The sequence below is a fragment of the Zea mays genome, chromosome 1, assembly GCF_902167145.1.
Source record: "Zea mays cultivar B73 chromosome 1, Zm-B73-REFERENCE-NAM-5.0, whole genome shotgun sequence".
NCBI lineage: Eukaryota > Viridiplantae > Streptophyta > Magnoliopsida > Poales > Poaceae > Zea > Zea mays.
This window is the reverse complement of record NC_050096.1, coordinates 90002990-90074898: the sequence shown is the minus strand read 5'-3', so window position 1 is coordinate 90074898 and position 71909 is coordinate 90002990. Positions and strand designations below refer to the sequence as shown.

Sequence of the window (71909 nt, the reverse complement as noted above, 5' to 3'; positions counted from 1 at the left end):
AGCGGTGGTGAAGACTCCGAAGATCGTCCCTAGCGACCAAGCCACTCAGTTTATGGTAAATCAACTATCAAAGAGAATCATCTTGTCAACATGAGAGGGAGGTATTTCCGGGATTTGTCCATTGTGAGGGCCGACGAAGGGGAGAAGACTTGTCCACACCCTGAAGAGAATGAAGTCGTAGTGTACCGAAGCTTTTTGAAAGCTGGGCTGCGATTTCCCTTGAGCAACTTCGTCGTGGAGGTGTTGAAAATCTTCGAAGTCTATCTTCACCAACTTACCCCCGAGGCAATTATAAGGCTGAATATCTACGTGTGGGCCGTGAGAAGCCAAGGTCTGAAGCCTGATGCAAAAAGCTTCTGCAATATACACGAATTATCATACGAAACAAAACCTTGGGGTAAGGAACAGTATCATAATAATTTTGGCTGCTACAGTTTCGTTTCTCGCTCCGGGTCAAGCTGTCCCGTGCCAACCTTTCAGAAGAGATGGCCCGGCGACTGGATGACAGAATGGTTTTATGTGAAGAATAACCTGTCAGTACGAGAAGATATCAAAGATAATTATGCGCTCTATTTGGCAAAGCTTCGGCCTTCGGAGGCCGAAGGTTGAAATGAATGAAGCTGCCGAAGAATGCCAGAGGGCCTTCGGCGTTATCTGTTCTTTTATTGGAACGAGAGATTTAGTACAAGAGCATATTGCCTTCCGGGTATGGCCGCTCGCGGAGAAATGGGAAATGCCGCAAAAAATCATAAAAGAGGCCGACGAAGGTGGACTTGTCAGACTGAAGTACACCTTCAAGTTCGGAGATAAATTCGTTGAGCCAGATGATGACTGGTTAAAAAGCATTGAAAATTTAAGTGATGAGCTGCTTGGGACTTATTCGAAGGCCGAAGATACCGCGATGTCAGCAGCCTTCGGAGGCCGAAAAAAGAAGAGGCTGAATCGGGTATTTGATGCAATTGGGTTTGTCTACCCTAACTATTGCTATCCCATTCGAAGGCATAAGAGAAAAAACACAACCTCTGCAAAAGAAGAAGCTGAAACTGCTCCTAGCGAGCCAGAACCGAAAAGAAAGAAGATAAAGGTCCTCACACATCGGCCGCGCTATATTGAACCAGCTTCGGTGCCTGAGTTTACCGGGAAAACTTCTTCGGCCACCGAGGCTAAAAGGCCAACCAAACCAACCTTGCTGCCAGTAGTTGCAGAAATGGCCGAAGCGCCAAAAAGGATAGAATTGGAAGAACCGAAGATTTTGCTACCAGAAACCGAAAAAATGGCCGAAGCGCCATCCACAGAAAAAATGGAAGAAGTGAAAAAACCATCTGAAGAAAAAGCATCAGAAGTTGTGAGTCCTGCAGCAAATGTTGAGACAATAAAAAATCAAAAAGTGCCAGCAGTGACTCCGAAAAGAAAGAGAATGGCTAATGTGCTAGATGTACTGGAAACAATCAAATCTTCAAGCACACCTCCGAAGAAGGCTGCTGCCACTCCTGAAACAACAACTAAAATTTCTGATACAAAAGCTCCAGAGCAAGAAACTAAAGCCGAAGCTGGGGCCTCAGAGCCCGTAAAGATAAAATCCTTGGAAACTGAGGAAGAAAAAATAACAAAGCCAACTTTTGTTGAAGAAATCGGTGTCGTTGCCCTCGAAGCATCCTCCAAAATTTGTGATTATATTGTTCGTCATGCTTCGGGGAAAAAACTATCAGAAAAAGAAGAGCAAGAGGCCCAGCGCTACGCCCAAAAACTAAAGTATCCAAAGGGGGCATTAATATTCAATGGTAGTGGAGAAGAAGACTTTTTGTATTGTCTCCCTGACAGCAAGGAGATTTCTGTCTGCCGGGAGATGAGCAAGAGCTTCGGATTCCCAACTTTAGAAGACGGGCTCTCGGTGCTGTCGAAGAACGATTTGGCCGACAGCCTGGCCTATAATAGCTTAAAGGTGCGACAAATGGGATCCTTGTATTTTTTGTTGAGACCAAAATTTTTCGTTTGTTTAAATTTATTGACACACACATATTTCTCATTGCAGGGTCTGATGCTTAGCAATGCCCTCAGGGCACAGAAAGATGCTGAAGACGAAGGGTGTGCTATAGCCCTGAGCAACCTTCGTTCCGAAGTAATTGAACTGAGGAACGAAGGCCTCGAAAAAGATAAAATATTACACTCATTGATAAATAAAATAAAGGAAGACGAAGCTTATTTTAAGGGTCAAGCTGAAGCTCAGAAGCGTGAAATTGAAGATCTTCGGAAACAACTGGCCAGAGCCAAGGAAGAACGCATACTTGAAGAAACAAGGCGAGAACTCAGTGACCAATGGGCAGATCACTTAGAAGTAACTGTTGAAGAGCTTCGTTCGTCCAAGAAGAGATGCTATAACAAATCTATAGAGTGTGTTAAGAAGTTAAAAGCTAGCTTCGCCAGGGTCGGCGCCTTCTCAAGCGAAGAAAACTTTACAAGAGGCAATCCCGAAGGTCCCATCGAATGGATCGACCACGAAGCTGAGGCCTTCGAAGAAATTTTAAATAGCCGTGGAGATATATGTGCTTTTTCTGGTGCCAGAGGAATTGCCACCATTTTAGAGAAGAAGGGTTGCGGACATGTAAAAATTTTAGCACAATCCGAAGCTGCTTTGTCCTTTGAAGATGCAAGAGATCCTTCGGCCGAAGCTAGCATAATCGGTGGAAAATTTTTCACCGATATCTGGGATAATGGTGGCCGAGAAATGGCCGGAGAAATTATTCAAAAAAGTGAAAAGGGCATTCACGATGCTAGAGAAGTGGCTGAGGCTGCTGAAAAGAGCGCAGAGCCCGAAGGTCAATTAGGTATTAACTAATAGTTTTTATTGTGTTGTAATTTTTGGTTTTAAGCTTCGTTTGCCATTTGTAATAGCAATGTAGCCGTATCCTGTCCTTCTTCAGATCCTGCTAAAGCGTCTCCGGGCCCTCAGCCGAAAGGAGACGACGAAATTAAAAAGATGGCTGAAGCCATTATGGACGAAGTCGTCAATCGGCTCCTGAATGAGGCTGCAGAAGTTGTTATGAGAGAAGATTAAATACTATTGTAAATTAAACTTCTGAAATGTAATATATTGTAACATTTTGTAATCCTGAATGTAATATACCCGTTTTTATTGCTCAACTCTTTACGATGCATGAAACTTTACACGTACCGCTTTTGAGTCTTTGACGAAAAAACACCTTCCCTTCTTTTCATGCTTCGTGAAGAGGAATTTTTCTTTGTCACAACAATATCCAGTGTTCTAATGAATAATATCCAGGCTTCGTGAAGATACTTTCCGAAGCTATACTTCCGAAGATCAATAATGTATCTCCTTGTGACATTATGATTTTTCCCTTTTTTCAAAACGTTCTTCTGTAGATTAATATGATGTCCACCCCTTGTGCCATATGCAACATGATGTATGATGCTTATGCTATGCGAAATGATGCGATGATGTTATGCTGTGTAAGATGGTGTTTATTCCGAAGATACACACATTCCTGCGACAAAACACATAATCTTTTGAATCAGCATTGTCTTTTTACTATAAGCCTCCCTTAGGAGCTTCTTCGCCTTTTACTTCGGCGGAATCAGCGTTTATTTTTCGCTGTAAGCCTTCCTTAGGAGCTTCTTCGCCTTTTACTTTCAGCGGTATTCGTGTTGACTTTTCGCGCTTCGCCTTTTACTTAGGCGGTATCAGCGTTGACTTTTCGCTGTATGCTCTGCATTCCCTTTGGAACGACTTTGGAGCAGAAAACTTACACTGCGCTCCCTTTGGAACGACTTTTTTGTGACTTCGGCAAACTTACTCTGCGTTCTTTAGAACGACTTTTTGTTGCTTCGAAGAATTTTCGATAGTTCGAAGGTCCTCTTTGTTATCACAAGTCTTTTAACAATTTAATCCTGTGAAGAAAATATATTTTCCTTGTGGGAATCAACGAAACTATTTACATGGAACCTGAACAATGTCCTTTATTACAGAAAATAAAACTGAATGAAAAAGATTGCTATTAAGGTAGGATATTTGTCAATAGATGTGCTTTGACTCTGGCACAGTGCTGTTGACTGTGCGAGCTTCGGACTGTTCTCTGAAGTCCCTTTGATGTGGAGCATATTGGCTCCCTTCTGGCTGCTGACCTTGTTGTAGCGGTGGTGGAGGCGGAGGTTGTTGCCAGGAAGCCTGAGGTTGACTCGCCGAAGCAACAGAAACTGCAGGGTGATTGCCTACATACTCTGGGATGTAAGGCGAATGATACGAAGCAGTGTGCATGACCTGCTTCGGCTGAGCCTGTTGTGCTGCCGCTTCGGCTATTTCTTTTTGCTTCTGGATGGTAACATGGCACATCCTGGTGGTATGACCTTTGTTCTCACCACAGAATAAGCAAAAGATTCTTCTCGGTTGATCGCCAAATCTTCCTCCGAAGCCCTGGCGCCTCTGCCTCTTGGAGCTGGTGGTCGGAAGGAGCCTTACTGTTGCCCCGAAGCCTGTGAGGAACATTGTGGCCTTTGCTGTTGGCTCCCTCTATCATCATTTTGTGTAGAGTTATGAATTGATCTAACATGCCTCGGGTAGAACCTCCCTCCGAAGCCCCTGGTCATTTCAGAAAACCTGAGAGCCTCTTCCCTTCTTTGGCGAAAATCATTATCGGCCCGAATGTACTCGTCCATCTTCTGGAGCAGCTTCTCCAAAGTTTGAGGAGGCTTCCTAGCGAAGTACTGAGCTGACGGTCCTGGCCGAAGCCCCTTGATCATGGCCTCAATGACAATTTCATTGGGCACCGTTGGTGCCTGTGCCCTCAAACGCAAGAACCTTCGGACATACGCCTGAAGGTATTCTTCGTGATCCTGGGTGCACTGGAACAGAGCTTGAGCAGTAACCGGCTTCGTCTGAAACCCTTGGAAGCTAGTTAACAACAAGTCCTTGAGCTTCTGCCATGAAGTGATCGTTCCTGGTCGAAGGGAGGAATACCAGGTTTGAGCGACACTCCTGACAGCCATAACAAAAGATTTGGCCATGACTGCAGCATTGCCACCATACGAAGATACTGTTGCTTCGTAGCTCATCAAAAACTGCTTCGGGTCTGAGTGGTCATCGAATACGGGAAGCTGAGGCGGCTTGTAGGACGGAGGCCAAGGTGTAGCCTGCAGCTCAGCGGACAGAGGAGAAGCATCGTCAAAAACAAAATTCCCATGATAGAAATTGTCATACCAGTCATCTTCGTTGGGAAAACCCTCCTGATGAAGGTCTTGGTGCTGAGGCCTTCGGTGTTGCTCATCCTGAGCAAGATGACGAACTTCTTCAGAGGCTTCGTCTATCTACCTCTGCAGTTCAGCTAGCCTGGCCATCTTTTGTTTCTTCCTCTGTACTTGTTGATGAAGCACCTCCATATTTCTGATTTCTTGATCTATCTCGTCCTCTGGTGGTGTCGGGCTAACAGCCTTCCTTTTCTGGCTTCGGGCCTCCCGAAGGGAGACTGTCTCCTGATTGTGGTCCAGCGGTTGCAGAGCTGCAGCCGCAGTCGCTGAAGCTTTCTTCGGCGCCATAACGAAGGTTTATGATCGCCGAAGGTGTTCAAAAAACTCAAAGAGTGGAAGTGAGTTCACCGGAGGTGGGCGCCAATGTTGGGGACTTGTTCTCAAATGCTATGAGTCAAGAACAAGGCAACATAGAAAAATGTTAATCGGTAAAGTCCTTCGTCCTTCGAAGCATTATTCCTCTCAGGATATAATGGTTTTCGGACGAAGGTTATGAAGGGCATACCTTCATAAATATATTATATAATGACGAAGGATGAATTATAAGAAATATAATGAACAACATAAACAATTATGTCTTATTATCATGTATAAACAGAAATAATCATTGGATTACAAATGTACCTTCAACTTGAAGGAGATGAAAGTACAAGCGTGACGCAAAAGTGAATGCCAAATCAGCCCCCCCAGTACGGGGGTACTGTTCACCTATTTATAGGCACAGGTCACAGCCTATGCAAAATTACATTCATGCCCTTTACATTTGATAATAATTCTATTGTAATCTATCGAGGTCTGAATAGCCTTTTCATCTTTAAGTCGGTTTCATTTTGTTGCTATCATGCCGAAGCTTTCCTGCTCACACCTTCGGCGATGTATCAACCTTCGTATTATTCTGGTCTGCTGTGATACCGACTTGAGTCCGAAGATACCTGTTCACACATTAAACTCCAGAAATACTGTTAAATCCTGTTTTTGAGGACCTTCGTAAGCCGAAGGCCCCCAACATCAGCTGCTGAAAAACATAAATAAATCTGGGTGAATACACTAGGTATTCCGCAAGCCCACCCGACTCCCGTAAAGAGAAAGTGACCTATATTGTACATGCTTATTATGGTGGAGTTGAAGTCACTCATACTTTTTCAGAGAAAGACAGTACTCAATAGTTAGGGTTTTCCCAAAACAATAGAAGTAACACTTGCTTGACCACCACTGAGCTTCCCGCTCCCGTGGTACTACTTTCTTTCCAGAACATACACACACATTTCCATGTTCCCAGTTGTAGTAGAAACACTAATTGTCATACCATACCAGACTCGTCCATACCAGTGGACACGGACTATTCGAATAGGTTTAGACTCTGCGCAGAGGGGTACACTTTGCCCACTAGTCCGGCTCTGCGATCTCATGGCCAATGAGACCCGAATCCGAAACTCTTTCCTTCCTTGTACGTCCGAACCTTAATGGTTATACCGGAAGGAGTCAGGCCACCACCATGTCCAAACCGGACAAAACATTCCCCTTCCTTATCCTCCCGGTGCTACCCCAGCCTTCATAACCCTGGGGTGGGACCGTACGAGTTCAGATTGAGTGGCTGCCCACACAGCCTCGAGTGGTTGTACTTTTTGAGAGTACGGGTAATGAAAGATGACAAACCGGTCCTTATATGAGAGGATGATCCTTCTGCTCACGCCTAAACCAGCTGAGCCAACACCTTAGGCCCTCCCCTAAACCAGGGAGTCCCTGATCATCCTACTTCACTAGGTGATGAGGGTGAGTACCCTTCATCGCACTCTTTTTGGAAAACATTTCACTTATACCCCTTTTTACTTGTCCCATATCTTTTAATCGAAATAATAGTTAATGCGGGCTCTCTCATGCTTACCATGCAATTCGATTCCCATCCCATAATCCAGGCATAGGCAGTGGTAGAGAGAAATAGGTAATTAATGCATCAAGGGAAGGATGGACTTGCCTTCGTCGAAGCTTTCCTGGCACAAAAGGTTAATCTCGGAGGGGTCGGGTTCCTGCCCTTCTTCCGGAGCTAAGAGTTCCGGAGGATCGGATCCCTCTTCCGCTAATTAAACATAGACAAAAACAATACATCAAACATAGTGACCTTTGTGGAGTGTGCAAATTGTTATACTTTATTATTTTTGTGCCCTAATAATTTATTTAAACTATTTTTGGTGCATAAAATATTAGCATATAAGTATATATGGGAAAATGGGAAAAGAAAAAGAAAAAGGATTTCCTTTCCCTGTGGGCCGGGGGGGAATTTTCGGCCCACTTGGGCGCGGGCGCTCGCGCGGGCGAGGCTGGCGGCCCAGCTGGCCCAGCTGTGCGGGGGAGACGGCGGGGGACGGCGCGGAGGCGCGGGCCCACCAGCCAGGGAGAGAGGAGGGGGCTGACGGCGTTGGCGACAACGGAGGGGGGGAGGGGCTCGACCGGGGTTCGACCGGCGGTGGGGATCCGCGGCGGTTCTCCGCCGTCGGTCCGGTTTTGCGACGGGGAAGCGGTGGCGGAGCATGAGTGGTAGATGAGGATCACAGGGGCGGGGCGAATTTCGCCTGCGGGGGCCTAGGGCAGCCGGTCCGCGGCACGGTGGCGGGTGTCCGCGGCGGCGAAGCCGCCAGTGAGTTTTCCGGCCGAAATAGAGTGGGGGAGGTGGCGTGTCGTGAACGTGGAAGTGTGGCGGAACTCTTGGCACTATTTAATTGAACGGAAGGTCGTCAGGGAGGGAGAGGGGGGAGCTTACCGGAGCGGTGGAGGGAAGCACGGCGGCGCTGCTAGCTCAATTGAGCTCGGGGAGGGGTGGAGGAGATGGTCGGGGCTGGTGTGGAGGGCTCGGGCTCGGCTGTCCCTTTTATAGGCGCCCGGGAGGGGGAGAGGGATGGAGGGGACGGCGAGCTCCGACGAGCTTCCATGATGGCGGGCATGGAGCAAACGGCGACGAGACGGCTCGGGCAGGCTGAGGATGAGGGGACGGCTCGGGCACAGTGGCGGGGTTGTCGCGGAGGCTGGCGAGCATTAATGGCGAGGCGACGAGGCGAGGGGTGCTCGGCGGCGATCGCGCCGGTGAGGGATGGGCGAGGGAGAAGGAGCTGACTGGTGGGGTCGGGCTGCCAGTGAGAGAGGTCCGCGCGAGAGAGAGAGGGGCGGGGTGCTGACGAGCGGGGTCGGGCTGTCAGCGGGTGGGAGTGGCGCGCAGTTTGGGCCACCTGGGCCGGAAAGAGAGGGGAGGGAGGCGGGCGCGCGCGAGTTGGGCCGGAAATCGGCCCAGCCGAGAGAGGGGAGAGGGATTTCCTTTTTCTTTTCTTTTTCTAATTCTTTCCTTTTCCTTTTCTACTTTTGTGTCATTTTGTTTCTTTTTCTCTTACAAAAATTCTCTAAATGAACTTGGTGATAAATATGGTCTATGTGAGGTGCTTCAAATCATTTTAAGTATATGCAAATGATTGGGTGACCTAGGGGTAGGGTTAGGGAGAAGAATAAAACCAAAAGGGGGGATTAGGGGGGTTAGGGTTTCAAACCTGGGTTGGGATTTTGGGATGTTACAAACCTACCCCACTTAAAGGAATCTTGCCCTCGAGATTTAAACTGGATTTGAGAAAAGGTAAGGGTATTCCCTCCTCAAGAAGTCCTCACTCTCCCAGGTGGCTTCCTCTTCTCCTTCTCTGCTCCACTGAACTTTACAGAGCTTTACTTCTGAGGTGCGGGTCTTTCTGACTGCTGAATCAAGAATCTTCACTGGTTTCTCATGATATTGAAGGTCTTTCTGAATCTGCACTGTCTCTTCTTCGAGGTGACTTTCTGGTGCTTGCAGGCATTTGCGGAGCTGGGACACGTGGAACACATTGTGGATGTCGGACATGGATTCTGGTAGTTCCAGGCGGTATGCGGCGGGTCCTACCTTGCCAATGATGGGATAGGGACCTACAAAACGTGGGGCTAGCTTCCCTTTGACTTGGAACCTCCTGACACCACGCATTGGAGAAACCTTAAGGTAGACGAAGTCTCCTTCCTCAAATCGGAGTTCCCTCCGCCTGTTGTCTGTGTAACTCTTCTGTCGACTCTGAGCTTCAAGCAACCTTCTGCGGATCAGTGTAACTTTCTCCTCTGCCTCCTTGACAAAGGCAGGTCCTTCTAGTGCCTTTTCCCCCACGTTGGACCACATGAGAGGGGTCTGGCATTTTCGTCCATATAGTGCTTCGAATGGTGACATCTTGATGCTGGACTGATAGCTATTGTTGTAGGAGAACTTTGCGTAGGGTAGACTAGACTCCCAACTTCTATCAAAAGCTAACACACATGCTCTTAAGAGATCTTCAAGGACTTTGTTGACTCTCTCTGTCTGCCCATCTGTCTGAGGGTGATAAGCGGTACTGAAATCTAGCTTGGTGCCCATAGCTTTCTGAAGGCTTGTCCAGAATTTGGATGTGAATTGGGTTCCTCTGTCTGATACTATCTTCCTTGGAATGCCATGGAGTCTGACTATCTCCTTGAGGTAAATTCGGGCAAGGGTGGCTCCTCCAAAGGTAGTTTTCACTGGAATGAAATGGGCTACCTTAGTGAGGCGATCTATTATTACCCAGATGGAGTCATTCCCTTTCTGCGTCCGGGGTAGTCCGGTTATGAAGTCCATGCCTATTTCTTCCCACTTCCATTCAGGTATCGGGAGGGGTTATAATAGGCCAGCAGGTTTTTGGTGTTCGGCCTTCGTCCGTTGGCAGATGTCACATCGGGCCACATACTGAGCTATTTCTTTCTTCATCCCCTTCCACCAGTATCTGGTCTTGAGGTCCAGGTACATCTTGGTAGTTCCGGGGTGGATGGAGTAGGTCGAGTCGTGAGCTTCCTTGAGTAGGACTTCTCGGGCCTCCCCTTTTGGTACACACAGACGGTGTTTGAACCAAAGGACTCCTTGGTTATCTGTCCTGAGGTCCGGGAGTTGTTCCTTGCGGGCTTTCTCCACAAGCCTTGCCGTCTCTGGGTCTAGATGTTGAGCTTTGCCGATGAGATCTTCTAGCATTGGCTTGACTTCGAGACTGTCGTTGATTTCCAGACATGCATTTAGTTGTGCAGATTCTTTCTTCCAGTCTTCTAGAAAGTTGGTCCCTTTTATTCCGAATGGCTTTCGACTGAGGGCGTCGGCTACCACGTTGGCCTTCCCGGGGTGATAGTGAATTTCTAGGTCATAATCCTTGATCAACTCTAACCATCTTCGCTGACGGAGGTTGAGATCAGGTTGAGTGAATATGTACCTCAGACTCTTGTGATCGGTGAAAATATGGCATTTGTTTCCGATTAGGTAATGCCTCCATATCTTTAAGGCATGCACTATGGCTGCCAATTCCAGATCATGGGTGGGGTAATTCTGCTCGTGCGGCTTGAGTAGGCGTGATGCGTAAGCAATGACTTTCTTGTTCTGCATTAGCACACACCCTAAGCCTTGCCTCGAGGCATCACAGAAGACGACAAAATCTTGATGAATATCTGGCAGTGATAGAACGGGTGCCGTTGTGAGTTTCTCTTTTATGATTTGGAAACTTTCTTCACATTTTGGGGTCCACACAAATTTATGGTCTTTCTTGAGAAGTTCTGTCATTGGCCTTGCGATGTTGGAGAATCCTTTGATGAAGCGGCGGTAATACCCTGCCATTCCTAGGAAGCTTCGAACTTCACTGACGTTGGTTGGTTGCCTCCATTTTGACACTGCTTCTACTTTGGAGGGGTCCACTTCTATTCCTTATGCGGTTAAGATATGCCCAAGGAAGGCTATCTTTTCCAACCAGAATTCACATTTACTGAGTTTGGCAAAAAGTTGGTGTGCTCTGAGTTTTCCAAGGACGATCCAAAGGTGACGCTTGTGGTCTTCGCGGTTCTTGGAGTAAATGAGGATGTCGTCGATGAAGACTACGACAAACTTATCTAGCTCATCCATAAACACTTTATTCATGAGGTTCATGAAAAAGGCAGGTGCGTTTGTCAGTCCGAACGGCATTACTGTGAATTCATATTGCCCGTACCGGGTGACAAATGCAGTCTTTTGGATGTCCGCTTCCTTGATCCTCAATTGGTGGTAACCAGACCTCAGGTCTATCTTGGAGAAGTACTTGGCTCCTTGAAGCTGATCGAAGAGGTCGTCGATCCGAGGAAGTGGATACTTGTTCTTGATGGTGACTTCATTTAACAATCGGTAATCAATGCACATTCTCATACTTCCATCCTTCTTGGAGACGAACAGGACTGGCGCTCCCCAAGGTGATGAGCTGGGACGAATGTACCCTTTTTGCTGAAGATCTGAGATTTGAAGCTTCAGTTCTGCTAACTCAGTTGGAGCCATGCGGTATGGTCTCTTTGCGATGGGTGCTGTTCCAGGAATTAGATCTATGTAGAACTCCACTTCTCTTTCTGGTGGCATTCCTAGCAATTCTTCGGGAAACACATCCATGAATTCTTCTAGTACTAATATACTTTCCGTTGTTATATTGAACGTCATTGGGTCACTGGCGGGTGGTTGTGCCTGGCAAGAGACTGACTTTCCCTGCTGGTCGGTGAGGAGGACTGTCTTGTCTGCGCAACTGATGATGCCTTTGTGTTTAGTTAGCCAATCCATCCCTAGGATTACATCAATTCCCTTGGATGGCAAGACGGTTAAGTCTGCTAGGAATACTACCCCACTTAAAAGGATTCTGACTTGGGAACATTTTAGCTGGCATAGGAGGTCGGACCCCGGGGTTCGGGTGACCAAAGGAATCTCTAGGGGAGTAGAGGGAATGCCATATTTTTCCACAAAGCTAGTGGCTATGAAAGAGTGGGATGCTCCAGAATCGAAAAGTACGGTAGCGGGAGTAAATTCAACAAGGAACTCACCGAGTACTACTCCCGGAGCCTGCTGAGCTTCCTAGGCATCGACGTGATTTACACGTGCCCTTCCTTGGTACGGAGTCTTGTTCTGCTGGCTGACGGCGGAGGGCGCCTTGGGGGCGGGTGCCGAGGTATTCTTGGGGCCATTCACCGAGTTGGAGTAGGCGGCTCCCTGTGGCTTCAGCTGCGGACAGTTGTTCTTGAAGTGACTTGGATCACCGCAGTGCCAACATGCATTTGCCGGAGGTTGGTTGCTTGCCACCGAGGGAGAATGGAAAGAGCTCTGACTCTGCTGGCTGAATCGTGACGGAGTGGGTCCAGCTGGTCTACTGAAGTTGGGCCCCTTGGGTGGAAACCCAAATGATCGAGTCTTCTGGTGCCGGTCCTGCTGTTGTGCCCGGAGAACCTGGAACTTCCTTTTGAGGTGTCCTTTTTCTTCCTCCTTAGCTCTTTCAACTTGCATGGCCTTGTTGGAAAGGTGAGAGAAGTTGAGGAAGTCTTGGCTAGCCAGAATTGTCTTGAGTTCTGGCCTGAGTCCCTTCAGGAAACGGGCCATCTTCTTGCTCTCAGTATTGACATCATCTGGCGCGTAGCGGGCTAACTCCGTGAACTTGTGCACATATTCACTGACAGATCTTCCGTCTTGAGTCAATTCCCGGAACTCGTCCTCCTTAAGCTGTACCAATCCTTGGGGCACATGGTGCTCCCGGAAAGCTGCTTCAAATTCCGCCCAGGTAGCATCTCTCATGGTGACGTTGAAGGTATCCCACCAGGCTAAGGCCATCCCAGAGAGTTGGTGGGCAGCCAGTTGAACACGCTGATTTTCTGGGCAACCAATGGCTTCCAGCTTCCTTTTGATCGTGCGCATCCAATCGTCTGCATCGAGGGGGTTGCTTGATCCGGCGAACGTGGGAGGTTTGAGTCTCAGGAAGTCCCCCATTCTGTCTTGCGGTCTTCCACCATTTGGCCGTTGATTTTCCAGATTTCGAGTGAGGACCTCGATGAGTCGGGTCTGATTGGCTAGAACTTGGGCTAGGTCTAAGGGTAGGGGTGGAGGTGCGGGGAGGTGGGTTTCACTTTCCTCTCTAACGACTTCCCCTTCAGCTCTTCGGGGGAAACCTGCTCCAATCCCTGAGGCGGTAGGCGTGGTTTTATCCGAAGCCATCTGCCAGGGAAGAGAGTCACTATTATGCACATGCAAATTGTTCTTAACCAAGTTATTTTATTCATTACACCATCACATTACAAGCATAAGACTACTACAGGGGAAGACTACACGAGGGCGTTCTTCGAGGTGCTAGCGAGTTCCTTGTCTAAGGTGTCCCCAAATGCCTTGAGAAGATCATCGAGGCTGGCTAGGGATACATCTTCTTCGTCGGACCAATCATCGATTCTGGGGGGAGGTAGGGCTAGAGGGGCCTTCTTCTTCTTCTTCTTCTCTGTCTGGCATCCTTGGTTAGTGGTCTTCTTCTGGATCTTCTTTTTGGGGGTGAGTGCCTTTAGCTTCTTGTCAAAGTCTATCTTCAAGGTCCGATAGGCCTCACGGGTGTTGGCTTCCTCGCCTTCCACTATGCTGAGACTCTCCTGGAGAGATGCCTTCTCTTGCGTAAGCTCTTTGACTTGCTGCTCTAGGCTTTCCACTCGGGAGTTTAGGTGGGTACAATGGGAGGAGAGCTCATCGTAGTGGTTATCGAGGGTGTGGAGGTATCCGGCCATGTAGACGATAGTGGGATCATCTTCTATGGGATCTCCTCCTGACAGAGCCTGGAGTCTTTTCTTCCAGGTTGGGGTGTTTTTGTTGCTGGGTGGGAAATATCGGAGGGGAGTCTCAAAGATCTCTCGGCTATAGTTTTGGCACAATTGTTTGAGGGCTTTTCGAGCGATGCTCTGGCATATGTCTGGGAAGCGGTGCCCGATGAAGGTAATTTGGAAAGGAGGGTGGTTTGGGTAGTTCCGGCTTTCTCCCAAGTAGACCGCCATAGAGCACTTTTCCATTCCATTTTCACGGTACTCTTTCTAGACATATTCGGGCTTCTTGCGAATCCCCAAGCGCAGTGCGCAACTTCGAAGAAGGTGAGGAAAGCCTTCCTCCTCTAAGCAATAGGAAGTCCTAATCACCCAGGGGTTTTCCATCTGGTAGACGAAAAGAAAGGTCTATTAATATCGGGGAAAAGGGGAAAGAGTGTTTCTTGGAGGTAAGAGGTGTTTTCTTGTTAAGGCAACTTTTAAGGCCAGGGTTGTGGTCTACGGCCAGTCCTATAGGCTTTGATACCACCTGAAGCGTCCCGATCCTTTGGGACTCAAATGTGATACAATTACTAGTCCCAGGAGGCTAGTAATCACATTCATTACTTCAAATAGTTACAGAGTCTGAATAATGTTATTACAATACCGGGGATACAAGCTCGAAAGTGAGCCGAAAAAAAATAAAGCGCAGTGGAAGATAAAATAGCCCAGGCCACAGGCAGAACTGGGTGAAGACACAGCCCCATCAATCAAGCATAGCAGAAAAGAAGTCTTCAGCTGCTGAAAAACATAAATAAATCTGGGTGAATACACTAGGTATTCCGCAAGCCCACCCGGCTCCCGTAAAGAGAAAGTGACCTATATTATACATGCTTATTATGGTGGAGTTGAAGTCACTCATACTTTTTCAGAGAAAGACAGTACTCAATAGTTAGGGTTTTCCCAAAACAATAGAAGTAACACTTGCTTGACCACCACTGAGCTTCCCGCTCCCGTGGTACTACTTTCTTTCCAGAACATACACACACATTTCCCTGTTCCCAGTTGTAGTAGAAACACTAATTGTCATACCATACCAGACTCGTCCATACCAGTGGACACGGACTATTCGAATAGGTTTAGACTCTGCGCAGAGGGGTACACTTTACCCACTAGTCCGGCTCTGCGATCTCATGGCCAATGAGACCCGAATCCGAAACTCTTTCCTTCCTTGTACGTCCGAACCTTAATGGTTATACCGGAAGGAGTCAGGCCACCACCATGTCCAAACCGGACAAAACATTCTCCTTCCTTATCCTCCCGGTGCTACCCCAGCCTTCATAACCCTGGGGTGGGACCGTATGAGTTCAGATTGAGTGGCTGCCCACACAGCCTCGAGTGGTTGTACTTTTTGAGAGTACAGGTAATGAAAGATGACAAACCGGTCCTTATATGAGAGGACGATCCTTCTGCTCACGCCTAAACCAACTGAGCCAACACCTTAGGCCCTCCCCTAAACCAGGGAGTCCCTGATCATCCTACTTCACTAGGTGATGAGGGTGAGTACCCTTCATCACACTCTTTTTGGAAAACATTTCACTTATACCCCTTTTTACTTGTCCCATATCTTTTAATCGAAATAATAGTTAATGCGGGCTCTCTCATGCTTACCATGCAATTCGATTCCCATCCCATAATCCAGGCATAGGCAGTTGTCGGGGACCATAATTAGGGGTACCCTCAAGACGCCTAATTCTCAGCTGGTAACCCCCATCAGCATAAAGCTGCAAAGGCCTGATGGGTACGATTAAGTCAGGGATCAGTCCACACGAGTGACCCGATCACGCTTCACCCGAGCCTAGCCTCGGCCAAAGGCAGCCGACCTCGAGAGACTTCCGTCTCGCCCGAGGCCCCCCTTTTATGGCGGACACATCACCGGCTTGCCCGAGGCCTTGGCTTCGCTCAGAAGCAACCTTGACTAAATCGCCGCACCGACTGACCAAATTGCAGGGGCATTTAACGCAAAGGTGGCCTGACACCTCTATCCTGACACGCGCCCCCGGCAGAGCCGAAGTGACCGCCGTCACTCCACTGCTCCACTGGCCAGTCTGACAGAAGGACTGCGCCGCCTGCGCCACTCCGACTGCAGTGCCACTCGACAGAGTGAGTTTGACAGGCAGTCAGGCCTTGCCAAAGGCGCCACGGCGAACTCCGCTCCGCCCGACCCCAGGGCTCGGACTCGGGCTAAGACCCGGAAGACGGCGAACTCCGCTCCGCCCGACCCCAGGGCTCGGACTCGGGCTAAGACCCGGAAGACGGCGAACTCCGCTCCGCCCGACCCCAGGGCTCGGACTAAGACCTGGAAGACGGCGAACTCCGCTCCGCCCGACCCCAGGGCTCGGATTCGGGCTAAGACCCGGAAGACGGCAAACTCCGCTCCGCCCGACCCCAGGGCTCGGACTCGGGCTAAGACCCGGAAGACGGCGAACTCCGCTCCGCCCGACCCCAGGGCTCGGACTCGGGCTAGCACCCGGAAGACGACGAAACTCCGCTTCGCCCGACCCCAGGGCTCGGACTCCGCCCTGGCCTCGGCCGAACAACTTCCGCCTCGCCCGACCCCTTGGCTCGGGCTCGGCCACGGCAACAAAAGGCAAACTCAACCTCGGCTTCGGAGGAACCCCCACGTCGCCCTGCCTAGGGCATAGACCGCCACGTCAACAGGAGGCGCCATCATCATCCTACCCCGAATCGACTCGGGTCACGGAGAACAAGACCGGCGTCTCATCCGGCCAGCTCCGCCGGAGGGGCAATGATGGCGCTCCGCAAGCTCTGTGACGGCGGCGGCCCCCGGCTCTCTTACGGAAGCAGGACAACGTCAGCAGGGACTCGACCGCTCCAACAGCTGTCCCTCCATCAGGCTCCGCCACACCTCCGACAGCCACGACATCACGCCAGCAGGGTGCCCAGATCTCTCCGGCTGCCACATTGGCATGTACCTAGGGCGCTAGCTCTCCCTCCGCTAGACACGTAGCACTCTGCTACATCCCCATTGTACACCTGGATCCTCTCCTTACGACTATAAAAGGAAGGACCAGGGCCTTCTCAGAGGAGGTTGGCCGCGCGGGACCGAGGACGGGACAGGCGCTCTCTTGGGCCGCTCGCTTCCCTCACCCGCGTGGACGCTTGTAACCCCCCTACTGCAAGCGCACCTGACCTGGGCGCGGGACGAACACGAAGGTCGCGGGACTTACACCTCTCTCACGCTCGACTCCGGCCACCTCGCCTCTCCCCCCTTCGCGCTCGCCCACGCGCTCGACCCATCTGGGCTGGGGCACGCAGCACACTCACTCGTCGGCTTAGGGACCCCCCTGTCTCGAAACGCCGACAGTTGGCGCGCCGGGTAGGGGCCTGCTGCGTGCTGACGAACAGCTCCCCGTCAAGCTCCAGATGGGCAGTCTCCAGCAACCTCTCCGGCCCGGGACGGTGCTTCGTTTCGGGACTCTTGAGTTCATGTCCTTCGACGGCAGCTACGACATGATACTTCTTCCACCGCCGCGCGACTACGACAATGGCGGCCGACAACCCGCCCGCCGGCGGCGGAATCGACGACGTCTTCCCCGCGTGGTGGAAGAGCAACATTCGGGCTCGCTCCGTTCCCTCCCCCGCCAACGGAGGAGGAGGCGGGGCCGTCAAGGCCAGACGGGAGGCCGCGCTTCGTCGGCCGTCGAGCGAATCGACGCCCCCGACGCCCCGACGGAAGGCACGCCGGACGTCGACCTCGCGTTCAAGACGGAGGCAAGCGCCGTCCCCCCACGCCACGCTGACCCCGAGCAAGAAGACGACGCCGGCGCGCTCGCGGAAAGCCTGCAGGACGTCGCCCTCGAACCGGAGATGATGGCGCAACCAGTCCCCGATGTGACTGCATCGCTCCTCGTCGACCAAAAGGTAACGACTAACTCCCATCTTGCGTCATTTCGACTCGGCCTCAACCCGCCAAACGACCTCGTTTTGGCGGGCGCTCTCATTGAGGCGAGTGCAACCCCACTGAGGTTCCGTATGCGGTCGCCTTGGGACCGACTGACGGACGTCTCGACCTACGGGCCCTCTGGGTCCGAGGAAGATGACGATCCCGGCATCGGTTGGGATTTCTCCGGACTTGGCAACCCCAGTGCCGTGCGGGACTTCATGACCGCATGTGACTACTGCCTATCCGACTATTCCGATGGAAGCCGCAGCCTTGGCGACGAGAGCTGTGGCCCAAGCCGCGAATGTTTCCACATCGAGCTAGGGGATCCCACCGAAGGCAACCATCTTGGCATGCCGGAGGATGGTGATCTCCCTAGGCCGGTGCCTCGCGCCGACATCCCACGGGAGCTAGCTGTGGTCCCCGCTCCGGCGGGGGGTTACGACCCACAACTCGAGCAAGTCCGCGAGGCGCAGGCCAAGCTCAACGAGGGAACAGGAGCGCTTGAGCCGATCCGTCGGGACGTCAGACAGGCATGGGTGGGCCAACCCCTGGCCGGAGAAATACGTCAGCTGCCCCAAGGTCTCCAGCACCGCGTCGCCAACGATGTCAGGATCAGGCCGCCGCCCGCATCCAGCGGGGTCGGTCAGAACCTGGCAACCGCAGCAATGCTCATCCGCGCGATGCCGGAGCCGTCAACCACCGAGGGTCGGCGAATCCAGGGAGAACTCAAGAATCTCCTGGAAGGCGCTACGGCCCGGCGGGCCGAGAGCACTGCATCCCGAAGGCAAGGATATCCCTCGGAACCTCATGCCGCAACTTCCCGATTCATGTGGGAAGCCTCGGTCTACACCGGGCGCACACGCAACACCGCGCCTGCGGCCCCGGGCCACCTCGGCAACGAGCACCATCGACGCGACCGTCGGGCTCACCTCGACGAAAGGGTGCGCCGAGGCTACCACCCCAGGTGTGGGGGGCGCTACGACAGCGGGGAGGATCGGAGTCCCTCGCCCGAGCCACCCGGTCCGCAGGCCTTCAGTCGGGCCATCCGACGGGCGCCATTCCCGACCCGGTTCCGACCCCCGACTACTATCACGAAGTACTCGGGGGAAACGAGACCGGAACTGTGGCTCGCGGACTACCGCCTTGCCTGCCAACTGGGTGGAACGGACGACGACAACCTCATCATCCGTAACCTCCCCCTGTTCCTCTCCGACACTGCTCGCGCCTGGTTGGAGCACCTGCCTCCGGGGCAGATTTCCAACTGGGACGACTTGGTCCAAGCCTTCGCTGGCAATTTCCAGGGCACATACGTGCGCCCCGGGAATTCCTGGGACCTTCGAAGCTGCCGGCAACAGCCGGGGGAGTCGCTCCGGGACTACATCCGGCGATTCTCGAAGCAGCGCACCGAGCTGCCCAACATCACCGACTCGGATGTCATCGGCGCGTTCCTCGCCGGCACCACTTGCCGCGACCTGGTGAGCAAGCTGGGTCGCAAAACCCCCACCAGGGCGAGCGAGCTGATGGACATCGCCACAAAGTTCGCCTCTGGCCAGGAGGCGGTCGAGGCTATCTTCCAAAAGGACAAGCAGCCCCAAGGCCGCCCATCGGAAGAAGCTCCCGAGGCGTCTGCTCCGCGCGGCGCCAAGAAGAAAGGCAAGAAGAAGTCGCAATCGAAACGCGACGCCGCCGACGCGGACCTTGTCGCCGCCGCCGAGTATAAGAACCCTCGGAAGCCCCCCGGAGGTGCAAACCTCTTCGACAAGATGCTCAAGGAGCCGTGCCCCTACCATCAGGGGCCCGTCAAGCATACCCTCGAAGAGTGCGTTATGCTTCGGCGTCATTTCCACAGGGCCAGGCCACCCGCCGAGGGTGGCAGGACCCACGACGACGACAAGAACGAAGATCGCCCAGCAGGAGAGTTCCCCGAGGTCCGCGACTGCTTCATGATCTATGGAGGGCATGCGGCGAATACCTCGGCTCGGCACCGCAAGCAGGAGCGCCGGGAGGTCTGCTCGGTGAAGGTGGCGGCGCCAGTCTACCTAGACTGGTCCGACAAGCCCATCACTTTCGACCGGGCCGACCACCCCGACCATGTGCCGAACCCCGGGAAATACCCGCTCGTCGTCGACCCCGTTGTCGGCGATGTCAGGCCCACCAAGGTCCTGATGGACGGGGGCAGCTGCCTCAACATCATCTACGCCGAGACCCTCAAGCTCTTGCGCGTCGATCCGTCCTCCGTCCGAGCAGGCGCTGTGCCCTTCCACGGGATCATCCCTGGGAAGCGCGTCCAGCCCCTCGGGCGACTTGACCTCCCAGTCTGCTTCGGGACACCCTCCAACTTCCGAAGGGAGACCCTGACGTTCGAAGTGGTCGGGTTCCGAGGAACCTACCACGCCGTGCTAGGGAGGCCATGCTACGCGAAGTTCATGGCCGTCCCCAACTACACCTACCTGAAGCTCAAGATGCCGGGCCCCAACGGGGTCATCACCGTCGGCCCCACGTACAAACACGCGTTCGAATGCGACGTGGAGTGCGTGGAGTACGCCGAGGCCCTCGCCGAGTCCGAGGCCCTCATCGTCGACCTGGAGAACCTCTCCAAGGAGGTGCCAGACGTGAAGCGCCATGCCGGCAACTTTGAGCCAGCGGAGACGGTTAAGGTCGTCCCCCTCAACCCCAGTGGTGACACCACCAAGCAGATCCGGATCGGTTCCGGGCTCGACCCCAAATAGGAAGCAGTGCTCGTCGACTTTCTCCGCGCAAACGTCGACGTTTTTGCGTGGAGTCCCTCGGACATGCCCGGCATACCGAGGGAGGTCGCCGAGCACTCGCTGGATATTCGGGCCGGAGCCCGACCCGTCAGGCAGCCTCTGCGCCGATTCGACGAGGAGAAGCGCAGAGTGATTGGCGAAGAGATCCACAAGCTAATGGCAGCAGGGTTCATCAAAGAGGTATTCCATCCCGAATGGCTTGCCAACCCTGTGCTTGTGAGGAAGAAAGGGGGGAAATGGCGGATGTGTGTAGACTACACTGGTCTCAACAAAGCATGTCCGAAGGTTCCCTACCCTCTGCCTCGCATCGACCAAATCGTGGATTCCACTGCTGGGTGCGAAACCTTGTCCTTCCTCGATGCCTACTCAGGGTATCACCAGATCCGGATGAAAGAGTCCGACCAGCTCGCGACTTCTTTCATCACACCGTTCGGCATGTACTGCTATGTCACCATGCCGTTCGGTTTGAGGAATGCGGGCGCGACGTACCAGCGGTGCATGAACCATGTGTTCGGCGAACACATCGGTCGCACAGTCGAGGCCTACGTCGATGACATCGTAGTCAAGACGCGGAAGGCTTCCGACCTCCTCTCCGACCTTGAAGTGACATTTCGGTGTCTCAAGGCGAAAGGAGTCAAGCTTAATCCTGAGAAGTGTGTCTTCGGGGTCCCCCGAGGCATGCTCCTAGGGTTCATCGTCTCCGAGCGAGGCATCGAAGCCAACCCGGAGAAGATTGCGGCCATCACCAGCATGGGACCCATCAAGGACTTAAAAGGGGTACAGAGGGTCATGGGATGCCTCGCGGCCCTGAGCCGCTTCATCTCACGCCTCGGCGAAAGAGGTCTGCCTCTGTACCGCCTCTTGAGGAAGGCCGAATGTTTCGCTTGGACCCCTGAGGCCGAGGAAGCCCTCGGCAACCTGAAGGTGCTCCTTACAAAAGCGCCTGTCTTGGTGCCGCCGGCGGACGGAGAAGCCCTCTTGGTCTACGTCGCCGCAACCACTCAGGTGGTTAGCGCCGCGATTGTGGTCGAAAGGCAGGAGGAAGGGCATACATTGCCCGTTCAGAGGCTGGTCTACTTCATCAGCGAAGTGCTGTCCGAGACTAAGATCCGCTACCCACAAGTTCAAAAGCTGCTGTATGCTGTGATCCTGACAAGGCGGAAGCTGCGACACTACTTCGAGTCCCATCCGGTGACTGTGGTGTCATCCTTCCCCCTGGGGGAGATCATCCAGTGCCGAGAGGCCTCCGGCAGGATCGCGAAGTGGGCGGTGGAAATCATGGGCGAAACGATCTCGTTCGCCCCTCGAAAGGCCATCAAGTCCCAAGTGTTGGCGGATTTCGTGGCCGAATGGGTCGACACCCAACTGCCAACGACCCCGATCCAACCGGAGCTCTGGACCATGTTTTTCGACGGGTCGCTGATGAAGACGGGGGCCGGCGCGGGCCTGCTCTTCACCTCGCCCCTCGGAAAGCACTTGCGCTACGTGCTGCGCCTCCACTTCCCGGCGTCCAACAATGTGGCCGAGTACGAAGCTCTGGTCAACGGATTGCGGATCGCCATCGAGCTAGGGGTCAGACGCCTCGACGCTCGCGGTGATTCGCAGCTCGTCATCGACCAAGTCATGAAGAACTCCCACTGCCGCGACCCGAAGATGGAGGCCTACTGCGACGAGGTTCGGCGCCTGGAAGACAAGTTCTTCGGGCTCGAGCTCAACCACATCGCTCGACGCTACAACGAAACCGCAGACGAGCTGGCTAAGATAGCCTCGGGGCGAACGACAGTCCCCCCGGACGTCTTCTCCCGGGATCTGCATCAACCCTCCGTCAAGCTCGACGACACGCCCGAGCCCGAGGTACCCTCGGCTCAGCCCGAGGCACCCTCGGCCCAGTCCGAGGTACCCTCGGCCCCCGAGGGCAGGGCACTGAACGTCGAGGAAAGGCAGAGCGGGGCCACACCAGATCAAGATTGGCAGGCCCCGTGCCTGCAATATCTCCGTCGAGGAGAGCTACCCCTCGACCAAGTCGAGGCTCGGCGGGTAGCGCGACGCGCCAAGTCATTCGTCTTGCTGGGCGACGAAGAGGAGCTCTACCATCGCAGCCCCTCGGGCATCCTCCAGCGGTGCATCTCCATCGCCGAAGGTCGGGAACTGCTGCAAGAAGTACACTCGGGGGCTTGCGGCCACCACGCAGCGCCCCGAGTCCTTGTCGGAAATGCTTTCCGGCAAGGCTTCTACTGGCCAACGGCGGTGGCTGACGCCACTAGAATTGTCCGCACCTGCGAAGGGTGCCAATTCTATGCGAAGCGGACACACCTGCCCGCTCAGGCTCTGCAGACAATACCCATCACCTGGCCCTTCGCTGTATGGGGTCTGGACCTCGTCGGTCCCTTGCAGAAGGCGCCCGGGGGCTACACGCACCTGCTGGTCGCCATCGACAAATTCTCCAAGTGGATCGAGGTCCGACCTCTGAGCAGCATCAGGTCCGAGCAGGCGGTGGCATTCTTCACCAACATCATCCATCGCTTCGGGGTCCCGAACTCCATCATCACCGACAACGGCACCCAGTTCACCGGCAAAAAATTCTTGGATTTTTGCGAGGATCACCATATCCGGGTGGACTGGGCCGCCGTGGCTCATCCCATGTCGAATGGGCAAGTAGAGCGTGCCAATGGCATGATTCTACAAGGGCTCAAGCCTCGGATCTACAACGACCTCAACGAGTTCGGCAAGCGATGGATGAAGGAACTCCCCTCGGTGGTCTGGAGCCTAAGGACGACGCCGAGTCGTGCCACGGGCTTCACGCCGTTTTTCCTGGTCTACGGGGCTGAAGCTATCTTGCCCACTGACCTGGAGTACGGCTCCCCGAGGGTGAGGGCCTACACCGAACAAAGCAACCAAGCTAGCCGGGAGGAATCGCTGGACCAGCTGGAGGAAGCTCGGGACAGGGCCTTACTACACTCGGCGCGGTACCAACAGTCCCTGCGACGCTACCATGCCCGAGGGGTCCGGTCCCGAGAACTCCAGGTGGGCGACCTGGTGCTTCGGCTGCGGCAAGACGCCCGAGGGAGGCACAAGCTCACGCCCCCCTGGGAAGGGCCATTCGTCATCGCCAAAGTTCTGAAGCCCGGAACATACAAGCTGGCCAACAATCAAGGCGAGATCTACGGTAACGCTTGGAACATCAAACAGCTACGTCGCTTCTACCCTTAAGATGTTTTCAAGTTGTTTATATACCTCGCACCTACGCAAAGTTTAGTCGTCAAGGAAGGGTCGGCCTAGCCTCGGCAAAGCCCGACCCTCCCTCGGGGGCTAAAAGGGGGGAGACCCCCCTCTGCGTAGAATTTTTCCTCGAAAAAGGACCTCTTTTTAGCAGGATTTCTTTCGTGCTTCCTGACTACTTCGGAAAAGCGGGTCCTGGAAACGACGAGGTACACGTAAGCAGCCAAGGCTGACCAAGCCGAGGGACTCCTACGCCTCCGGGATACGGATACCTCACTCATCACCTTCTGCGATAAGTAACTTGCGCTCGGATAAAGCGACTCCGTGGACCGAACGAGTCATCACGCTCGGAAGCTCTCCTGCCGAAGCAGTCCTTCAAGCTTTCTCGACTAAGTCGGCGACAGGGCCTCATGGACGGGTGAAAGTACGCGTAAGCCGCAAGGCCGACCGAGCCGAGGGATTCCCACGCCTCTGGGATACGGATACCTCACTCGTCCCTTCCGCGAAAAGCAGCTCTCGCTCACACAAACATCCCTGTTACCGACAGAGTCCAGACGCTCGAAACAAGAGGAAAAAAGACGCAGCTTCGCAAGCGCGGCGAGGGTGTGTTCTTCTGGCCTCGGCGGCCGCAGAAAGCACACGCTACAAGATGATCTGATCCTGCAGGCTCGGGTCTTCACGCTGAAGGGAGCCGTAGCACCCTCGGCATCGACGACGTCTTCAGCAAAGCCCGACCCAGCCTCGGGCGGCGCTGCGGTCCAGGGACTCCTCCGGGAATCCGGCCCGAGCAGGCGGCTCAACCGGTTACCCCTGGGGCCTCGGTCAACCGGCTTCCAAGGGCGCCAGCCCGACCCGAGGCCTCGACCGATCGACTTCGGCGTCGGCTCCGCCGACGGACAACACGGCTAGGCCCCGGCCGACCAGGTTCCCATTTTCGAGCCAACTCCGCCTCTGTTCATACTGATATCGCTACCCCTGGCCTCAGTCCACCGAAGGGCGGCCGAGGGGTCTCTTCAACTAAGCTAGGGGAGCCCCAGACAACAAGGCCGAACGGGCCGAGGGATTCCTACGCCTCCGGGATACGGATACCTCACCCGTCACCTTGACATGGGGCAACTCATGCTTGATAAAGCGGTTCAGATAATCAACAGGCGAGACTTAATGCTCGAAAATGAGGAAAAAACACGGCTCCGTGCCGAAATTACATACACGTTCAGGCCTCGACAGCCGCAATGAACGAAGAACACTGGCATACGAGATGCCACTACCAACGGAACTCCGGTTCCCTCCTCCGCAGGTACGAACAACCCCCCTCCGAAGGGGAAGGCCTGCGGAGTAACTGAAGAACGATGGGCGGCTCGCTGCCGCCCGTTCCAACCGTGACGGCAACCACCCCTGCCCTAGACAGCGAAGCGGCTTGGGCAGCAGCTTTGGGGGAGGTGTCACGGCAGAAGGGCTCCCCCCGCTGGGGACGAGAACCAGCCATTCAGGCAGGGAGACGGGGACCCAGGGCCCCTAGCGCCCTGCATATCCTGGCATGGCTGGAGGAAGTCTCCGTGGGGCTCAAGGACGCCCTTCACCCCCGGGCGCAGGGGGAAGAAAGGGGCAGCCGACCCACGCGGGGGCGGTCCCCCGACTCGCCTCATCTTCCATCTTGGCCTGGATGACGAAAATCCTTGAGGCCGAGGGAGGAGTAGGGGCCGCAGCCTGGCCCGTTTTCCCCACCGTCGAACTAGAGGTCACCATCTTGGGTGACCGCCGGTGGCGAGGTGTGGCCAGGCTGCGTGATGAAAATCCTTGAAGCCGAACGATGGCTGAAAGGTACCAACTCCCATGGAGTTGCGTTCCTCCAACGAGGAGGCGGAAAGGCGGCGGATACCCCCCATCCGGGGGCCTGGAAAATGGGAAGACACGACGCTTAAGGGAGAAAGAAGACATGGTTGCCTTACGAAAGGAGTCTCCCTCCTTTTAAAGGCAACTCTCCCTACGTGCACCCCCAGACGCCGTGGGCTGAGTCTTCTCCAACACGCTCCAAGGCCCTCCCCTACGACTCGGGGGCTGGGTCCCGCATGTCATGCAAGCCGGCTCAGGGCGGAAGAAGCCAAACCGCCGCGCGTGGTGCGCACGACCGTCCGGCGGTTACAGGCGACCCCCCATTTTCGCCCGGACCAACGGGCAGAAGGGGCGGGCAGCCATGCAGGCGGCATGCAAACGCGCCAGATGGACGCGCTTCTCCGACTTCTGACACGCCAGCTTGGGAACCCAGGCCCACGCGTCGAGCAACCGGTGCGTCAGTTGCTGCATGCAAGCAACCGCACCGCCACTTGTGCCACCATCACGCCTCTTCGGTTGCGGAGCCTATGCCGCGACTCGAGGCGACCCAACAGCGCCAGCCTGGCGCGTCGGTCAAAGCGACCGAAAGTGGGCCGGCAGTAATAGCGGTGGCAGGCGGGCGGGCGCAGCGGTCACGTCGTCAGCCAGGCTCACGTCCCATCCTGAGACAGCAAGAGAGCCTCCTCTCACGGCGTGGAGACGGTGCACCCGTGACCCGTTCCTCGAACGGATCGCAACGGCCGCCTCGCCAACCACTCGCCCCGTCGCATTAACTCCGCGGCGGGACACGCGGCGCCTCTGGCAGGAGGAGCGCGCGACGCTTCACCTTCGCCGAAATAACCGCGTCAGAAAAGGTACGCCACGTCGTCCGATTTCGTATCCTTTTCCGTTTTCCTCTTTCTCTATCTCTTGCAACAGGGACCGGGAAAGGGGGATACCCCGAAAGGGATCCTTCTCCGCGAAGGAACCGGGCTCCGAGCCCCCCATTACTGATCAGGGGTTCGAAGGCTGGCCCTCCGAAGGGTTCAACAGTCGCCTCAGATCGCGTGGGCCCGACACCCACTACTGGTCAGGGGTTCGAAGGCCAGCCCCCCGAAGGGCTCCATGGCCGCCTCAGGCTACTCGGGCTCCGCGCCCATTACTGATCAGGGGTTCGAAGGCTGGCCCCCGAAGGGTTCACAGTCGCCTCAGACACCGAGCGAGGGATGACCAGGGGTACGTTCGATACATAACCAAGGCTCGGGTTGTGCTCCCGAGGTACCCTAGGACATTTCCGAGACCAGCGGGAACGATCTTGTAACGGAATCCCATCGGAGGGAGGCATCGAGCCCTCGGACCCCGTCGCCAGGGGACCGGGTCCGGCAAATCACCCGCAGGTACTTTTGGGCGTGCCTCTGGGCCCCTAGCCGACCCCCAACGAACGGGGCACGGACGTCCACTCGGATTACCCGCTTGCAGCTCACCGGAGACACCATGTTCGGTGCCCATCGAGGGTAACATGGCGCACTCCCCCCCTCCTCCTTGCGGAAAGGCGACGTAGGGGCGTATGTAAAAAGTCGAGTCTGTCCCTGATCGTCCTCTCGCCCTGTGCAGAGGCTCGGGGGCTGCTCTCGCAAAAACCGGCTCCGGCCAAATCGTTGACAGCGTCAACATACCAGCCCGAGAGCTTGGGCCCCGACCGTGCACCCGGGCTATGGCCAGTTCGCATGAGGGAACGACCAGACCAGCCGAAGCGTTAAGCGAAGTATTAAGACCTCGAAGGAGTGTAACCACTCCTCCGAGGCCTCGGGGGCTACACCCGGCGGGTGCGCTCGCGCGCACCCACCGGAACGAAATGCAACCGAGAAAGGCTGGTCCCCTTGCAAAAAAGTGCGACAAAAGCCTCCAAGCGAGTGCTAACACTCCCTTCGAGGCTCGGGGGCTACTGTCGGGGACCATAATTAGGGGTACCCTCAAGACGCCTAATTCTCAGCTGGTAACCCCCATCAGCATAAAGCTGCAAAGGCCTGATGGGTACGATTAAGTCAGGGATCAGTCCACACGAGTGACTCGATCACGCTTCACCCGAGCCTAGCCTCGGCCAAAGGCAGCCGACCTCGAGAGACTTCCGTCTCGCCCGAGGCCCCCCTTTTATGGCGGACACATCACCGGCTTGCCCGAGGCCTTGGCTTCGCTCAGAAGCAACCTTGACTAAATCGCCGCACCGACTGACCAAATTGCAGGGGCATTTAACGCAAAGGTGGCCTGACACCTCTATCCTGACACGCGCCCCCGGCAGAGCCGAAGTGACCGCCGTCACTCCACTGCTCCACTGGCCAGTCTGACAGAAGGACTGCGCCGCCTGCGCCACTCCGACTGCAGTGCCACTCGACAGAGTGAGTCTGACAGGCAGTCAGGCCTTGCCAAAGGCGCCACGGCGAACTCCGCTCCGCCCGACCCCAGGGCTCGGACTCGGGCTAAGACCCGGAAGACGGCGAACTCCGCTCCGCCCGACCCCAGGGCTCGGACTCGGGCTAAGACCCGGAAGACGACGAACTCCGCTCCGCCCGACCCTAGGGCTCGGACTTGGGCTAAGACCTGGAAGACGGCGAACTCCGCTCCGCCCGACCCCAGGGCTCGGATTCGGGCTAAGACCCGGAAGACGGCGAACTCCGCTCCGCCCGACCCCAGGGCTCGGACTCGGGCTAAGACCCGGAAGACGGCGAACTCCGCTCCGCCCGACCCCAGGGCTCGGACTCGGGCTAGCACCCGGAAGACGACGAAACTCCGCTTCGCCCGACCCCAGGGCTCGGACTCCGCCCTGGCCTCGGCCGAACAACTTCCGCCTCGCCCGACCCCTTGGCTCGGGCTCGGCCACGGCAACAAAAGGCAAACTCAACCTCGGCTTCGGAGGAACCCCCACGTCGCCCTGCCTAGGGCATAGACCGCCACGTCAACAGGAGGCGCCATCATCATCCTACCCCGAATCGACTCGGGTCACGGAGAACAAGACCGGCGTCTCATCCGGCCAGCTCCGCCGGAGGGGCAATGATGGCGCTCCGCAAGCTCTGTGACGACGGCGGCCCCCGGCTCTCTTACGGAAGCAGGACAACGTCAGCAGGGACTCGACCGCTCCAACAGCTGTCCCTCCATCAGGCTCCACCACACCTCCGACAGCCACGACATCACGCCAGCAGGGTGCCCAGATCTCTCCGGCTACCACATTGGCATGTACCTAGGGCGCTAGCTCTCCCTCCGCTAGACACGTAGCACTCTGCTACATCCCCATTGTACACCTGGATCCTCTCCTTACGACTATAAAAGGAAGGACCAGGGCCTTCTCAGAGGAGGTTGGCCGCGCGGGACCGAGGACGGGACAGGCGCTCTCTTGGGCCGCTCGCTTCCCTCACCCGCGTGGACGCTTGTAACCCCCCTACTGCAAGCGCACCTGACCTGGGCGCGGGACGAACACGAAGGTCGCGGGACTTACACCTCTCTCACGCTCGACTCCGGCCACCTCGCCTCTCCCCCCTTCGCGCTCGCCCACGCGCTCGACCCATCTGGGCTGGGGCACGCAGCACACTCACTCGTCGGCTTAGGGACCCCCCTGTCTCGAAACGCCGACAGGTAGAGAGAAATAGGTAATTAATGCATCAAGGGAAGGATGGACTTGCCTTCGTTGAAGCTTTCCTGGCACAAAAGGTTAATCTCGGAGGGGTCGGGTTCCTGCCCTTCTTCCGGAGCTAAGAGTTCCGGAGGATCGGATCCCTCTTCCGCTAATTAAACATAGACAAAAACAATACATCAAACATAGTGACCTTTGTGGAGTGTGCAAATTGTTATACTTTATTATTTTTGTGCCCTAATAATTTATTTAAACTATTTTTGGTGCATAAAATATCAGCATATAAGTATATATGGGAAAATGGGAAAAAGAAATGGGAAAAGAAAAAGAAAAAGAATTTCCTTTCCCTGTGGGCTGGGGGGAATTTTCGGCCCACTTGGGCGCGGGCGCTCGCGCGGGCGAGGCTGGTGGCCCAGCTGGCCCAGCTGTGCGGGGGAGACGGCGGGGGACGGCGCGGAGGCGCGAGCCCACCAGCCAGGGATAGAGGAGGGGGCTGACGGCGTTGGCGACAACGGAGGGGGGGGAGGGGCTCGACCGGGGTTCGACCGGCGGTGGGGATCCGCGGCGGTTCTCCGCCGTCGGTCCGGTTTTGCGACGGGGAAGCGGTGGCGGAGCATGAGTGGTAGATGGGGATCACAGGGGCGGGGCGAATTTCGCCTGCGGGGGCCTAGGGCGGCCGGTCCGCGGCACGGTGGCGGGTGTCCGCGGCGGCGAAGCCGCCGGTGAGTTTTCCGGCCGAAATAGAGTGGGGGAGGTGGCGTGTCGTGAACGTGGAAGTGTGGCGGAACTCTTGGCACTATTTAATTGAATGGAAGGTCGTCAGGGAGGGAGAGGGGGGAGCTTACCGGAGCGGTGGAGGGAAGCACGGCGGCGCTGCTAGCTCAATTGAGCTCGGGGAGGGGTGGAGGAGATGGCCGGGGCTGGTGTGGAGGGCTCGGGCTCGGCTGTCCCTTTTATAGGCGCCCGGGAGGGGGAGAGGGATGGAGGGGACGGCGAGCTCCGACGAGCTTCCATGATGGCGGGCATGGAGCAAACGGCGACGAGACGGCTCGGGCAGGCTGAGGATGAGGGGACGGCTCGGGCACAGTGGCGGGGTTGTCGCGGAGGCTGGCGAGCATTAATGGCGAGGCGACGAGGCGAGGGGTGCTCGGCGGCGATCGCGCCGGTGAGGGATGGGCGAGGGAGAAGGAGCTGACTGGTGGGGTCGGGCTGCCAGTGAGAGAGGTCCGCGCGAGAGAGAGAGGGGCGGGGTGCTGATGGGCGGGGTCAGGCTGTCAGCGGGCGGGAGTGGCGCGCGGTTTGGGCCGCCTGGGCCGAAAAGAGAGGGGAGGGAGGCGGGCGCGCGCGAGTTGGGCCGGAAATCGGCCCAGCCGAGAGAGGGGAGAGGGATTTCCTTTTTCTTTTCTTTTTCTAATTCTTTCCTTTTTCTTTTCTACTTTTGTGTCATTTTGTTTCTTTTTCTCTTACAAAAATTCTCTAAATGAACTTGGTGATAAATATGGTCTATGTGAGGTGCTTCAAATCATTTTAAGTATATGCAAATGATTGGGTGACCTAGGGGTAGGGTTAGGGAGAAGAATAAAACCAAAAGGGGGGGATTAGGGGGGGTTAGGGTTTCAAACCTGGGTTGGGATTTTGGGATGTTACACTACACCATTCTGTTGTGGCGTGTAGGGATAAGAGAACTCATGCTTGATGCCCTCCTCCTCAAGGAAGCCTTCAATTTGTGAGTTCTTGAACTCCGTCCCGTTGTCGCTTCTAATTTTCTTGATCCTTAAGCCGAACTCGTTTTGAGCTCGTCTCAAGAATCCCTTTAAAGTCTCTTGGGTATGAGATTTTTCCTGCAAAAAGAACACCCAAGTGAAGCGAGAATAATCATCCACAATAACTAGACAGTACTTACTCCCGTCGATGCTTATGTAAGCTATCGGGCCGAATAGATCCATGTGTAGGAGCTCCAGCGGCCTGTTAGTCGTCATGATGTTCTTGTGTGGATGATGAGCACCAACTTGCTTCCCTGCTTGGCATGCGCTACAAATCCTGTCTTTCTCAAAATGAACATTTGTTAATCCTAAAATGTGCTCTCCCTTTAGAAGCTTATGAAGATTCTTCATCCCAACATGGGCTAGTCGGCGGTGCCAGAGCCAACCCATGTTAGTCTTAGCAATTAAGCAAGTGTCAAGTTCAGCTCTATCAAAATCTACCAAGTATAGCTGACCCTCTAACACTCCCTTAAATGCTACTGAATCATCACTTCTTCTAAAGACAGTGACACCTACATCAGTAAATAGACAGTTGTAGCCCATTTTGCATAATTTAGAAACGGAAAGCAAATTGTAATCTAAAGAGTCTACAAGAAAAACATTGGAAATGGAATGGTCAGGTGAAATAGCAATTTTACCCCTTTGACCAAACCTTGATTTCCATCCCCGAATGTGATCGCTCTTTGGGGATCTTGGTTTTTCTCGTAGGAGGAGAACATCTTCTTCTCCCCTGTCATATGGTTTGTGCACCCGCTGTCGATTATCCAACTTGAGCCCCCAGATGCATAAACCTACAAAACAAGTTTAGTTCTTGGTTTTAGGTACCCAAACTGTTTTGGGTCCTTTGGCATTATAAACAAGAACTTTGGGTACCCAAACACAAGTTTTGATCCCTTGTGTTTGCCCCCAACAAACTTGGCAACTACCTTGCCGGATTTGTTAGTTAAGACATAAGATACATCAAAAGTTTTAAATGAAATATTATGATCATTTGATGCACTAGGAGTTTTCTTCTTAGGCAACTTAGCACGGGTTGGTTGCCTAGAGCTAGATGTCTCACCCTTATACATAAAAGCATGATTAGGGCTAGGGTGAGATTTCCTAGAATGAATCCTCCTAATTTTGCTCTCGGGATAACCGGCAGGGTACAAAATGTAACACTCGTTATCCTGAGGCATGGGAGCCTTGCCCTTTACAAAATTAGACAATCTTTTAGGAGGGGCATTAAGTTTGACATTGTCTCCCTTTTGGAAGCCAATGCCATCCTTGATGCCAGGGCGTCTCCCACTATAGAGCATGCTTATAGCAAATTTAAATTTTTCATTTTTTAGTTTATGCTCGGCAATTTTAGCATTTAATTTAGCTATATGATCATTTTGTTGTTTAATCATGGAAAGGTGATCATGTATAGCATTAACATCAACATCTCTACATCTAGTGCAAATAGTGACATGCTCAGTGGTAGATGTAGAGGATTTGCAAGAATTAAGTTCAACAATCTTAGCACGCAACATATCATTTTTATCTCTAAGATCGAAAATTGTAACATTGCAAACATCTATTTCTTTAGCCTTAGCAATTAATTTCTCATTTTCAATCCTAAGACTAACAAGAGAGACATTTAATTCTTCAATCTTAGCAAGTAAATCAACATTATCATCTCTAAGATTGGGAATTGAAACATTACAAGCATTTGAATCAACCTTAGCAATTAAACTAGCATTTTCATTTCTAAGGTTGTTGATAACATCATGGCATGTGCTTAGCTCACTAGTTAATTTCTCACATTTTTCAACTTCTAGAGCATAAGCATTTTTAACCTTAGCACGCTTTTTGTTTTCCTTGATTAGGAAGCCCTCTTGGGTATCCAAGAGTTCATCCTTTTCATGGATGGCACTAATTAGTTCATTTAGTTTTTCTTTTTGTTGCATGTTGAGGTTGGCAAAAAGAATGCGTAAGTTATCCTCCTCTTCACTAGCATTTCCCTCATCACTAGAGGTTTCATATTTAGTGGAGGATCTTGATTTTACCTTCTTCCTTTTGCCGTCCTTTGCCATGAGGCACTTGTGGCCGACGTTGGGGAAGAGAAGACCCTTGGTGACGGCGATGTTTGTGGCGTCCTCGTCGGAGGAGGAGTCGGTGGAGCTCTCGTCGGAGTCCCACTCCCGGCAAACATGGGCATCGCCACCCTTCTTCTTGTAGTACTTCTTCTTCTCCTTTCTTCTCCCCTTCTTGTCGTCGCCCCTGTCACTGTCACTAGAAATAGAACATTTTGCTATAAAGTGACCGGGCTTACCACACTTGTAGCAAACTTTCTTGGAGCGGGATTTGTAGTCCTTCACCCTCCTTTGCTTGAGGATTTGGCGGAAGCTCTTGATGACGAGCGCCATCTTCTCATTGTCGAGCTTTGAGGCGTCGATTGGTTGTCTACTTGATGTAGACTCCTCCTTCTTCTCCTCCGTCGCTTTGAATGCAATCGGTTGTGCTTCAGACGTGGAGGGGCCATCAAGCTCGTTGATTTTCTTTGAGCCTTTGATCATCAACTCAAAGCTCACAAAGTGTCCTATCACTTCCTCGGGAGACATTAGTGTGTATCTGAGATTACCACGAATTAATTGCACTTGTGTAGGGTTAAGGAAAACAAGTGATCTAAGAATAACCTTAACCATTTCGTGGTCATCCCATTTCTTGCTCCCGAGATTGCGCACTTGGTTCACCAAGGTTTTGAGCCGGTTGTACATGTCTTGTGGCTCCTCCCCTTAGCGACGTCGGAAGCAACCGAGCTCCCCCTCGATCATTTCCCGCTTGGTGATTTTGGTCACCTCGTCTCCTTCATGCGCGGTCTTTAGCGTGTCCCAAATCTCCTTAGCATTTTTCAACCCTTGCACCTTATTATACTCCTCTCGACTTAGAGAGGCGAGGAATATAGTTGAGGCTTGGGAGTTGAAGTGTTGGATTTGAGCCACTTCGTCCTCATCATAATCTTCATCCCCTATGGATGGTACCTGTGCACCAAACTCAACAACATCCCATATACTTTTGTGGAGTGAGGTTAGATGAAATCGCATCAAATCACTCCACCTAGCATAATCTTCACCATCAAACGTTGGTGGTTTGCCTAATGGGACGAAAAGTAAAGGTGTATGTTTAGGAATGCGAGGATAGCGTAAGGGGATCTTACTAAACTTCTTGCGCTCATGCCGCTTAGAAGTGACGGACGACGTGTCGGAGCCAGAGGAGGATGGCGATGAGGTGTCGGTCTCGTAGTAGACCACCTTCCTCATCTTCTTCTTCTTGTCACCGCTCTGACGCGACTTGTGTGAAGGGGATTCCTTTTCCTTCCCCTTCCCTTTGTTGTAGGACTCTCCCGATGGAGCTTTCCCGTGGCTTGTAGCGGTCTTCTCGCCGGTCACCATATCCTTCTTGGCGTGATCTCCCGACATCACTTCGAGCGGTTAGGCTCTAATGAAGCACCGGGCTCTGATACCAATTGAAAGTCGCATAGAGGGGGTGAATAGGGCGAATCTGAAATTTACAAACTTAATCACAACTACAAGCCGGGTTAGCGTTAGAAATAAGAATGAGTCCGAGAGAGAGGGCGCAAAACAAATCGTGAGCAAATAAAGAGTGAGACACGATGATTTGTTTTACCGAGGTTCGGTTCTTTTAAAGCTACTCCCCGTTGAGGTGTTCACAAAGACCGGGTCTCTTTCAACCCTTTCCCTCTCTCAAACTATCCCTCGGACCGAGTGAGCTTCTTCTTCTCAATCAAACAGGAACAAACTTCCCCGCAAGGACCACCACACAATTGGTGTCTCTTGCCTTGGTTACAATTGAGTTGTTCGCAAGAAAGAATGAAAGAACGAAGCAATCCAAGCGCAAGAGCTCAAAAGAACACAACAAATCTCTCTCACTAATCACTAATGATTGGTGTGGAATTGGGAGAGGATTTGATCACTTGGGAGCTGAGTGTCTAGAATTGAATGCTAGAGCTCTTGTAAGTAGTTGGAAGGTGAAAACTTGGATGACTTGAATGTGGGGTGGTTGGGGGTATTTATAACCCCAACCACCAAACTAGCTGTTTGGTGGAGGCTGGTGTCGCATGGCGCACCGGACAGTCCGGTGCGCCACCGGATAGTGTCCGGTGCGCCAGCCACGTCACCAGGCCGTTGGGTTCCGACCGTTGGAGCTCTGTCTTGTGGGCCCGCCTGGCTGTCCGGTGGCGCACCGGACAAGTCCTGTAGACAGTCCGGTGTGCCACCCGCGCGTGATCTATCCTCTACGCGCGCAGGCGCACATTTAATGCGTTGCAGTCGACCGTTGCGCGCGAAGTAGTCGTTGCTCCGTTGACTCACCGGACAGTCCAGTGTGCACCAGACATGTCCGGTGAATTTTAGCGGAGCGGATTCCCGAAGCTGGCGAGTACAGAGTTGCTCTTTCTTGGGGCACCGGACACTGTCCGGTGGTGCACCAGACAGTCCGGTGAATTATAGCGGAGCCCTCTAAAAATTCCCGAAGGTGAAGAGTTGGGCGTCGAGTTCCCTGGTGCACCGGACACTGTCCGGTGGCACACCGGACAGTCCGGTGCGCCAGACCAGGGCACACTTCGGTTGTCCCTTGCTCTCTTTGTTTGAACTCATTCTTGGTCTTTTTATTGACTTATTGTGAACCTTTGGCACCTTTAGAACTTATAGACTAGAGCAAACTAGTTAGTCCAATTATTTGTGTTGGGCAATTCAACCACCAAAATCAATTAGGAAATAGGTGTAAGCCTAATTCCCTTTCAGGGGTCCACAATCATTTAGGCAGATAAGGAATAAGTTTGGTCACTCTTTGGAAACTATTAGTCGCAAGTATAGTGAAGTCCTTAATGCACTATATAAGATGTCTTCTAACGTAATCAAGCCCAAGGACACAAATTTCATAGAGATTCACCCTCGGTTGCGAGAGACTAGATTTTGGCCCCATTTCAAGGATTGCATAGGAGCCATTGATGGAAGTCACTTTCCCGCGTCTGTCCCGACCACAGAGCAAGCAAAATATATTGGTCGTCACGGTTACACATCACAGAATGTAATGGCCGTTTGTGACTTCGATATGAGGTTCACATTTGTTGTCACGGGTTGGCCAGGTTCAGTGCATGACACTAGAGTATTACAAGATACTTTGATAACTTATGCGGACAAGTTCCCGCATCCACCGGAAGGTATATAACTATCTTGTACTATTGTATCATTCGTTATTAATTTATGTCATATGTATCTAAGTTGATATTTTTGTTTGTGCAGGTAAATACTATCTTGTGGATTCTGGTTATCCAAATAGAAAGGGATACATTGCACCTTATAAGGGTCAGAAGTACCACATTTCAGAATGGCAAAATGCGAGGCAACCTATTGGTAGCAAAGAAGTATTCAACTTTGCACACTCTTCGCTATGTAATGTTATAGAGCGATCGTTTGGGGTGCTTAAAATGAAGTGGAGAATTCTTCTAAGTCTCCCTTCATTTTCGCTTAGGAAACAATCCAAGATAATTATTGCTTGTATGGCATTGCATAACTTCATTAGAGACAGTGCTCTACACGATCGAGACTTTGATCAACTTGTACCTACTAGCCTTGGTCATGATGTACCCGTAGGTGAGAGTAGTAGTAGCACATCTGATGAGTTAGACATGAGTGCATTTCGAGATGCTATTGCTAATGCATTAGTGTCGTAGTTTAATATGTGAATATAGCGATAATTATGTTGTAATGAACTCTACTAATTATAATGTAATGACCTTTTGTTGGTTCGGTGTTTATGTGTTTCGTTTTTTCAAACAGAATCTGCAATCTCAGAATCTGCGTATCCAAACATCTAGATTCTAACCAACAACTTTTCTCCACAGCAGGCGAACCAAACATCTAGATTCTAACCACCAGCTTCTCTACACAGCCAGCTTTTCTCCACAGCCACCTTTTCAGAAAAGCTATTCAGAAAAAACCGAACCAAACAGGCCCAAGGTGACTCCGGGACGTGGATGTTTAGGCCATAGGTTGATTCCAAAGAAATATAAGGGGTATTTTTGTAATAGTGTTGACATACAACGATATCAGAAACTGATGCTTTATAGTAGTAGAGTTTAACAAATTAATTCCTTTTCTAATTGTTTTATGCTTGAGAGCCCTCCTCCACCAATCAGCAAAGAAAATTTCATTATGGTTAAAGGACCAGAACTCTTCTGATCATAGAAAGAGAGCCGATCTGTTATCAACACCGATTCTAAATTACCAACAATAGATTTTTTCCATGTGAGCGGTGCGCATGTTTTCTAAACCAAAAAAGCTTCACATATGACCACCTGTACAAAATGTTAATGTATGTCCATTGTTACCTCTTGTTGAACTAATGAGTCATAAGCTATGACTCTTGAAAATCTGATTCTAGCAATAAAAGATTTCATACGAACAAGGAAAAAAGAATTTTTTTTATCTATTTTTAGGACAATTGCATCTATTGGGTTCGTATGAACAAGGGAAAAGTTTTTTTTTGCATCTTTTTCATTTTTTGGAAGATTACATCCATTTCCATTGTTGTGGAGGTTTGCATCCATTTTAGGGTTTGTTTGTTTTGCTCTCAATCCAAATGGATTTGGTGAGATTGTGTGAATTTCAATCTCAAACAAGTTAAAATCTTTCATATTTTTTTTCCAATCCCATTCAGTCCACATGTGATAAAAATAATCGAATAAACCCTTAATTAGCCGTCAATTGGAATCTTGAAGTGTGTTTGGTTAGATGTACATGAAGCGATGGAAGAGACGGTCACAGTTTCTAAGTATTTAGATAAGAGTTACGTGAGAGCGAGGTAAACACCAGAGTAATTTTTTGGTGGTGGCGTGATCCAAAAAAATCGAAAGGACAATATTATATTGTCTTATTCTACTTTGGCATCAAACAAAGCACATCTTTCATTCGACAGAATTGGGGTCATGCAGCCTTACCCACCCTTTCCAGTTCACCAGGTTGACAGTTGGGCCCACGATCCCTAGCCCATATTCAATCAGACTGAGCTCCCACGCCGTTTCTTCTCATCACGGCACTTCCACTGGAGGGCCACACTTCTCTTTTGAGGACCAGTCCACCGTCCACTCCCAGAGTCCAAAACCCTACGATCCGCGCCACCATGCCGCGCCTCGCCGCCGCCGCCGCCGTCTCACGCCGCGCCGGCGAGGCCCTGCGCCGCGGCGCGTTTGGGGGACTGCGGCCTCTCTCCTCCCTGCAACCGTTAAACGCCGCCTCCAGCGACGAGGTAACTAAGCGCCTGGCCGGGCCCGCCGTCGTGGCATCCTCCTTTGCCAATGGAGGCTTGGGGTTCGGTAGCTGATACGTATCTTGCGCAGGTGCTCGTTGAAGGAAAGACAAGTGCGCGCGCTGCCGTGCTCAACCGCCCTGGCTACCTCAACGCCCTCACCACCACCATGGTTCGTCCCCATTTCCTCGCGTACTATAGTAGGTAGTTGTTGGTGCGCAGTTTTGTTTTGGTGGACGGTGGTGATTGGAATTCTCATTGTTCAATGAAATGCTTTACATTGAAGAATTCTCTTCAAAGAGGGCAGGAAACTCCTGCAATTCACCTAACTTAAGAAGAAAAGAATGGACCCAGCTTAGGCCTTGTTCGGTTATTCCTATTCCATGTGGATTGGATGTGATTGGAAAAAAATTATGAAGGATTTTGACTTGTTCAGGATTGAAACCCGCTCAATCCCACCCAATCCACATGGATTGAGAGCAAAACGAACAAGCCCTTATAGGGAAACTGGGCCCAAAAACCTTACAGCTGCACTGTTTAGTAGGAGGAAAACTAGCAAAATGCTTTACATAGTTGTGCGGTGGTGGGGTTCCGGCTCACTGAACTGTATGTGTGCTGTTTGATCAAATGAGTCGGTTGTCATGCTTCATAGTGGTTTGGTGCCCCTGCTATCATTTGCAGAGCACGTGTATAATTTAATGCCCAGGGAGTCATTCATGCTAAGGTGGAGCTTCTGCAGATTGGCTTAGTCCCTTTCTTGCAATGCAAATGATTCTTTGGCTTAGTTTTTTTTCGTGTGTCGACATGTTGACTTTATCATTTTTTCTGTCCATGGGTGTATATATTATAGCTTACAGCTTCACATTGGAAACAATTGATCTGATGCGTGGTAAAATGTCTGTCTTGATAGGGAGCTAGGCTCAATAAATTTTATCAATCATGGGAGGACAACCCAGACATTGGCTTTGTCATGATGAAGGTACGGTGCTTCATCATTTCAGTTCTGCTAATATCACTGACCAAATACAAATTGAGTTGTTCATTGCATGAAGGGCAGCGGCCGAGCATTCTGTGCTGGTGGGGATGTTGTTAGATTACATGAACTTATCAGTGAAGGTGGGTGGTTAGGCCCTGCATAGCATATAGTTCGTATCCCATTGTGAACTGTTGATAGTAATCATTCCATTATATTTCTGTCACCTGCTTATCCTTTTTAGTGAACTGTTTGCTTTTGCTTTCACAAAACAGCAGCAAGCTATTACGATGAGATAATTCAGCAAAATAACTCTCCATTTGCTTGCTTGTTGAACCCACTTTATTTTTCTCTAGAAAAGGTCAATGGAAAGAACACAAATCAAAGGTTTTTTAATCCAATTTATTGCACAAGAAGTTTCTCAATTTTGGATGGTCCACAGTAAACTTGTGCATTCCAAAAATGTTTTGTGATGTCCAAATTTACCTTAAATTTGATCTTTTTTCCTTTATCAGGCAAGCTGGAGGAATGTAAGGATTTTTTCAAGACTTTGTACATGTTCATTTATTTTCTGGGCACGTACTTGAAACCACATGTAAAGTATATGGATTCAGAACTATTCTCTTGTTATGATTCATTATAATATTTTTTATTTGACATCTGAGATTGCATTTATCTGCCAATATAGGTTGCCATTCTTGATGGCATTACTATGGGTGGTGGTGGAGGTGTTTCCATCCCTGGAACATTCCGTGTTGCAACTGATAGGACAGTATGTCACTTTTATTTTCTATATATTTCTGTGGCGAGTTTGTTATTTTCCTTTTGATGCTTCCTCTATTTCTTGAATAGTTTCCAGGCAGGTATTTGATAATTTTTTACGTGATGATTTCAGGTCTTTGCAACTCCAGAAGTTCATATTGGATTCCATCCTGATGCTGCAGCCTCCTTTTATTTGTCGCATCTAACTGGCCATGTTGGTTAGTGCTCTTATGTGGAGTAACTTCTTATCCCTGCTACTTTTTAGGTGGTTGTGCTGTAGTCTATTGCAAAATAGGAATATGTAATCGTTTTGCTACATTTCACACTGGAAGCCTTGCAGGGGAATATGTGGCCTTGACCGGTGAAAAGCTTAATGGAACAGATATGATTGCTCTTGGCCTTGCTACACACTATTTCATGAGTGGCGTAAGATTCTTTTTAATATATGTCTCGTCTTGTGAAGTTCACACATTTCTACTGGTACGTTTAATTAGTTTATGAACATTTTGTGATTGTTTTTTTGACAGCATCTGGATCTGATCGATGAACGACTTGCAAAGTTAGTAACTGATGATCCATCAGTTATTGATTCGTCCCTTGCACAATATGGAGACATGGTTTATCCGGACAAAAAAAGCATTGTTCATAGGTAATCTATTTTACCGAACATTTCTCATCAAACACTTTACCATGTGTCATCACCATGACTGCCAGCAGCTCTAATTATGACTCAGCAATACTAAGCTGTTCGCTTGAGCTACTTTGTAGAGGCTGCTGCTTTTTGTACAGTAATACACAGTAACCTCTGAGAGTGAGCTGCAGCTGCAGCAACTGCTGCTGCTACTGCTGCAAAGAATGGCTGCCGAACAGCTTCACTGCTTTGTTATTCCAAATCATTTTTGGGTTATTTGGATACATAATTTTTAATCACACACCTAGTAGAAAAGGTACACATGTTATGTTCAGCCATTTATGAACAAGAATTGAAAGCTGGAACCATTGCCTTTTCTTTATAGAATTGATTCTAGCATGGTGGGCTTTCATCGATGTGTTCCTTTCCTTCATGCCATTACTTTTGGGCATGTCAATTTATTTTCTTCGTAAAAAAGTTATATTGGTTAGATTTATATAGTTTGAGATGATTCTTAGAGTACCCTTCTAGGGTTTTGGGGTTAGCCCCTTGTAATTACCGTCACACCCTTGTGTAATGGGCTAGGCCCAATATCTATTGATATATATACCAGTCCCAACCCTAGTTAGGGTTTCCCACTCCAACATGGTATCAACTAGCTGGGTCTTCTTCTCCAATAGCACAACCGTCGGGCTCGCACCCTCCCTGCCCGGCTGCCCCCCCACCTGGCCGCGTCTTCCCTCTTCTCTGCTGCCCGACGCGACTCTCCTCCACCTTGCTGGCGCGCCGCCGCCGGCCTAGCCCCTCCCTCTGCGGCCTAGTCCCTCCTTTCCGTAGGCTCGCCGAGCCTCTGCTCGCACGAACTGCCGCTGGTGCCATGGCGGACCTCCTTGGCGTGGCTGCTAGGACAATGGCGGATCTCTCCGGCGCGACCCTCCTTGCAGCCGTGGGCGCGGTCTCGCCCCACCCTGCCACAACCGTTTTGGCCTACCCCAGCGCCGACAGCCTGCTCCCCACCAGCGTTGCCCACCTCCTTCCAGCAGGCCTGCTCCCAGGCGCCATCGCCATCGATGTTGCGCTCGACCTTTTCCCCGCCGCGTCGACCACCTTGAGCGTAGGGGGTTTTGTCCCCAACCCCCACACCAGCGAGCTTGTCTGCTCCAGGCCGGTGCCGCTGGCCCCTGGATTTGTGCCTCCTCCCTCAGTTCCGTGCGCTGCACCAACCCTCACCATGGCGCCTCTCCCTCTCGCTGCGGCTTTCACCAGTGTGGGCCACCTCACCGCCAGCGTCGTCAACAGCATGCCCACCGACAGCCTCCCCACAGGTGCGGGCGCGAGCGCCCCCTTCGCCACCTCTACTGCTGCCGGGACGAGTGCACTCTACTTTGCATCAACCGACCTTCTCTCCACTGCCGCGGCAACACTACAGGTAGACGTTTCCCCAGCCACCTGGACCGCGTCCTCCCTCACCCACGCCAGCGTCCTCGGCCCTGCTCCCATGGCCGCTCTCGGCACATCCACCGAGGTCCCCCCACCCTCGGTGCCTCTGGATCCGCCCAAATCCGCCACGCCCGCTGTGCACATCCTCCTTCACGACGGCTAGCATGTCCGGGGTACATTCGTGGCATTTGACCGGGCCATGAACCCTATTTTCCATGACCGCGTCGAGCTCCACCCTAAGGCGGGCCGCCACGTGCCTGGGTCGCTTGTTTCCCCCCGTGCTGTGATTGCCTCCTTGATGATCGAGCTCTTGTTGCCTCGTGGCTTTGTTGGCGCACCTCCCCTGGCTCTCTCTTCACACACCATGCCTCTGCCACCCCTCCCTCTCCCATCGATTGGGTGGTCGACACCAGAGCCTTCTTCCACACCACTCCTACCACCAGCTCGTTATCCCACCACCATCCTCCACACCCCTCACATCCTCCCTCTATCATGGTGGGGAACGGTTCCACCCTCCCAGTCACCTCAGTAGGTGCATCGGTTCTTTCGGGGCCTTTCTACCTTAACGATGTCCTTGTTGCTCCCCATCTGACTCATCCCCTTCTCTCGGTTCGTCGTTTCACTAGTGACAACTACTGTTCTATAGAGTTCGATCCCTAGTGCCATGCTCGCTCGCTGTGACAGCTTCGACCCCCTCTACTCCATTCACTTGCCCTCCAGTTCCCCCATCGGTGTGTCCTCCCCCCTTGCTTACCACCACCTCCACCATCTGGCACTGTCGCCTTGGCCACCCTGGATCTGACATGATGTCCCAGCTCTCCAGCCGCTCAGTTATCTCCTGTAGTAGCCGAGGCTCCTCTGAGCGCCTCTGTCATGCCTGCCAGCTCGGCCGCCACTCTCGTCTTTCATTCTCCACTTCCCCGTCTATGGCTGCTCAGGCTTTTGATCTTGTCCATTGTGACCTCTGGACCACTCGTGTCCTTAGCCTTTCTTGTTACAAATACTACCTTGTCATTCTGGATGACTTCTCTCGTTTTCTCTGGACTTTCCCACTTCGGCTTAAGTCCAACACCTTTCCCACCCTTACCCACTTCTTCGCATGTGTCTCTACCCAGTTTCGTCGTCCGGTTCATGCCCTTCAGTGTGACAATGGCAGAGAGTACGATAGAGCCCCCTCTTACGACCACCTTTGCGTGTTCGGCTGTGCCTGCTATCCTAACACTTCCGCCACCGCTCCCCATAATCTATCTCCTTGCTCCACTCGCTGCCTCTTCCTTGGTTACTTATCACTGTCTTGACCTCGTCTCCCACCACATCCTCATCTCTCGTCATGTCGTTTTCGACGAAGATGTGTTTCCCTTCGCTGGCTCCTCCTCACCCACCAATCTCGACTCTCTCCTTGAGTCTGCTCTGGTTCCCCCTCCACCCCAGCCACCCCGCCCGCCTTGTGCCTCTACCCGCGCCACACACTGCCTCGACGCCTCTGCTCGCGCCTCTTCCCGCGTCACGCGCGACCACGTCGACCCCGCCTGCGCCACGCGCGGCCCTGTCGACCACAACCGCGTCACGTGCGGCCCCGTCGACTACGCCTGCGCCACATGTGGCCTCATCGATCACGCCTGAGCCATGCGCGGCCCCGTCGACGAGCGCGGCCCGCTTTGTCGACCCGCCCTCGTCTGCCATCGCCACGGGCGAGCCTCTCCCTCAGCTCCCGCTGACCCGGCCCCATCGACGAGCGCGGCTCGCTTCGTCGACCTCGCCCTCGTCTACCACCGCCACGAGCGGAAGACACCCTCAGCTCTCGACGCCCCGCTGGCCCGCACCGAGCCTCCCGTGTACCACCCGGTTGCCATCCACCGTGACCCCGGGCACGTCCACCTGATGGTGACTCGCCGCGCAACCTGCGTTCTACGCCCCATCGATCGGCTGATCTTGGTGGCTGACACGACTGCCACTCTTCCAGACGCCTCCGTGGCCCCCTCCTCCGTTCGCGCCGCCCTCGCCAACCCCCACTGGCATCGCGCTATGGAGGTGTACGCGGCCTTGCTGGCCTACCACACCTGGGACCTGGTGTCGCGTTCACCAGGCACCAACGTGGTCACCGCAAGTGGCTCTTTCGCCACAAGCTGACATTGGACGGCTCCCTCGACCGCTACAAGGTCAGTTGGGTCCTTCGGGCTTCACCCAATGCCCCGACGTGGACTACGATGAGACCTTCATCCCCGTCGTCAAGTTCGCCATCGTTCGAGCCGTCCTCGCCCTCTCCCGGGACTGGGCGATCCATTAGCTCGACGTCAAGAATGCCTTCCTCCACAACACTCTGACGGAGACTGTCTACTGCAGCCAACCCACCGGCTTCATCGATGCCGCTCGTCCATATCTGGTTTGTTGGCTGAACCGCTCCCTGTAATGGCCTCAAGCAAGTGCCAGTAGGCATGGTACAATCGCTTCGCCTCCTTGGTCTCTATCGGCTTCGTCGAGGCCAAGTCGGACATGTCCCTCTTCATCTACCGGCGCGACGACGACACCGTCTACCTCCTGCTCTACGTCGATGACATTGTGCTCACGGCATCCACCGCCGACCTTCTACATCGCATGATCGTCGCCCTTCATCGGGAGTTCGCGATGAAGGACCTGGGGCCCCTTCACCACTTCCTTGGCATCATCGCCGAGGCTGGCCTCAGGGTCTCTTCCTCCACCAGCGCTAGTACACCATCGACATCCTGGAGCGGGCTGGCATGTCTGATTGCAAGCCTTGCTCCATGTCTGTCGACACTCAGGCGAAGATCTCTGAGGACGATGGGCCCCCGGTCGCCGACGTGACGTCCTACCGGAGCCTGACCGGCGCGCTCCAATACCTGATCTTCTCGAGGCCCGACATCGCCTACGTCGTCCAGCATGTGTGCTTGCATATGCACACCCCACGGGAGCCCCATCTCACCGCTCTCAAGCAGATTCTGTGCTACCTCCGCAACTCCCTCGACTACGACCTTCTACTCTGACCCTCCCCGACGTCGGAGCTTGTGGTCTACACCGACGCTGACTGGGCTAGCTGTCCCGACACACGTCGGTCCACTTCCGGTTATGTCGTGTTCCTGGGCGCCAGCCTCGTCTCCTAGGCTGCCAAGCGACAGCCTGTCGTCTCCCGCTCCAGCGCAGAGGCCGAGTACCGTGCTGTTGCCAACGGCGTGGCAGAGGCCTCCTGGCTGCGCCAGCTGCTCTAGGAGCTCCACAACCCCCTTTAGCGTGCCACCCTCGTCTACTGCAACAATGTTAGCGCGATTTACCACTTCACCAATCCCGTGCACCATCAGCGCACGAAGCACGTGGAGATCGACCTGCACTTCGTCCGCGAGTGTGTCGCTGTCGGTGACGTTCGGGTTCTTAGCGTCCCCACCACGCAGCAGTTTGCCGACATCTTCACCAAGGGGCTACCATCGAGTGTATTTACCGATTTTCGATCTAGTCTCAACATCTGTACATGATAGAGTTGTGACTGCGGGGGGTGTTAGAGTACCCGTCTAGGGTTTTGGGGTTAGCCCCTTGTAATTATCGTCACACCCTTTGGGATTGCCTTCCTATGATATGTCTGAGTTGGAAGCCCCTTTTCGTCTGAACTCAACCTCTATCACTTTGATCCCCTAAAATGGATGGGGCTGAAAATGTTAAAGATTTCAGGCCCATTAGCTTGATCCACAATTTTGGTAAATTAGTTACCAAAATCCTACATCTAGATTGGCCAGGAGGCTCCATGGGATGATATCACCTAATCAGAGTGCTTTTTATAAAAGGAAGGTTCATCCAAGACAACTTTATGCTTGTTCAGCAAACCACAAGTTTTCTTTATCAACAGAACAAGGCAAGTCTGCTGCTAAAACTTGACATTACCAAAGATTTTGATTTTGTGTCCTGGCCCTTCTTTATAGAAGTTATGCAGCACCTGGGCTTTGGGCAGCTTTGGAGAGACCTCATTAGTGGTCTGTTAGTCACCTCCTCTACTCAGGTTCTATTGAATGGCTGTCCAGGATGTCATATTCTGCATAAGAGAGGACTACGTCAGGGAGATTCTCTCTCACCCATGTTTATTTTAGTAATGGATGTCCTTGGTTCCCTGTTTTCAAAGGCTGAAGAAGAGGGGCTGCTGCAACAACTTTCTTGCAGAAGAAAACTTCACAGGGTCTCCATGTATGCAGATGATGTTGCTCTCTTCTTGCATCCAACTCCAGCTGATATGGCTCTTACTCTTGATATTTTAAAATTATTCGGGGATGCATCTTGATTGCACAATAATGCACATAAGTCAAATGTCTATCCTATAAGATGTTCTGAACAAGAATTGGCAGATGCACAGAACATGCTACCATGTGGACTTTCTGCTTTCCCTTGCAGATATTTGGGACTGCCCTTATCCTTGCATAAGCTGTCCAAACAGCAGTTCCAACCAACTGTTGAGAAGATTGCTGATCAGCTCCCCAATTGGAAGGCTGATCTAATGACTAGAGCTGGGAGGAGAGTGCAGGTTCAGCATGTTCTCACAAGTATGATGGTGTACCTTGCCATGGCAGTTGATATTCCAAAATGGGGTCTAGATGCTATTGATAAAATATGAAGGGGTTTTCTTTGGAAGGGCCGGAAGGAAGTAAGAGGAGGTCACTGCCTCATGGCTTGGGGAAGAGTTTGTCGTCCACTGCAGCTTAGTGGGCTTGGAATATCTAGTTTCCCAGAGCTATGTTGGGCCCTTCGAATGAGATGGCTCTGGTTGCAGAAGACAGATCCCACACGCCCTTCGTCTGGTCTCCCCATTAATGTTCTGGAAAGGCTAGAGCTTTCTTTACAGAGGCGGTCCTCATTGAAGTGGGAGATGGCACAAATACAAAATTTTGGAAGGATAAGTGGCTACATGATAAGAGAACTGAGGACCTTGCTCCAAGTTTATTTAGTATTATACCCAAGAGGTTCATCAATAGTAGGACAATATATGAGGCAATTACAGACAGAAAATGGATCTTTGATATTAAAGGACCACTGACAGTGAGAGTCTTAACAGAATATCTTCAGTTATGGGATATGATTTCAGGATGGCAGCTGCAGTCTGAGGTTGAGGATAGACATGTTTTCAGTATTGCTCCAAGCGGCACCTATTCAGCTAAGTCTGCTTATGAAGGGTTGTTTCTGGGGTCTGTGGCTTTTCCTCATTACAAGAGAATTTGGAAAACTTGGGCCTTGCCAAAATGTCGTTTTTTCATTTGGTTGGCTGCTCAAAAGAGTCTGGACAGTAGATAGGCTTGCTAAAAGAGGGCTGAACCATCCTGAGAAGTGCCCCCTTTGTGATCAAGAGGATGAAACTTTAGACCATCTCCTTGTTACCTGTTCTTTCTCGAGGGAATTCTGGTATCTGCTACTAAGGAAATTTGGTCTGCATTCTCTTGCTCCACAACCGAATGTTGGCTCATATCTGGTTTGGTGGGAAGAGGTGGGGGCTGTTGTTAATGGACTCACCAAAAAAGGACTTGCTCCCTTATCATCCTGGGAGCCTGGATTTTGTGGAACCATAGAAATAAATGCGTCTTTGATGGCTACAGCCCTAATGTTATCATGAGTCTTAGAGCTGCTGATGAGGAAAGAAAAAAAATGGGAGATTGCTGGTGCCAAGGGCCTTTCCCATTTGGCAGCACCATTAGCTGAGAATTAAGGAGGCCTTTTTGGTTTCCTTTGGTAGCTGTCCTATTTTGATGGATTTTCTTATGTATGCTTGCTACTGGCCTCCGTAGGGAGGCCTCTTGTATTGGTCTTCTTAAGACCACCCCTTTTTCTGCTTAATATATAATGGGGCGTAGTTTTCCTGCGTTTTCGAGAAAAAAAAAAAATAAAAATAAACTAAAGCACGGGCTAATAATTTGAGATAACAGGTGATGGTGTGGAATCTGGTTCAGACCAACTGCAAGATGAGAGTTTCAGTTCGTGGTGAAAGCCACTGCCACCATCATGGTGGCCAATGTTTTTAAGGTGTCGCCTAGGCGTCGAGGTGGTGGGCCAACGCCCAGAAATCCTGGGCGCCTTGCTCGCCTAGGCGTCCAGGCGGCGGTCCAACGCCTTGCCTTGCCTTACGCCTTAAAAACACTGATGCTGGCATCCAGGTCCTTCACTGCCGACCACATCACGGTGTACACGAGCACACGGATAGCCCGGAGCAGTGGATAGGTACGATAATAGCTGTCTGTCAGCGAGCAGGCTGGTCCGCCCCCTCTGATCCTAGTCATGCCTTTGGCCCTTTGCCACCCCCACACTTAGCTTGCACAATCTGCCACCATCGTCAGTCGTCACACCTCGAACCCCTGGCCTGACCCGAGGCTGCCAACACATATTGCCACCAGTCCAGTGTCCGCTCCATCTTGGTGTGTGCTCTGCCGCAGCACGCGGGGCAGCATTCCCAGCATCCTCCACACATGGATTCATGTCCACCACCACTGGACTCTGCACCATGGCACCCTCACTGTCACAGCCAACATCCACCAAACTCGCCAGAGGCGTTGGAGAGATTGTTGCCGTACATGTCTGCCACCAGCACACATAAACGGCTGAATATGTTCTACACAGTTCATCAGTAAGGCATGCAAAAGAAGAGCACCTTGCAGTACTTTTTTTTCACGAGTGTATTAAGGGCCACACATTTTTAAGTAGGCGAGATGTACTGTAAGGATTAAGAGTGTACCTTTATATTGCGTATATCATCTTGATTGTCATCCTTCATTTTTCCATTTGTGTTACCTTAGGCTGGAGGTGATTGATAAATGCTTCAGCCATGACACAGTTGAAGAGATTGTTGATGCCTTGGTGAGTACTGATTAAGCTGTTTTTTACTGTTCTTACATACATCATTGTTTGATTGATTTGATAATGAATGAAACATGAAATATTATTCATTCATATATACTATTTTGTGGCTTGGTTTGTGACCTTTTGCTAGCGTCTCACTATTTACTGTGAAACTTTCATGAATCTTATAATTAACCTTTGATGGAAACTTACCATATCTTCTTGATATGATTCTCATCATTGCAATTTTACTGCCCTGTATGGTGTTGGAGTGTTCTGGACTTCTGGTCAACTTGGTACGATTTAAAACTAAGTTCCGGCATAATCAGGAAAGTGAAGCAGCCAGCTCAAATGAAGAATGGTGTATCTTGGCGCTGAAACGATTGAAAGAGGCCTCTCCGTTAGCTTTGAAGGTTTCACTGCGATCGGTAAGTAGAAGCTCTACGACCTCAGCTGTTTGTCCTTGAGCTGTTTACTGAGATTGTTTCTGGCCATGATGTAGATACGCGAGGGTAGATATCAGACACTTGATGAGTGCCTTGTCCGTGAGTACCGCATGTCCATGAATGGAATCTCAAAGCAATTTTCTCATGAATTCTGCGAGGTATGTTCTTAATGCTTGCATTCTTTCCAGAAGTTCAGAGAATATCTGTAAACTACTATGGTTGATAAAGTGATCATTGTTGCCAGAAACTTCTAAAACTTGAAGAATGCATACTATCAAACTTGTGATCTGGAAACTGAGAGGTTCCTGTCACTAAATTCGTGAAATTATGGAAGCTGTTTGTTATAGAAGTGAATTATAATTGAGCATTTTATTTGTTGTTCTTGTTGCTGGTTAAAGGTTGCATCTTTTGTTATATACTACTTATTTTGCCATCACTGCGTAGGGAGTCAGAGCACGACTAGTCGACAAGGACTTCACTCCTAAGGTAATTATTTTTGCTGTTCTGATTAATCGGTTCCTTGTACTAGGAAAACAATTGTCCTTTTTGATATGTATAAGTTGATTTATACGTATTTGTTGTCTCAGTGGGATCCTCCTGCCCTTGAGTATGTTACGAATGACATGGTTGACGCATACTTCGCACCTCTTGGCGATTCGGAGCCTGAGTTGAAGCTGCCTATAGAATCGCGAGAGGCATTTGTATGATCACAAATCATTCCAAGAACCGGATCATTGCAAGGACCGGACTGGGACCTGATAAACGTGTTATAATCTGTGTAGCCATTATTTTTGGCAGCACAACCAGCCCGATTGGACCAACTATTCACGTGCCGTATACTCATTCAGACTATCTTCGCTAGCTTACCTATACATATATTCAAACTATACTTTAGAAACAGTGCAATGTACTATGCAAAACGGTGCAACAGTGTTTTGGTTGACCATATGGGTGTAACGTACAGTAGTTCATCTATAAGGTCACCAAAAACACCGTTTTTATACTGTATATTGTACTGTCTGTAGAGTATAGTTTGAATATCGGTATAAGTACGAGTAAGCTACCAGAGATGAGGTTTTCTGCGGTGTGAAACTCAGCATATCATCTGCTGATTTGTTCACATGAATGGAAACGACCAGTGGAGTACGCGAATCATTTCTGATTTGGAGTCTGTTCTTCACGAGGGAAACCCCGTCTACAATTCTCTGGCTCTGTATTCCACTGCCACTCACTTGTCAGCAATAGCAGGCTGTTGCAGATGTTTTTCCTTTTCTTTTTGTTTGTGCGACTCCTTGCATCGAATCACTAGCTAGGATGACCTAGGTGCAACGTTGATAACATGAATATAACTCCTAGTTGCAGCAATGGAAAGGCGATGGTTTGTAAAACCGAATCAACAGCCTAATTGCGTGAGCTCCTAGTCGGTCAGCGTGGGCCACCGGTCAACAAAACGCTGCTGACAGGTGCAACCTCCGTCTCGAAAAGAGTATCATGTAGCTATGAATCCAAATAAACATTGTCTATATATATGTGCTCGCTTTCGCTTGTACTCGATGCAAAGAATCACTGCCTCGTTGGACCTGGACAAGTTCGAATTCTCTTTTCTAAACTTTGGAGCTAAAAGTCTTGAGTTCCAATCTATCTTAAATTAGAGTTTTAAAGCTTTACATAAATTTCAATACTTTAAAAAAGTTGGAGTCTAAAAATAAACTAAAATATTTTGGAAGTTTTTAGAGCTATAAAGTATTTTGTCCTTATAGATTGATCTGTTCAGTGAAGGAAGCTTCACTATGATGTGTTAATGCCAATGGAGGATATGTTGCATGTTTGGTGCCCAAAGAAATGAGGATACTGGAACTAGCTTCTGGGTCCAAGGATACCTCCTTCGCCTTTCACTTTCATCTCTTGATACCGAAATTCGCCTAAGGTCTGGCCTTCTACTCTACTTTGATTCAGGTTCATTTGTCGAGAGATAGTGGATAGAATGAATAGTAGAAGTTCCGCTGTAAGCAATTACGAATGAGGAGGGTATCATTAAACCTAGTCTTCGCTTAAGACTTATCTAGTTTTGCTCCCTACTCTCAAGTAAGTAGAAGGGGAAGGGACAAATACCCTTACTTGTTGGTCTAACACTCCAAGAGCTCTTGTAATTGGATAGCTGGCTTGAACCAAGCCAAAAGGCGGCATCACCTTGAACCAATGAATTCAGCAAGTCCGATTACAGTAGCTACGGCTTGGACAGCCGAACAAGCTAAGCTATTTCTAGACATGCCAGGATGTGTCTAATCATAGATTTGGACCCGAACAGCCTGTGCAAGCGATTCGAGTACACCGTGCATACGAGCGAACACTTTTGTACGACAGACTATATTATTTATAGAGAAGTTTTAAATAGGAACTAAGATAGAAGATGATATATGAAGGGTACTAAAAAATAGCCTTCTATTTAGGACTGTTTAAGCTCTAGAAAATTTAGTGGAGTTAGAGTTGTAAATTTTTAGAAGACATTTAGATAAGTCATTTTATTTATATTAGATTAAAATTATTTTTATAGCTATTTAGATTTATATTTAAAACTACAAGTCTTCCTAACAAGAAATCCTATATTCGAGTTCTAAACATTAAAATATGATTTGATTTGAAGTATTTAGGACCACAAAAACATTTGTAGCTACAACAATTGAGTCATCTATCATGTTATTAGGAAATGAATCATCTTATTTAAGAAACAAAATGTTAGGAACAACGTACAATATAAAGGATAGAGCTCTATCATATGAGGTCCTATATTTAGAACATGAGAGGCCGAGTCTTATAATTATCTATTGGATTTTTATGAAATAGGACCCCTATTGGAGCATATTTTTGATGTTAGAGTCTTATAATTTAAAATACAACTCCATTTAAGGTTCCTTTTCGCGATGCCCTTAGTTTGAGGCCTGGATTAAACCGTGACTGTAAAAAGATTGCACATCTACACAACTTATATATAGTTAACATTCTTAAACTTTTTAAGAGCTAATTATACCTTGTTTATAAACTTAGCCATTACGTAAGGCTACCAAATTTCTTTAGTTTTATAAAGGCAGCTTGGCAAAAGTTCTCTACATGTTAGTTATAAGCTTGAATTAATGAAGAACTTTAGAGTTGGACAAATAATGATTTTAGGGCCAAAACATGATGGGATTTATAACATGTATAAGCGGACATAGTAACCTGAGTATATATTGGAAACTATGCAAAATTCACAAGTACAAGTATAGTATTTAAAACAATTTTGAGGAGGAAGAGCATTGAGATGTGAGGTCTATCCCAAATGTAAAATGGACAATATTAACGAAAACCCTTGCGTGAATCTGAACCTATTATGTGGCCAAACACTTCGCTGCGGTGGATTCAAATTCACTAGTGAAGCTACTATGATAAATCCCAATTTCAGATTCAATTGTTGAGTGGTAGAGCTGTCCCAAATAAACCCTAAGGGTGTGTTTGGTTGCAATGATTGGACGGGGACGAGATGAGATGGTTCCTTAGGTAAGGTTGTTTGGTTGATGGTCAGGGATTAAGATAGAACCATCCCAATGTCGTCCTCATTGTCCATCAAAATTGGACATATGAGAAACGATGGTAGGGGACATGGCTGTCCCTGCTGTCCCGCAACCAAACACTATGAATCTATATGGTAACAATATTTCTCAAAACCATGGTTTTACAATACTATACTTTGCAATTGTTATGACAATACCATAGTTTTGTTAGCTCCAAAAATACCATGTTTTAAGAAACATTGTTTGGATACAATATTGTAAACCATGTTATTAGAAAAAACTAGCCATACCATGATAACTTTGGGTTGGAGTGGAGTTTCCAATAGTCCAAAATTACCATGGTATCTAGAATACTATGGTTTTGAAAACATAGTTTTCAAGAATGCAACCAAACATCTCATGGCATAAAATACTACGGTATTACCCAAAACCATGGTATTGCATAGAAACTGTAAAAATACTTCACTCCCAAACATGCCCTAAGATTGCTAGGCTAGTCAGAGGTGGTGAGTCCTTGATGATGTCATTCAAAGAGGTGCATGACCGAGCTAGCATACTTCACTGTACCTTAATCACCATAGTAGTAAGGGTTTGTGGAGAGGAGAAATCGGACAGTGATGGAGACGACAAGGTTTGTTGAAAAGCATGATGGTCACTACAAAGTTTTTGGGGGGAGGCAGTGAGGCACTCGATTTAGGCCCCCTTTGGAACACAATAATTTCACAAGAATCATAAGGAATTTTATAGAAATCAGTTCATTTTGACAGAAAAACACAAAAAACAGGAAAAATTCCCATATTCCAAAGGAGGCCTTACTTGTTGAACCGTTTGCCAACTAAGGCGATGGGAGATCATACTCCATATGAAGCTTGGAATGGGAGGAAGCCACACCTTGTACATCTAAAGGTTTTTAAATGCACTGAAATGTAGTCCTGAAGTGCCTCATCTAAAGAAGTTGGATGACAGAAGCCAGCCAATGGTGTACCTTGTTGTAGAGGAAGGAAGCAAAGCTCACAAACTCTTTGATCCTCGGTGCAACAAAATTATTGTTAGTATTGACATTGTTCTCAAAGAATCCTTTGAGTGGAATTGGAGAGTTGGGTTTGAAACTGAAGTGGAGATGGACTGATAGACTTTCAAGTTGCTAATGAGAATGACTGAGAACTCAGCTTGGGGAGCAGGAGTGGGGCATGGTGAAGTTCAGGTGAGTGATTCAGTTCTTGGAGGAGCAACATCAAGGATTAACACACACTCACAAAATGATGCTGGAGCTGCTAGGAGTGTGCCAGATATGCTATAGTCACTTAGTGTGCAGACTGAAGCAGCTATAGGTGGAAGTAGTATAGGGGCACAAATTGTTGTGAATCTGATAGCAGGGATGACTCTCGTAAATATTCCAACTCCTGCCATGCAACCTTGACTTGGGTTTGGCAGTCCAGCAAAGAGCTCAACAAGTGGAAGCAACTCTAAAGAACAACAAGAGAAGTTCAGAAGTGTACCTGAATCTATGATAACTCTTTAGAAGTTGAGCTGGCATATGACTCTGACGGAGAAGCTTTGTTGGTGTAGATCGAGGGTCCATGAAGCTACAAAGAAGCAACAACCTATGCTGAATGAACTGAAGCTATGGATAAAGAAATTTAGTTAATTGTGAAGAACCATACCTGGACTTCGTCTCAGCTGCCAGTTGGTCACAAACCTAATAGTCTTAAATGAGTGTTCAAACTAAAGAAAAAATTCAGATGGTGAAGTGGTGGAGCACAAGGATAGATTGGTAGCAAAGGGGTATGTTCAGAATAAAGGGATTGACCTTGATGATGTTTTTGTTTCTGTTGCGAGATTGGATATAGTAGATTTTAGCATTGGTTGCTAGATGTTGGTAGGCAGATCATCTTGATATCAAATCAGCTTTCTTGCATGGAGAACTTGAAGAAGAGGTGTATGTTGCCCAACTAGAGGTGTATATGGTAAAAAGGAATCCACAACATGTGCTAAAGCTGAGCAAGGTTCTCTATGGTGTCAGACAGGCTCCTAGAGCCTAGAATATGCCAAATCAGATAAAAGTTTGTAGAAACTCAAGTTTAGGTGATGTGCAAGTGAGCAGGCAGTGTACACTAGAGAAGGAAAAGTGCTATCATCGTTGATGTGCATGTCAATGGCTTAATTTTCATAGGAGAAGTAGAGATCAGTGAGTTCAAAAACCAGATGACCGGTGAGTTTGAAATATCTAAGCTAGGTCTGATGTCTTACTATCTGGGTATAGAGGTGGAACAATAGAAGGACTGCATTATAGTGAAACAATTGCTATGTAAAGAAGGTGTTGATGTAGTTTGGGATGGATGAGAGCAATGAAATAAAGTTTCCAATAGATTCTGGAGCTAGATTGCGTAGTGACAAAGAAGACCAGCAGGTGGATGCTAGTGAATACAAAAGAGTTGTAGGAAACGGGTGATGCCTAAGAGGGGGGGGGGTGAATTAGGACTTCTAAAACTTTTACTAAACTAGGCCACTAATAAATCCCTAGAGCAAAACCTATGCAAATAATCAAACTAGAATGTGCAAACTAGGTTTTGTCTATGTGTTGCTATCTCTACCGCAATGGCTAAGTTTCAATCTACACAATATAAATATGAATACAAGATTGAAACTTTAAATGCTTAATATAAATGCGGAAACTTAAAGAGCAAAGTAGAGATGCAAACTCTCGTGGATGACGTCGATATTTTTACCGAGGTATCCGGAACCATGCAAGGTCCCAACTAATCCTCGTTGGTGCCCCTACGCAAAGGGAAGCCCATGCGAGGGCCAAGCACCTATGTCGAGTAACTCCGTAGAGAGCCACGGGCCTTCTCCACGCGCAAGTGGTGCTCCGCTTCCGGCTCCTCTCGGATGCTCCTTGCCGTCTCCACTATCGAGCTTTCAGCCGAAACACCGCGGCCTCGTTCCCTCTGGTACACGGTGGCGGCCGTGACACAAACGCGGTTGTCACGGTCTCGCAAGACTCTCGCCCCACTCGGTACAATTATGACGGTTCACGCAAGAGCCGAGGGGTTGTGTGGTTTTACAAAACTCACTCAACTAACTAGGGTTCACCTAGAGCAAGCGCTAGAGCGGTCTAACTAACCTAAGCACTTCGCAAAGCACCTACGCTAATCACCGAGTGATTCTATTAAGCAATTGGGTGTAAGAGCACTTGGGAATGTCTACTATATGCCTTGGTATGTCTCTTGGGCTCCCACACTTGGAAATGGCCGGTTGGGGGTGTATTTATAGCCCCCAACACAAATATAGCCATTGGAGGAAAGCTGCTGCTTTCTGTGGTACACCGGACCGTCCGGTGGGGTTACCGGACCGTCCGGTGCCCCTATCCGGTGCGCCTAGCCGTTAGTCTGTTAGAGCAGGTGACCGTTGGTGCGTAGACCTTTTCACACCAGACAGTCCGGACCTCACACCGGACAGTCCGGTTGTCTTCCCTCCGGGTGCCACCTGGAACTAGCCGTTAGGGCTGCAGTTCCTGGTGCACCGGACAGTCCGCCTGTGGCAACACATCTTCTTTCTTCTTGGACTTTTCTTTGATCTTCTTAATGTCTTCTTTTGAGGTGTTGCTTTCCTCAATTTCTTGGTCCAAGTAATTCTAGCATCCTGTGAACTATAAACATAAACACTAGCAAACACATTAGTTCACGGATTGTGTTAATCATCAAACACCAAAACTCAATTAGCCAAATGGCCCGGGGTCCATTTTCCTTACAATCTCCCCCCTTTTTGGTGATTGATGACAACACAACCAAAGCAAGCAAATAATACAAGTATTTGAATGAAAATATGCAATCTACTTGCTAGGATGCATGTTTGTCTCCACAATGTGATATTATGGACTTAAGCCTCCCCTAACTCCATAATTCACTTACTTCCTATTTTGGACCAAATAACCAAAACCACTTTAAAAGCCACTTGCAGATTTTTTTTAAAATTTTAAATTGGTGGTGTTTGGTGTTTGATACATTTTTCATTGCTTTGGTCCCTAAACTTCTCCCCCTTTGGCATCAACCACGGAAAAGGAAGACATTAATAGCATGTAGGAAGTAAATAATACTTGCCCTCATAAGGAATTGAAACACTTGTAGGTTACCATAAAATGATAACTCCCCCTAAATGAATGTTCTCTTTAGAAAGAAATTTCTCCCCCTTTTTAGAGACGAAGAAATACTCCCCCTGACAGAGATCTTCTACTTAGGAAAAAGCATGTGAAAATTAGAGGTGCAAGACATGATTTGAATAGACTAACTTCCCTTATGCACAGGTAACAGAATATGAGTTAAACACTTATGCACTTTTAGCAACAAGGAAGTATATGATATCAAAATATAGTCTAATCAAATATTGGAGAAGACATGTAAATGATACTAAATATAGTCTCAAAAGATACCGATTGAAAGTCAATGACGGACCAAATGAAAACCAATGGCAGGCTTGTGAGACATGAGAGTTCTTGGAGATTTTGCAGTGGAAGATTGTCGTCTTTTTCTGGGACTACATTTTCCTTACAATGAGACTATCACAAGAAATAGACTTGACAGAGGTGTTAGTCTCAAAGTCTTAGATTATAGAGTAACCTCCCTCTGAAAGTGTGCATACAAGTTTTTGAATACTTGCAGGAGACATGCACTTTGATTTGATATCAAGAGGGGCGATTTATCTATAATCTGAACTTTGGCACATATTAAATGATACTAATTGTAGAATATGAGTGTTTTACCACTTGTAGTATTTAAAAATATCAATTGATATATCATTTACTATGGAGTGATATAGAAGCTATGTGCCGTGCTTTAAATAAACATTTTAAACCATGTAGGTTTGCTTAAGTGTATGAATTAAAAGCAAGCAATCCTACCATGTGATTTACCTAGTATGCATTCATTTAAGCAAAAGTAAGTACAAATTGTAATACTAGATATGAAAGGTAAACTAGATATAGAATAAATAGTTACGCATATCTAAAAATAAGAAATACAATAAATCTAGTTACCTTAGTCATGGGTGGGAAATTTGGGTCAAAACTTTTTCATTAACTTACTTGGCAATAACTTGATCCAATATGATGTATCCCATGATATACATCCCCACTATGCCAAGTCTCCATATTTCCCGTTTGACCTTCGGTCCACTCACTTCCCTTTCGGGATCCAAACCTTCTTAGTGCTTTTCATGGTTGAAATTATTTCCTTTAGCACCCAGATGCGTTTGGCCCCCTTTCCTTTGCTGGCTTGCTTGTTGGCCTTGATTGCTATCACCTTTCCATTCTTTTTCTTCTTGATCAAATATGGTGTAGCAGCCTTTTTGTCCACCTTTTTTTTATGTAGGTGTTGGAGATTTTACTTGATGGCTTTTGCTTGAGCTTTTGCCTTTGCTTATCCCCGGTTATCGCTTTGCATTGGAAAGACTTGTGGCCTTCCTTGTGGCATAACCTACAAATCACATTTTCAACTTCCATAGGCTTGTTCACTCCCGCAGTGGTGTTATCCTATGGAGGTCGGATTTGTTTGGCTTTGCCTTTCTTGTTATACAAGGCTTTTTCAAGGCGAGCCACTTCTTGCTTTAATTGCTCATTTTCCTTTGCAATCTCGTCAGAACAGGTTTCTATAATAACATTCTTAACAAGAACTTGATTGCAGGGGTTAGAATCATCAATTAAATCAAAGCAGGAAGTAGAAGCATCGTTCTTAATAACTTCAGGTATTTTAATCAACGATACTTCTGGGGTGCTACCAGTGTTTTCTAGCTTAGTAGTTAGCTCATTGTTACGTATGCTAAGAATTTCCATTTTCCCTAGCAAACTTTCAATAGCTTCTTGAGAGCTAGCTAACTTAGCCTTAAGTTTTTCATTCTTTTTAATAAGGCCATCATCGGTAGCAGTGGATGGAGCACTAGATTCTAACAGCTCAATTTTAGTTGGCAGCTCACTATTTAAGTTTGCAAAAGTTTCAAATTTTTCTAGCAAACCTTTATAATCATTTTGGGAGCCAATCAACTTATTTTTCAAAGTTTTAAGTTGAGCTTTTTGCTTAGTGCAAACATCCTGAAAAAATTTAACGGCTTCCGCAAGCTCATCTACGGAGGTCTTTCCCTCACCTTCATCATCACTACTACTTTCATCACTAGAGGATGGAATGCTTTTGTTACCTCTTGCCATAAGGCATTTGTGTGATGACCGTGATGAGCGTGACGAGGACCGGTGGCTGCGCGTCCTTGGAGGTTCATCTTCACTTGAAGAATCATCCCAAGTTCTGACACTTGTTAGCGCCTTGCCTTTGCTCCTCTCCTTTTTGGGTTTGGCCATAGATGGACAGTTGTCCCTGAAGTGGCCCTTCTACCCACATGCGAAGCATCCTCTCTTTCTTTGCTTTTTCCTATCAATGTTAAAGAGAAGATCCTCGACCTGCAGGGGCACACCCATTAGATTAATCTTGCGGATCATCCCCATTACCTTTCCGACGCGTCAGATTGTTTCTTCGTCCTCAGAGGATGATGTGCATGGTTGATTATCTTCATCATCATCACTTTCTTCTTCTTCCTCTTCTTCACTTGAGGAACTTGGAGTGGGAGCTTTCTTTTTACCCTTCCTTTCATCACATGCAAAAGCATATGGACTTGAGGAAGTTGGCTCTTCTCCTCGACAGATTTTTCGCGACATCTCAAAGGCCGCGATTTTCCCAATCACAATGGTCGGGGTCATGGTACTCAAGTCCTCCATGTTGTGAAGGATGGTGATGATGCTCCCATATCTTCGTTGTGGTAGCAGGGAGATAATCTTCCTTACAAAGTCCGCATCACCTAGCTTATTTATGCCAATAGAGTTGAGCTCATTGATGATTAGGTTTAAACGAGAATACATGTCTCTAACAAGCTCATCATCTCTCATAGCAAAAGAATTATACTCATTTAAGACTAGGTAATGTTTTTGCTCACGGACATTTGATGTGCCGTCAAGGAGCTCATGTAATTTTAGCCAAATCTCATTAGCAGTTTTCAAGGTAAATACTTGATTAAAAATGTCCATGCTAAGAGATTCATACAAGCAATTTTTGGCTCGAGAATTTAAGTGAATTTCTGTTTCCTCACTCGTGGTGGGTTTCTCGGGATTCTTGGGGTGTTTCATTCCGTCACGAGTGACTCTCCAAACACCTAGATCAACGACCTCTAGGTAACAAGCCATTCTAGCACTATAATATGGGAAGTTAGTGCCGTCGAAGTGTGGTGGCCTATGGGTATCCATCCCTTCCTCTAAAAAGCATCGGCTCTTTTAGCGGTGAAGCTAAATCGTTTCAAATGAGCCAAACCAGGCTCCGATACCACTTGTAGGAAACAGGTGATGCCTAAGAGGGGGGTGTGAATTAGGATTTCTAAAACTTTTACTAAACTAGGCCACTAATAAATCCCTAGAGCAAAACCTATGCAAATAATCAAACTAGAATGTGCAAACTAGGTTTTGTCTATGTGTTGCTATCTCTACCGCAATGGCTAAGTTTCAATCTACACAATATAAATATGAATACAAGATTGAAACTTTAAATGCTTAATATAAATGCAGAAACTTAAAGAGCAAAGTAGAGATGCAAACTCTCGTGGATGACGCCGGTATTTTTACCAAGGTATCCGGAACCGCGCAAGGTCCCGACTAATCCTCGTTGGTGCCCCTACACAAAGAGAAGCCCACACGAGGGCCAAGCACCTCTGTCGAGTAACTCCGTAGAGAGCTACTGGCCTTCTCCACGCGCAAGTGGTGCTTCGCTTCTGGCTCCTCTCGGATGCTCCCCGCCGTCTCCACTATTGAGCTTCGGCCAAAACACCACGGGCCTCGTTCCCTCCGGTACATGGTGGCGGCCGTGACACAAACGCGGTTGTCACGGTCTCACAAGACTCTCGCCCCACTCGGTACAATTATGACGGCGCACGCAAGAGCCAAGGGGTTGTGTGGTTTTACAAAACTCACTCAACTAACTAGGGTTCACCTAGAGCAAGCGCTAGAGCGGTCTAACTAACCTAAGCATTTCGCAAAGCACCTACGCTAATCACCGAGTGATTCTATTAAGCACTTGGGTGTAAGAGCACTTGGGAATGTCTATTATATGCCTTGGTATGTCTCTTGGTCTCCCACACTTGGAAATGGCCGGTTGAGGTTGTATTTATAGCCCCCAACACAAATATAGCCGTTGGAGGAAAGCTGCTCCTTTCTGTGGTACACCGGACCGTCCGGTGGGGTCACCGGACCGTCCGGTGCCCCTGTCCGGTGCGCCTAGCCGTTAGTTTGTCAGAGCAGGTGACCGTTGGTGCGCAGACCTTTTCACACCGGACAGTCCGGACCTCACATCGGACAGTCTAGTGGTCTTCCCTCCGGGTGCCACCTGGAACTAGCCATTAGGGCTGCAGTTCCTGGTGCACCGGACAGTCCGGCGTGTGGCACCGGACAGTCCGGTGCCCTTGACCGGACAGTCCGCCTGTGGCAACACATCTTCTTTCTTCTTGGACTTTTCTTTGATCTTCTTAATGTCTCCTTTTGAGGTGTTGCTTTCCTCAATTTCTTGGTCCAAGTAATTCTAGCATCCTGTGAACTATAAACATAAACACTAGCAAACACATTAGTTCACGGATTGTGTTAATCATCAAACACCAAAACTCAATTAGCCAAATGGCCCGGGGTCCATTTTCCTTACAAGAGTGATTTGTTGCTTGAGATATTTGCTGCATACTAGACAAGACTTATCATGCTTAGTTGGAGTGGATAGCAGGTTTATGGAGAAACCTACAGTTATGCATATGAGAGATATGAAACAGACAAGGTACCTAAAGGTATTGTTAATCTTGGGTTAGTCAAGGTGGAGTTGAAGAAATGTTAGCGGGATACATTGACAGTGATGTTGGTGGAGACCTGGTGGGAGAATAAGTACAACAGGGATAACATTTTATCTTGGTGAAAACTTGCTCACTTGGTGTTCACAGAAGGAGAAAACAATGGCACTATCACCATGTGAAGCTGAGTTCGTGGCAGCTACAATTACAACTAAGTAGGGGTTGTGGTTGAAAAATTTGCTAGCAGAGATCACTGCAAGAAAGCCAAGAATGGTGATATTGTTTGTGGACAACAACTCTGCTAATGGTTTGATGAAGAATTTAGTGTAGAGCATGGACAAATTGCAGTGAAGAGAGTTTTTGAAAGGGAAATAGGCTTACACCTTTTCCTATATGAATTTTGGTGGTTGAATTGCCCAACACAAATTAATTGGACTAACTAGTTTGCTCTAAATTATGAGTTCTAAGGTGCCAAAGGTTCAACACAAACCAATAAAAAGTCCAAGAAAGGGTTCAAATAAAAAGAGCAAAAGACAACCCCAAGGCAGCCCTGGTCTGGCGCACCGGACAGCCCGATGTGCCATCGGACAGTGTCCAGTGCACCACCGGATAGTGTCCGGTGTACCAGGGAACCTAACTCCAAACTTGCCACATTCGGGAATTCTGGGAGCCACTCCGCTATAATTCACCGGACTGTTGTAAAGCCCAAAATGTGTATAATAATAATAATAATAATAATAATATGAATAAATAAATATAATTATGTAGTGTTGTGGTATTATGGAACCTTAGAGAGCATTTGATTTTCTTTTATTTGCCCTATTCATTTAATGAAATTATATTGGTCAAATAACAAATACATAAATATAGAAATATGTATATCATGCTGGAGTTCTTCTGTTGTTGCATTTGTATTCAAGTTGTGAGAGTTAAAAACAAATATAGAACTTGAAAATAGAAAAAAAGAAAAGAGAATCAAATGGAAATGGAAAAGAATATACAAATAAAAAAATATATATGTACTTATAATTCTTCATACTAGAATTTTATTTGAGGATTTAACCTGTTTTGTAAACTCACTAACAAGTTTGAATTTAAATACTAGAGTTTGAAATCTAGGGGTGATAATGAAAACATAAATAAATAATAAAAAAAACTTCACTTGGCGCAATGGGCCATATCCTACTCGTACTGGCCCATTGACAAACTTGCGCAGAACTGTTCTGCCTGGCGGGGCCCACCGTTCGGTCGGCTTGTGCGCTTGCCGTTGGCTTGACCTGGAGAAACTGCCATCTGGGCCCGGAATGTCAGAATCGCCCCCAACCCCGCATGGACGCAAACAGAATCGACCGGCTCCCTCCTGTCGCGCGTATGCTTCAGGGATGGTTTGGATTCGCCCGAGGCTGTTGGGACTTTGCGGGCTCGGCCAACGGATCCACGACCGCTTCACCACCTCCGGCCGAGGTCTTCTCTAAGCTGCCGACCAAATCCTCCTCTTCTCTGTGCGGCTGGGCAGGGAATCCCCTCCTTCCTCGCCCTCATCCCTATCTCCGCTCCGCTTCGTGCGCGGGCGATTGCAGGGCGGACTCCACGCCCTGGCGCGTATATGCGCGCCGTAGCTCTACTGGAGCTCCCTCCTCCCTGTGCAGCGACGGACCCGGAACCATGGGATTCCGTGGATTGCGCTCCCTTCCCCTCGCGATGTGGCCATTCCGCGTCGCGGCCGCATCCTATTAACTGAATCGCGTCGCCGGGGTTCTCGGGCGGACTGCTTCAACCGTCCTAGCCCTAGGCTATAAAACTCTAACCCCTGGCGAACTCCTCGGCCATCTACACCAAGCAGAGAGAGAGCAGCGTGAACCCGACCTCCGCCGCAGCTGTCCTTGGCCTCCACCGCCGTTTGAAGTCCGCGGTGTGCTCGAGGATGGCCGCCGGGGTGCGTGCGTGCTCATCGTGACGTTGGCGGGCGGGAAAGACCACCGTTCTCGACCCAATTTCTCGTCGGACTTGGGGAGGGGCCGGTGTTCCGCGCCACACCGTGGGCAGGACTCCGAACGCCACGATACTTAGAGGTAAGCCCACCTTCTGTCTCGCGATCGCCTCCACGTTGTTTTGCACTAGTCAGGTGGGGTGGTGTGGCCATCTGTCATAGTTTTGACCAACTCCGGCGGGCGCACCGCCGTAGCTCCAACGCGCCGCCGTGGTCAAACCACCTGGGGTAGGGGATAAGCTTGCATCCATCAGATCTATGATGGATGGCTGCGATTAGAAGCCTCATACCGGTTCGGCTGGGATAGATCGCGACCGCAGATCTGCTAGTGGGCGGGCAAGGATAGTCTGGAACCGTATAAAATTCTAAGCGTTGAATCAAGATCTAACGGCCTGGGCTGTATACCGGTTCGGATAAAAGAGAGATAATCTGGACCACCGATTACCAATCGCACGACTGTAATCGTCCCATACCCCTTTGCATGTCATTCTTACTTATGAGCCCCTCGGTTTATTCCAAATTTGTAACACCTACTTGTAAATAGCTAGAGGAAAAAAATATATAAATACCAATAGAGAAAACAGTTTCTCTTTATGTGACTTGATCTTTGAGCATCATCATATGTGAACACCATGTCCAAGAATAATTAATAAAAAGATATGCTGCTAAATCCTTGCATCATGCTGAATATTTTATTTTTGTGTGCATTTTGTAACAAGAAAATAATAAAGGCCAAAAGGGGAAATTAAATCTTGAAAGAAATTCTTGAATCTAGAAAAGAGAAGGAATATGAAAACATGAATAAAATATTTGAATAAATATTCTCAAACCTAAAACTTTTAATTGCACCAATATGAATGAACCAGTCACAGGTTTGAATTTGAATTGGTATTTTAAATTGAATTTGTGAAATAATGGAGAAAGAAGGAAATAAAAGAAAAAGAAAAGGAATACTGTACCTGGTGGGCCAACGACCTGATTTCGGCCCAGTAACCCAAAACGCACCGCACGGCCCTGCTCCTGGTGACGGCGCCGACAGGCGGGACCCGCAGGTCAGTCACCCCGCGCCCTCATCCTTCCCTTCCTCCGCTGACACGTCGGGTCCACCGGCATCCACTCACTCGCGCGCGCGCGTCCGCAACTTGTGCCACTGTTCCGCGGGCCCCACTGTCCAGTCGCCCACCCGCGCTCACTTCCTTTCGTTCGCTGGTGCGTGGGGCCGGATATCGCAACGAGCCGCCTGCGGGCGTCGCTGACGGGCGTGGGCCACCGAGCAGTGGCCGTCTCCCCTCGCCATGCGCGCATGGCGGACGACCGCAACCTCCGCGCCGATGGATGCGGAGCTGGCGGACTCAAGACCGGCTGGGAATCGTGCTCATAAGAGACCCCCTTGACCACGCTCCTCCTTCATCCCACTTCTTCCGCATCCACTGCGCCGTCCTTAACAACCTCGCTGCCGCGTCCGCGCAAAGTACTCTGCGCCGCCGGTGAAATCGATCCCCGCCGACCTTCCCTTCTCTTCGTGTGGCCGGGGGCGTGCGTCGGTGCCCGGTGGCTCTGTTCGAGCTCGCGTGGCGCGCTGAGCAACCCCGACTCAGGGGGAATTTCTCGCCGGAGTGCGCAACAGGGCGGAACATCCCCCTTCTCGTGGTCGGCTCGCCTGCGCGGACGATACTCGGTAAGAACCACTCACTCGGACCCGCTTCAATACCCATAGCATGTATTCCGAATGAATTTGAGTGTCATGCCCGGAATCCGGGGACTAGCCTCGCCGGCGTGAGGCCTGGCCGCGGTGGCATTGGTGCCGTGGCCTGGGTTGACTAGGGGAGGAAGAAAACCCGTCGGCCGTTGGTTTGGCGATGTAGGGCTGCGATCTAATCCAGCGCACCGGTTCGGCCTGATCTTCTTCTGGCCGTCCGATTTAGATCAGACGGATGACAGGTGTAGCGAGCGTTTTGAATAAGAAGCGTTGAGATTTGATCGTGCGGTGGCCGACGCGTACCGTTTCGATCCACTCCAGATCTAATCTGGAACGCCCATGTCCGATCTGACGGCCGAGTTGGCTTCATACCTCTTCGGCTTGCAGTTTTGTTAAAGAACCCCCTGGAAACCAGAGAATCAACCCGCCGTCCATTTTTACTGTTCGCTGTGTCTCTGGAATTTTACCCCGTAGCCCCTGTGCTTCTCAGTTATTGAGGCGTAGTCCAGGACATAATGAAACAAGAGAAGAGGATTATTAAATAGATTTTTAATAGGAAAATAATTGCTAGAACTTTATAAATTCATAGAAAATTCATACTAACTCCAAATTGAGCCATTCCACTTTCTAAATTTTTGTAATTTAATTCTCTATCACCTAGAGCCTCTGTTATGTCATGAAAACAGTAAGGAAATTTATTTCACATTTAATCCTACTTTAAACACATAAAACCTTTGAAAATGCATAACTTAAAATCTATAACTCAGAAAATTATGATTCCTGTTCCTAGGTTTTTATTTTAATATGTAGATTATTACTGTGTATTTTGTTTACATGCTTGGTGTAATGTTAATTTTCCCTATATCCTGTGCTTGTCTGTATTGTGGCGAGTAGAAGAGCCCGTTGCTGAAGATCCTGGTGAGCAGCAGGTTGAAGTAGCTGAGCAGGAGCTCATTGAAGGCAAGTTGTGCCCTTGACCACTTTTTACCCAATAATGTTCTTTAATATCACTTACCCATGCATAGGTTAATTTTGATGGGACCCAATAGGTCACCCTAGATTGTTTATCTCATTACCTTGTTTACCCCTGAATCACTTGGGTAGTTTGCTATTGCTTTATATGGTTTTGGGATAATCATTTATTACCTCTATGTTCCAATTCTTGTTGTTATTCTGTTTATGTTCATGTTGTTATCATTAATGTTAATTGGAACATAGAGCTTAACTTGAGAACCACGTGCCACCACAAGGGTTTAATGGGACGCCCTTGGCTGATTAACTAGGAAAGCTAGTGGAAGACTACCTTACCCGAAAGGGGCAAGGGCAGTAGGGGAGAGGTCAGTGCGGGGAGGTCCCTGGTTGATTTTGCTGCGATGGCGGTCAGCCAGGAACCCTGTACTGGATCTTCCCATAAACTGTAGCGGGTTTTCGGAAGCTAGTGGAACTTTGTAAAGGCCTCGTAGTGTTGCCCTGCCGCGCTTCCTAGGTAGAGGTGTATGGGATTCATGACCCCTTGGCAGATGGGTAACATGACTTGTGGGTAAAGGGTACAACCTCTGCAGAGTGTAAAACTGGTATACTAGCCGAGCTCACGGTCATGAGCAGCTCAGGACTCTCTGATGTTTAAATTATGGAACTTAAATTCAATTTTGTCATTTGCATTGCATGGGTTTATTATTAATTTTGTTCTATTACTTTACTTATGGTTTGGTATTTACTTACACTTAGTAACTGCTAATAAAATTTTGACCAACTACTTAAAAGCAATGCTCAGCTTTAACCCCTATCATTGATCAGCCTTACACTTCACATGAGCTCCCACCTTTGGTGAGTTCATGTCACATTATTCCCCACAACTTGTTGAGCGATGATCATGTGTGAGCTCACCCTTGCTGTCTCACACCCCCCCCCACAGGAGATGATCAGGTGGTTTAGGAGGAGCCGCCTAACACTGAGGAGTTCGATCTGATCTAGGTGGCGTTTCTCAGTCGACATTGGCGCCGACGATCCTTAGTTCGTTTTATGTTTACACTTTTATTTTGTAATAAGTCTTCCGCTATGTAATAAATACTCTGATGTTTTATGACATTTATCTCTATACACTCTGTTATTATATATGTTGTCTTCTTGGCGCATGTATGAGATGCACCCGGCTTTGTCCTTTAAAACCGGGTGTTACAAAATTAACCCGCCGTCCTGCGCGGAGGTGGCTGTGTCACGGACACTTTTGCGCTCTTGCCCCTGAGTTATCCTGTATTAGTGCGCGCAGCCTGAGATCAGTAAAACAGGAAAAAGAAATTAGAAAGTAGATTTTTAATATAAAAATAAATACATAAACTTGTATAATTCATAGAAAACTAGCTGGATGTCCGTGCGTTGCAACGGGAATATATAATATCATTATACTACGATAACTTATATACAAAATCTGTGTTATATTGTTATGAGAAAATGTTTCATAATCAATTTGTGATCCTAGCCATACATAACTTTTGTTATTTTAATCTAGTTATTTCACCACTACATTGCAACCATCAGTATCATGCAGACTTCGATATATGCCACGATTTGTATGGTCTCATCATTGGAGAGCACGAGCACGTTCCACACATGCCGGAAAAATTCCCTCGTACATCGTTAGTCATCAGACACGCACCACCATATGCTCTTGCTTAAACAAAAAGGTAAGTGTGTATGTGTTTGCGAAGAGAATTAAAGGCAGGCCGGCACAAAAGCTACCCTGACGGTGGCGAGGATGACGAACTGGTCACTGTTGTCGATCCTCCTCTGTGTCACCTCCGGCGCCAAGATGACGCCACAATCCTCGATATAGTAGTCGTCGAACGCACGCGACATGACGAGTACCGATGACTCTTGGTTGGGCTGCCAAACGAAGTGCACCCCGGGCTCATCGGCGAGGTAGTACCCCTGGCCGTTGCACCACCGAATGCGCTATTCCACTACATACATCATGTTCGAGGACACTCACACAACGTCAGCAACGTCCATCATCCCAGCGCACAAGAATTCATGTCCGTTCAGTAGCGACTTACGTGGCAGGTTGGGCTTCAGGTGGACGATGAGCTGGACGGCGTGATGGCGTCGTCGTCGGATGCGGTGTCCAGAACAACCCGAGAGTCGTCGACGTTGGCGACAACCATGAGGCCCCCCTGCTTAACGATGGACAGCGCGGTGCAGCTGCTCTGAACCACGTCCAAGCGGCGGCTTCACGGGAACTTGTCGTACACAGCGGCGCATGCGACCACGTAAGACTGCTTTTAGAGGTCGAACTCAAAGTCGCCAAGCTTCTTCTCGTCATCGATGAGCGACGACAACACGAATGCCTCCTGCTCATGGAGTTTGTTCGGGGTTTGAAGTAGGAAACATGGATTCATGCTTGGCGTTGGTTTATGAAAATGACTCACAAGTCTGATCCATGGAAAAAAATATTACGAAGAAAAAATTTCACACATGCAAAAAGGGAATTTAAGTATAATGCATTATTCAAACAAAAGAAATAACATGCAAAGCTCTTCTTTAAATAATATTACCTCCATCCAAAAATATAATTCAAGAATATCGGTGATACTTATCTACTACTACGCATTGTGCAATGGTAGCAAGTGAGCTTGGAGAGAGATGTAGTAGATGTGTTTCCTGTCATAGATGTAGACATAAACACATATAGGTGGGTGCCCGTGTGTTGCAACGGAAACATTTAATATCATGATAACTTATGAACAAATGTGTGTTATACTGTTATGTGAAAATGTTTCGTAATTAATTTGTGATCCTAGCCATACATAAATTTTGTTATTTAAATCTAACTATTTCATCACTACATTGCAACCAACAGTACCGTGCAGACTTCTATACATGATAGCTGAATGCCCGTGCGTTGCAACGGGAATATATAATACTAGTATACTACGATAACTTATATACAAAATATGTGTTATACCGTTATGAGAAAATGTTTCATAATCAATTTGTGATTCTGGCCATACAAAATTTTTGTTATTTATAATCTATCTGTTTCACCACTACATTGCAACCATCAGTATCAAGCAGACTTTGATATATATCACGATTTGTATGGTCTCATTATTGGAGAGCACGTTTCACACATACCGGAAGAAATTCTCTCGTACATCGTTAGTCATTGGACACGTACCACCATACGCTTTTGCTTAAACAAAAAGGTAAGTGTGTGTTTGCAAGACTAATGGTCAAACATCGTATAACCAGAAAGTTAGAATACTATATTAATATGTGTGTGCGGGATTGGATGGCTGAGATTGTAGAACGGTAGAATGGACGGCTGAGATCGCAGAATGGCAGAACACAAAAAGGCAGGCTACTATTGCTAACTTAATAATTAGTAGAGATATATTAAATAAATTAATCCAATAGACATAGATTAACCCAATTAACATAGGATAAATAAATATCTAATTATAAAAGTATGAAACATGGTATAATCAATGTTGTTACTGCGTAGTAAATATTCATACGAGACTAACACAACTGGAACGATTCAATTTGGAATTAAAATGGGGAAGTTACGAATTTCCAAAGTTTCTATGTATTTGATATAGGATTAATTAGGAAATTAATTTTATTGTTGTTTTCATGACAAAACAGAGGTATTATGTGATAAAAATAATATTATAGAATTATAGAAATTGGAATGAACTCATTTGGATTTAATATGAAATTTCCATGAATTAAATGGGTTTCTGCAATTATTTTTAAACTTAAAATCAATTTCTAAACTCATTTTCCCTATTTTCTTTATTTCCTGGACTGCGTCCCAAATTCCAGAAAGATCAGGGGCCAAGCTATAAATGTTTTTCTAGACCCAGTGAGCATACAGAGTGGACGGTGGGTTAAACACAAAAGACGTTTTAGTTGAAGTTATACACAATTCAACATAAGTCATGTTGGCTAGAGGGTGGAAGGCCAGGCATTCTGCTCAATAGATCCAAGGTTCGATCCCTAGGCAGCCACAGTTTGATTTTTTTTCTGCGCGCGGAAAACTGGTGTGCGGGATTGGACGGCTGAGATCGCAGAATGGCAGAACACAAAAAGGCAAACTACTATTGCTAACTTAATAAGTAGTAGAGATTTATATTAAGTCCAAATTAGTCCATTCCAGTTCCTATAATTTTGTAATATTACTGTTTATCATTTAGTGTCACTGTTTTGACATGAAAACCACATTAAAATTAATATCCTAATTAATCTTGTACAAAACACCTAGAATCTTTGGAATTCCATAACTTAAAATCTATAACTCCAAAATTAATAATTCTTGTTCCTGTGATCTTATTTTAATATGTAGATTATTAATATGTATTTTGCATATATGTTTGGTGTGATGTTAATTTTGCCTATACCATGTTTGTTTGTATTGCTACGACTAGCGTGAGGTCACGAGTCATCTGAAAAGCAAGTTGGTACCTGGAATCTCAAGTCCCAGACAAGTTGTGCCCTTGATCACTTCTTTTACCCACTCATGTTCTAATTAATCATAATGATCTGCATAGGTTAATTTTGATGGGACCCAATAGGTTACCCTAGTTTGTCTATCTTTATACCTTGTTTACCACTGAACTTTTTGGGTAGTAATTGCTAGTGCTTTATGTGGTTTTGGGTATGAAGATACATTATTCATGATCACACTTTTATTATCTGTTTATTATCACTGTTCATGATAAGATCATTATGTTAATTGGAACATGGAGCGACCACCCGGGAAAACAGTGCTACCACAAGGGTTTATGGACGCCCTTGGCTGATTAATTAGGAAAGCTAGTGGAGGACTACCTTACCCGAAAGGGTCAAGGGCAGTAGGGGAGTGGTCAGTGTAGGGAGGTCCTTGGTTGATTTTGCTGCGATGGCGGTCAGGCAAGAACCCTGCATTGGAGCTTCCTATAAACTGTAGCGGGTTTTCTGAAGCTAGTGGAACTTTATAAAGGCCTCGTAGTGTTACCCTGCCTCGCCTCCTCGGTAGAGGTGTATGGGAAGTCGCGATCCCTTGGCAGATAGGTAACATGACTTGTGGGTAAAGATGCGCAACCTCTGCAGAGTGTAAAACTGGTATACTAGCCGTGCTCACGGTCATGAGCAGCTCGGACCCTCACATGATTAATTTATGGAACTAAATTCAATTTGTCATATGCATTGCATCGCAGGTGATGTTGTTACTTTTGTTCTACTACTTAATTGGGTTTGGTATTTACTTATACTTAGCAATTGCTAATAAAATTTTGACCAACTTTAAAAGCAATGCTCAGCTCTAACCATCCTCTTTGGTAAGCCTTACACTTCACGTGAGCTCCCACCTTTGGCGAGTTCATGCACATTATTCCCCACAACTTCTTGAGCGATGAACGTATGTGAGCTCACTCTTGATGTCTCACACCCCCCACAGGTCAAGAACAGGTA

At 49.2% G+C, this 71909-nt stretch overlaps 1 protein-coding gene across 2 annotated transcripts; it reads left to right on the top strand.

Annotated features, from left to right (window-relative positions):
• The first annotated feature begins 38077 nt into the window (after positions 1–38077).
• Positions 38078–50638, top strand: LOC100382650 (uncharacterized). Of its 2 annotated transcripts, none has more exons than XM_035959321.1 (14): positions 38078–38301; positions 38393–38473; positions 39212–39280; positions 39354–39417; positions 39790–39869; positions 39963–40046; positions 40170–40254; positions 40377–40462; positions 40564–40685; positions 48881–48941; positions 49196–49351; positions 49426–49527; positions 49814–49855; positions 49957–50638. In XM_035959321.1, exons 1-14 carry the CDS (start codon positions 38176–38178, stop codon positions 50074–50076), a joined length of 1278 nt encoding a protein of 425 aa, XP_035815214.1. In that variant the 5' UTR covers positions 38078–38175; the 3' UTR covers positions 50077–50638. The 2 variants fall into 2 exon arrangements, with proteins under 2 accessions (XP_035815214.1, NP_001348600.1); NM_001361671.1 differs by having other exon boundaries at positions 38098–38301; positions 49253–49351; positions 49957–50185.
• The last annotated feature ends 21271 nt before the right edge of the window (positions 50639–71909 follow it).

Excerpts from the sequence above, each read along its gene's own strand:
- LOC100382650 (XM_035959321.1), top strand. The coding sequence starts at position 38,176 with ATGCCGCGCCTCGCCGCCGCCGCCGCCGTCTCACGCCGCGCCGGCGAG. Across the intron at positions 39,870-39,962 it reads GCACGTACTTGAAACCACAT|GTTGCCATTCTTGATGGCAT; the intron begins GTAAAGTATATG and ends CTGCCAATATAG. Across the intron at positions 49,528-49,813 it reads TTTCTCATGAATTCTGCGAG|GGAGTCAGAGCACGACTAGT; the intron begins GTATGTTCTTAA and ends ATCACTGCGTAG.